The sequence below is a fragment of the Quercus lobata genome, chromosome 4 (genome assembly GCF_001633185.2).
Source record: "Quercus lobata isolate SW786 chromosome 4, ValleyOak3.0 Primary Assembly, whole genome shotgun sequence".
Lineage (NCBI taxonomy): Eukaryota > Viridiplantae > Streptophyta > Magnoliopsida > Fagales > Fagaceae > Quercus > Quercus lobata.
Window position 1 is genome coordinate 39,516,312 of NC_044907.1, and position 72,089 is coordinate 39,588,400.

General features: G+C 32.7%; 5 protein-coding genes across 6 annotated transcripts; 4 read left to right on the top strand and 1 right to left on the bottom strand.

Annotated features, from left to right (window-relative positions):
* The first annotated feature begins 6,338 nt into the window (after nucleotides 1-6,338).
* LOC115985176 lies at nucleotides 6,339-6,773 on the top strand. Its single transcript, XM_031108138.1, has one exon. The coding sequence runs from the start codon at nucleotides 6,339-6,341 to the stop codon at nucleotides 6,771-6,773; it is 435 nt and encodes a 144-aa protein (XP_030963998.1).
* Nucleotides 6,774-13,437: 6,664 nt separating this feature from the next.
* Nucleotides 13,438-14,310, top strand: LOC115985177. The gene is made up of 2 exons (XM_031108139.1): nucleotides 13,438-13,542; nucleotides 13,660-14,310. Exons 1-2 carry the CDS (start codon nucleotides 13,438-13,440, stop codon nucleotides 14,308-14,310), a joined length of 756 nt encoding a protein of 251 aa, XP_030963999.1.
* A 7,068-nt stretch (nucleotides 14,311-21,378) lies between these two features.
* Nucleotides 21,379-23,886, top strand: LOC115983410. Its single transcript, XM_031106079.1, has 4 exons — nucleotides 21,379-21,456; nucleotides 21,547-21,668; nucleotides 22,999-23,280; nucleotides 23,529-23,886. The coding sequence occupies exons 1-4, from the start codon at nucleotides 21,433-21,435 to the stop codon at nucleotides 23,581-23,583; spliced, it is 483 nt and encodes a 160-aa protein (XP_030961939.1). The 5' UTR covers nucleotides 21,379-21,432; the 3' UTR covers nucleotides 23,584-23,886.
* Nucleotides 23,887-28,481: 4,595 nt separating this feature from the next.
* LOC115987548 (plasmodesmata-located protein 8-like) lies at nucleotides 28,482-36,577 on the top strand. Of its 2 annotated transcripts, XM_031111122.1 has the most exons (4): nucleotides 28,482-28,509; nucleotides 33,763-34,473; nucleotides 36,081-36,188; nucleotides 36,276-36,577. In XM_031111122.1, the coding sequence occupies exons 1-4, from the start codon at nucleotides 28,482-28,484 to the stop codon at nucleotides 36,278-36,280; spliced, it is 852 nt and encodes a 283-aa protein (XP_030966982.1). In that variant the 3' UTR covers nucleotides 36,281-36,577. The 2 variants fall into 2 exon arrangements, with proteins under 2 accessions (XP_030966982.1, XP_030966981.1); XM_031111121.1 differs by lacking the exon at nucleotides 28,482-28,509 and having other exon boundaries at nucleotides 33,657-34,473.
* A 29,153-nt stretch (nucleotides 36,578-65,730) lies between these two features.
* Nucleotides 65,731-68,222, bottom strand: LOC115987083 (pectinesterase 2-like). The gene is made up of 2 exons (XM_031110535.1): nucleotides 67,367-68,222; nucleotides 65,731-66,419 (listed from the first exon to the last, which is right to left on the bottom strand). The coding sequence occupies exons 1-2, from the start codon at nucleotides 68,220-68,222 to the stop codon at nucleotides 65,731-65,733; spliced, it is 1,545 nt and encodes a 514-aa protein (XP_030966395.1).
* Between the last annotated feature and the right edge of the window lie 3,867 nt (nucleotides 68,223-72,089).

The following is a 72,089-nucleotide window of genomic DNA, read 5'->3' on the forward strand; positions in this document are numbered from 1 at the left end:
CTTTTCTCTAATTTTTGTTTTTACCGCATCCAATTACATTTATTTCTTTGTAAATCAAGCTTTTCAGCCTAATAATAATGAAAATTTAAATGATATTACACTTTATACACCGGTGAATTGAATAAATAAAATATTAATTATAAAATAGTTCATCCATGTTAAATAAAAAGGAAATACTAAAACTACAAACTGGTAATATGAAAAGTGATTATTGGTATATGTATAAAAAAAATTGATGTTAATAATGAATCCAAATAAAAATTGATAAAAATATATCACATTAATAATTTATAAAAATATTATAAAATAGTCTATAACTTAAGTATTATTCCGAAAGAAATGGAAAAACATGTTTGATCTAAAAGGGTGTAAGCTTCGAAAACAGGCTTGGAGGCTTGGAGCTAACGATATCTTCTGGCAAATGAGTTTTGACTCAAGCAAGCGGACGTTATTTGTGGATTCTTCTAAGAATTTGCTCCCAAGTTTTAATAACACAAGTAGTAGAGTGAGCGTTGTTATATATATATAAACAGAGTGAACGAAAAAACTAGTGGCTCTCTATTCTAAAAATAAAAATAAATAAATAAATAAATGATAATATGATATAATCATGAAATTTTAATATTCTCAAATGGGTGTGCCATATTGTATATGATATAACGGTCTCTGTACCCCAAGATCGAAGAATGGCAAATGACTTTCCACAGTATTAATTGCTCAAGGCAATTAAATATAATTGAGTTAGCGAATATAAAATAAATAAATATAATTGGCTTGAGCAGTTCGATTGGCTCAAGGTAATATGGCTAGGGAAGAAGCTGCAAGAGGACTAAATATAATTTTTATTTTTATTTAATATATTTGACCATATGGGAAAGGCACAAAGAAAATGAGGCCAAACAAAAATGAAACCCAAAAAAAAAAAAAATGTCAAAATTTATACTTTAGAGAAGCAGTTTGATTTGAGGATTTTAATCTTTGAAATATAATTGTTGTATTTAGGTTCTGCTTGTTTTGATTAAAAAAAAAAAAAAAAGTTTCAAAAATGTGTTTAGCAAGAAATATTTTTAGGAAAAATAACTTATTAAATAGAAAAAGCAACGACTAATATTTGCTCTTACAATGAAAATCATCATCTAAGTCAACGAAAGAAGGGGGTGTGGGATAATGGGGAAAGGAGGGAATATGGTCAAATAAATTAAAAATAAATAAAATTTATAGCTCCACAACCACAACCACAACCACTAGGCCACCAAGTCTCTACTCTAACCATCAATTGCTAATCATGATTTCTCTGATTAGCTCTCCTATTTTGGCTTGACCTTTTCCAACAAATTCTCAATTTGACCTAATTAACTTGACTCGTCCTTCCTTCTATTGCCTACCCCTCCCTCTTTTCATTTCATTTTCTTTGGGTTTATTACATATTTGACTCATCTGTTATTATGATTTAATGATGTTGTTTAGGGTAAATTAATTACTAAGACCATGTTAAGATCTTCACTTGACATTGACTTTACTAAGTAACCACGCCCACAGTGAGGGGAGGCCAGAAATGACACATATAATAACAAATAATGACATGTATAATTTTTTTTTTAATGATTACACTCTAATGAAACTAATTATAAGAACAATGTACGATACTAAATTTGTATTGAGATTTTATAAGAATGAATAGGTCAATGTTTGTTTCATATTGCTTGCATTGAAATCGTGACTTTAAATGATTTCAATTCAAAGCATTTTGAACAGAAATTGTGATTGCAAAAATTGGTGTGTAGTAGTATTTAGAGCATTGGCATTAGGTGTTGGTTATGGGTTGTGGGTGGTGGTCACGATGGATTTGTGTTGTGTTCATTAGAGTAGTGGTGGTGGTTAGGTTGTGTTCTAGTGATGAGAGGCAGTGTTTTGCATTTTGGTTGTTTTTTGTGTGATTATGGTTGATTTTTGTGATGATTTTGTTGCAAATTTGGATGGATTTGAGTTGTGGTCATGGAGGCTAGTGGTTATGGGTGAATTTGGGTCGTGGAATAATTTTTTCTTGGGTTTATGGGTTGAGTTTATACGCAGGGAGAATATAGAGACACAGTAAAAGAATAATTTTTAATGTGATGGATATATTATTTTAATGGGTTAATCTTATAATAGAAGATCTTATGCATGGTGTATCGTAAAGTGGTGTGCTAAAATAGATACAATAGATTTTGGTGTGTTAAAATGGCATTTCACATGGCACAACTGATGCCAATGTTCTAAATACTAGTGCACACCGATTTTTGCAATCACGATTTCAGTTAAAAATGTTTTGAACTAAAATCATTTAAAGTCATGATTTCAATGCAAACGGTATGAAATAATTTAACCTAAACAATGGAATTCAACTTTGGGACTATTTTTGGGATTAGAATTGTGTACCTTTTGGTTCCATTCCTCTTTAGCTTTATAGCCATCTTGTCTTTAATGAGCAACAGATCTCTGCATTTATTCTCATTTGTAACGGTTAATATGTTACAAACTGATACTTTGATTAGTGTGACGTCTTCTTTCCCGTTGCTCTGTCTGTTACTTATTGGTATAAATGCTTGCTAGAAATGCATAACATATCTTGGGTTCATCTATTATAACTGATGAAGTTGTTAGAATTTGGATTCATCAATTGTCCCCTTATTCTTGCCTTTGTCTATGTGATAAGATAGAAATAAAGGAAATTTCGTCTCTTCGTTTTCTATGTACTCGCATTTATTCTATGTACTCGCATTTATTGTGAGATGACGTTTTGTTTGTCCCTATGATATGTGTAGGGTTGAGATTGCCTCATCTTTGAATATGACGTGTTAACTTTTAGCCATTTTTGTGGTCATGTTTGAATGATGATTATGTTATGTTTTTAGATAACTTTCTAAGTCATGTATCAATGATAGATTCGTAATGTGTTAACAACTTTTTAGGTCATGTATTAATAACGATTAAGTTATATATTAATAACTTTGTAGGTCATGTATTGATGACAATTTAGTTATGTATTAATAACTTTTTAGGTCATGTATTAATGACGATTAAGTTACGTATTAACAACTTTTTAGGTCGTGTACTAATGATGATTAAGTTATGTATTAATAACTTTCTAAGTCATGTATTAATGACAATCAAGTTATGTATTAATAACTTTTTAGGTCATGTATCAATGACAATTAAGTTATGTATTAATAACTTTTTAAGTCATGTATTAATGATGAATTCACAATGTATTAATAACTTTTTAGGTCATGTATTAATGACGATTAAGTTATGTATAAATAACTTTCTAAGTCATGTATTAATGATGGATTCATTATGTATTAATAACTTTTTAGGTAATGTATTAAGGACTTTGTTAACAGGTGTCGGCCAGCACCTGTTAATGAACCAGTTGTGGTTTATTTATGATCTATTACAAATCTCCCCTACATAGGAAATTGGAAAATTTTTTACTTTTTAGCTGTGATTTTGCAAAATGATTTGACTTTCTCCATCTAAATTGACACACATTTAATACATATTCAGTTTTTTCCATATCCTTAAAAAAAACGTGAACAATTTATTTTAAATTTTATCACATTAACAGGTGCTGTGTCAGCATCCATTAACAACACCCATGTATTACTGACGATTAAGCTATATATTAATAACTTTGTAGGTCATGTATTAATGATGATTTATTTATATATTAATAACTTTCTAAGTCATGTATTAATGACGGATTCGTTATGTATTAATAACTTTTTAGGTCATGTATTAATGAAGATTAAGTTATGTATTAATGAAGGATTTTTTATGTATTAATAAATTTTTAAGTCATATATTAATGACGATTAAATTATGTATTAATAACTTTCTAAGCCTGTATTAATGACGGATTTGTTATGTATTAATAACTTTTTAGGTCATTTATTAATGACGATTAAGTTATGTATTAATAACTTTTTAGGTCATGTATTACTGACAATGATATCTTCTGAATAATATTATTCTTCACGCTTTATTTGCCAAGGATAGAAATCCTAGCTAAAATGGGAAATAACAGAAATAGAAATACACTTAAAGAAAAATGAAAATTCTTCTAAGTTTCTTACTGATAGTACTTCTCTAAGTACTTTATGTTCCATGGACGAGCATAACTTTATAAGGTCCTCCCCATGTTAGCCCCACTTTTCCTTAAATATGACTTTTTAGGAGATTTCGAGGGTCCACCTACTACTAACTTGTCTGCTATCATTCTTATTTCACCTATGGGAGCCTTGGTATTGTTTGTCTCTTGATCTCGATCCTTTCCATCTCTCTGCCGTCATCCGTATGAATCCGTCTTTTGCATGAATTTTTTCAGCTTTCCTTGATGAATCAAGGTCTCTATTTGTTTTTTCAAGTGTTTGCATTCTTCGGTGCGATGTTAGTGATCTTGATGAAACCTGCAATACTTGCTTTATCTTTGCCTTTTGCCAAACCCAATATGGGTTGAGGCCGATTCATCTTTTATCTGCATTAACACCTATTCAATTGGCATTATAAAATGGGTAAAATTAGTAAACCTTGACCTTCAATTTGGGAGGTTTCTTTTTCCAACTGAAGTCTACTTTGGGCTTTGTGTTTCCTTCTTCTTCTTAGGGTGATGATTTGTTCTTTCATCTTTATTCCTTTTACTTGTCATTTCTTTTTCTAATTACTGTGTCTTCTGCGTTCATACACTTTTGGGCTTTGTAAAGCAACTTTTACTACTAACTTTGGTGGGGTTTTGGCGATTGAAAAAAAAATCCCTAGGTAATAAGCCTGCCTGGAAGGTCGTTAGGATAATTTGGTCTTTTGCTTCGTTCACCTGTAGCAACTCCTTATTGAAGTAAGTGACGTATTGTCTCAAAGATTTTTATGTTTTTTACAAAAATGTTGAGAAGATGCCTAGTTGGTTTCTTATATCACTGTACTACGATGAAATGATGAAAACTCCTACTGAGTTGTTTAAAGTTTGCAATGGTACTTGGAGGTATTTTGCTAAACCAGACTCTAGCTACCCCTTTTGGTATAGTTGGAAAGGCTCTACACATTACTTCATTCGGAGTCATTTGTAGGTGCATTAAAGTTTTGAAGGATTTGATGTGGTCCAAAGGATCTTTCAAACCGTCATATGACTTGAGTTGAAGGAGACAAAACTTTGGTGGAAAAGGATGATTCAACACCTTAGTGGTGAATGACAAATTTGTTCTCCGAATAATTTCCTCCAAGTTGTCCGCACTCCTGAGTTCGTCCATTTCTCTCCTCATGCTATGGAGTTCGCTTTCCATTCTAGATGAATTTTCTTTTGAAGCCCTTGTTCTTTTGTTGATTTGACTATTTGACTCCTCTTCATTATTTTTTCATTCAATTCTTCGATGTTGCTCCTCTTCATTCTAATTTTCTGTAGTCCATTATCGTTCCTCATTCTAGGACTCAGTTGCTTTTCGTAGTTCTTCATTTTGGCAAGTCAACTCTGCTATATTGGCTGTGAGAGCCTATATCTGTTATGTTGCTTACTCTAGGTCCTTCTTGCACTACGAAAATCTCTTTTGTCAATTTGGGAAATGACTTGAATGATCAGTGTCCCTTCAACGCTAAACTGAAGATGCAGAAAATCGTTAGTTGAGTTCTCATCTATGCAGATGGATGTTGAGGATGGATTTGTCTATGGACAAATGTGCAATAAGAGGTGAAATAAAGAAATGTGGATACACAGGTATGGTGTGTGCCAAAAACCCTCCAATGATAAAGTTAGATGGAATTCAATTGGAATATCACAATGTAATTCAATTTTGGGAGTATTTTTGGGATTAAAGTTGTGTACCTTTTGGTTTTGTTCCACTCTGGCTTTATAGTCATCCTGTCTTTAATTAGCAACAAATCTCTGCATTCATTCTTATTTGTAACAGTTAATACATTACAAACTAATGTTTTGATTTGTGTAATGCCTTCTTTCCCATTGCTATTTCTGTTACTCTTTGGCATAAATGCTTGCCATAAATGCATAATGTGTCTTGGGTTCGTCCATTATGACTGACAAAGCCGTTACAATTTGGACTCATCAGTACTAATCTATTTTCCTATTCTTTGCAAATAGGGCTTGTTATCAATTTAGAGAATTTTCATTCTTACCATTTTTCCTCTTTATTTGTTGGAGTCAAGCAAAAGTCCTAGAAGATCAAATCCTACCCAATTATAGTCACTCGAAATCTTACATAATGGTTAGTGATTTTTTTTTAAATTAATATTTTAAAATTTAATTCTGATGTTGTTTAAGGTAAATTAATTTTGTGTTACTTTTTTCAGTCACGATGGCCGAGGATGTTATCAACAATTTGGGGAAAATGAAGTTGACTGCAAAGGAAGAAGAAGTCATTGCTATTTCAAATGAGGGTCGACAAGAAGAAATTGAAAGTTGCACCCTAAGCTTGATTGGAAATTTCCTTACATGCAAGCCTTTCAACAAAAAGGCGGCCCAAAGTATGTTGAGAAGAGCTTGGGGGCTTGAGGATGGGTTGCAAATCATTGAAGTTGGTACTAATTTGTTCCAATTTAAAATTGATCTAGAGTTTGAGTTTGAGCGGGTGTTGAAAGGAGGTCCGTGGACATTTGACAACCAAGTCCTAATGTTGCATAAATGGCAATCAGGGATGACGGCGAAAATTGTCCAGTTTGATTTGGCCTCCCTATGGGTGCAAATATGGGGAGCACCGTTTGATATGGCCTGTCCCAAAGTTGCAGAGTAGGTGGGTAGTCATTTGGGAGTGGTTGAAGAAGTAGAGAAGTGCCGAAGGCAGGACTTGCAAAATTTGTTGATGAGAGTTAAGGTGGCTATCCCGATATCGAAACCAATGAGACGGGGATTTATTTTAGCTGGTTCGAATAGAAAAAAGATTTGGGTGTCATTTAAGTACAAGAGACTACCAATGTTTTGCCACTACTGTGGTTTACTAGGGCATGATCTTAAGCATTATGCTAGTCACTTTGCTCTCACAAAAAATAGTAAGGAAGCACCATGGAAATATGGCGAGTGGTTGAAGGCAAGTGGGGGAAGATAGTGGGCAAATCAAGGAAAGAATCTTCGAAGTGATACGATGGTAGATGAAGGAAGTTGGAACTCTGCCAGCCAAGGAGTGGCGGCAGAAGAGGATAACAACCACGCAAACCCTAGTGAACACGAGGAAAGTGGAAAAGGAAAAAGCGATAATATCGGGACGGTTCCAGCTTATGTGATTAATGTCCCTAAGGCTTCAACGTGTGTTGATACAATTATGGAATGGGGGGCATCGGGTTATAAAGGTAACAGCTCACAGGAATTAATTTCCTTATTTGAGGGGAATAAAGAGGAAGCAAGTTTGAAAGTGATAGGCAACATGATGCATGAGGGGTTTGCACACGTGAAGAATAGGACATGTGATGGGCCGAAGACTTCAAAAAATAGGCCCACATGGACTAGGTTGGCCCGTATGGTTGTTGGGTAGGAATTATCAATCCAACAACCTCTAACATTACTGGAAAAATGAGGATTGTGGCATAGTGGAGAGGAATGTGAGGCAGAGCTAAGGGGCACACGAAAAAATGTGAAAAAATTCGTGGAGGTTTACACGATAGCGAAATGGCGAGGGTGCATGAGCATCCTTGCCAGGCACAATGAGACTGTTAAGTTGGAACTGCCAAGAGCTTGGGAACCCTTGGACAATTCGAGGCCTTCGCAAACTTATGAGGGATCAAGCTCCCAAGGTGTGTTTCTTGATGGAGACTCGCCTAGATAAGGAAGGATTTTACAAGCATTGCAAAGAATTACCATTTCAGAATTAAATTGATAGTAAAGAAACCGAACACAGGGGGAGGATTGGCGTTGATTTGGAAATCAAAGGTGCAATTGGATGTGGTTAGCTATACGGAGAATCATATTTTGGCTAAAGTTGTGGATGAGGATGGGTTTGAGTGGTACTTGACAGGATTCTATGGTTGGCCCGATGCTAGCCAAAAACATAAATCTTGGGCTCTCTTGTCACACTTATCCACAATGGTTGATGAGCCATGGTGTTGCATTGGAGACTTTAATGCTATTTTACTCTCATCAGAGAAGCAAAGCAGGCACCCACCATCGTATAAGTAGATGGAGGACTTTGGATTAGCGTTGGACTCATGTAGTTTGGTTGATATAGGATTCCGTGGCCATCTGTTTACATGGAATAATTAAAGACCAAGAAATGCTAACACAAAGGATTAGCTGGATCGGGCAATAGCAAACTCTGGGTGGAGGGAGAGCTTTCCAGCGAGCACAATTACACACTTATTCTCTCATGCTTCGGATCATGCCCCACTTATCTTACAAACCAAGGCAAACCATGGGTTGAGAGGTAGAGGGGCGAACGAGTTTAAGTTTGAGGAGGCTTGGTTACTATGGGATGATTATGAAAGAATGGTGGAAGTGGCGTGGACTGCTGGGGGTAAAAGGGTAGATTCGGCCATGTCTATAATTAAAGAAAAAATAGCGAGTTGTGTGATTGACCTTCATGCGTGGGGTTCTTCAAAGACAAACCCAAATACTGAAGAAATAAAAAGATTACAAAATCTGTTAGAGATCCTAAATACCTGTGAGCCTTTTGAGGAGACAAGGGCAAATTTTTTGGAAGCTAGCAAGCCACTTGATGCGTTGCTCCTTATGCATTAAATTTTTTGGCATCAACGCTCTCGGATTCCTTGGCTTAGATATGAAGACAAGAACACTAAATTTTTCCATTCCACGGCTTCACAGTGACAACGAAGGAACTTTATTCAAGGAATTAGAGATCAGCAAGATAAATGGGTGGAGGAGATGGATGAAATGGTTGGAGTGGCAGTTGATTACTTTGGGTCTATTTTTAGTTCAAGTGGCAGCAACAAAATGGAAGAATGCAACAAAATGGAACAATACCCTATAAAGTGACCACAGATATGCTAGAAATTTTGTCTAGTGAATATTTTATAGAAGAAATTAAAGCAGCATTATTCCAGATGAGACCAACAAAGGCTCTTGGGCCAGATGGTATGAATGCTCTCTTTTACCAGAAATTTTGGCATATTGTAGGTGATGATGTGATTGCTATTGTGTTAGATTTCTGGAATTTTGGTATCCTGCCGCCTAAAATAAATTATACTCCTATTATTCTTATTACCAAAATTAAGTCACCAAAGAAAATTATAGATTATAGACCTATTAGTCTTTGCAATGTAATTTTCAAAATTATTTTGAAGGTCTTGGCCAATAGACTTAAGATGATTCTTCCCCAGCTGATTTCTCCTTTACAAAGTGCTTTTATTCCTGGTCGCTTGATTACTGATAATGTGTTGGTGGCATATGAAACTTTGCATGCTATGCACAATAGAAGATCTGGTAGAAAAGGCTCTCTAGCTTTAAACTAGATATCAGCAAAACTTATGACAGGGTTGAATGGAGCTTTTTGAAGGGTATTATGTCTAAATTGGGCTAGCAAGATAGGTGGATTGATAGAGTTATAAGCTGTGTGACATCTGCTTCCTTTTCTGTATGCATCAATGGAAAGGCATATGGTAATATTCACCCCTCAAAAGGGCTTTGTCAGGGTGACCCCTTATCACCTTATTTGTTCCTTCTATGTGCAGAGGGTTTTCATCCCTACTGGCTAGAGCACAGGATGAAGGGTGCCTCCATGGGGTGGCCGTTTGTAAAAGAGCACCATGCATCTTTCACTTATTATTTGCGGATGACTCCCTATTATTTTGCAGGGCTAATCAAGAGGACGTGTAGGTTATTACAGAACTGTTGCAGACATATGCAACCTCGCCAAGCCAATGCATTAACTTTGATAAATCCTCGGTTTATTTCAACAGTAACACACCCATGGAATAGATGGAGAGAATTAAGGTGGATTTAGGGCTTCAGGAGGTGGATAGGTTTGAATCTTATTTGGGGTTACCCACGTTGGTAGGCCAGGCCAATTTCAAACCTTTTCATTCATCAAGGATAGAGCATGGAAGAATATCCAAGGTTGGAAGGGACAACTGTTGTCTACAGTAAGGAAGGAAGTTCTTATCAAAGCAGTGGTGCAATCTATCCCTACATATACTATGGGAGTCTTCCTACTACTGGTGAAGCTATGTAATGACCTTAATGCTATGAGTGCAAGGTTTTGGTAGGGGCAGATTGGTAATGAAAGAAAAATCCATTGGAAGAGCTGGAATGCACTAGCTCAACCTAAGAAAGTAGGTGGAATGGGATTTCGTGACATACGGAACTTCAACCTAGCAATGTTGGCCAATCAAGGATGGAGGTTATTGTAGGGAAAAGACTCTTTGGTGTATGGATGTTTCAAAGCCAAGTACTTTCCACGATGCAGTTTTTTTGGAAGCTTTCAGATGTGCCCAATAGCTCTTATGTGTGGAAAAGTCCCCTGGTAGCCCAACCAATACTGAAGAAGGGATGTTGTTGGAAGGTGGGTGTGAGAGACTGCAAATCCTCAGGTGCTCTCAAAAAAAGAGATTTAGGTGCTTTCAAGGGCACTTCCCTTTTTGGGTAAGTGGTGTGGAGTCTCTACTTATTTTTTATACAAAAAAATAAGAAAAAATTACATACAACTTTACATGACCAAAAAGTTTCATTGTCATTAATTGAATAAAAATACAAACTTGATAGATTGAATATTACAAGGTTTGGAGTTCTAGTTACAATCTACCAAAGAATTACATGACTTTTTGTCTTAGTTACAATCTACCCAAAAAATAAAAAGAAAGACAAAGTCTAGGTCTACCAATCCAAAAGAAACTAAGTTCGGAGGTTAGGTTACGAAATGGGAAGGTGTTAGGCACCCATTCCACTCCGACAGAGTCTGGTTTTCTAGACTCTTATGACCAATATACCCTTTATGCATGATATGAATGATATGTTGCATACATGACAAACTTAGCCAAAACTGATTCACATGAATCTATTTTATGAATGTGCCCTCTTCTTTTAAAGAAAAATTCAGATCTGCTTTTGTAAATGAAAATTTGATTTGATTCATTAAAAAGTAACTAGATTTGTTTTTGTATAGGTTAAAAAAAAAACTTTTGTAAAGAAAAATCAAATCTATTTTTGGTGAATAAAAAAAATTTGTTTTTAGTTTTTTTAAATTTTTTTTTTAATCAGATCTATTTTGAAACAAAGTAAAAAAAAAAAAAATGGTTTATATGTTAAAAAATCACATCCATTTTGTAAGTAAGAAAATCTAGATTTGTAAGGAAGAAAATAAGATCTATTTTTTTATTTTTATTTTTATTTTTATGAATAAGATGAGAAAAAAAGACTTTTTTAGAAGAGGACTACACCCATGAAATAAATCTACGTTACATGCATTAAACAAACCATCACAACTTTTGACTCCCTCTTTTAAGTTCTAAAATCTCCTATTTTTGTGACAAATGAAATTTTTCTTCAAAAAAAAATCGAATCTGTATTTAAGGAAAATACAAATAAGTTTTGATGTTAAAAAAAATCATATCTGTATTTAATGAAAATACAAATCAGTTTTGAGGTGTAAAAAATTCAAATCTATATTTAATGAAAATATAGATCTGTTTTGATATGTAAAAAAATTCAAATCTATATTTAATGAAAATACAAATCAGTTTTGATATGTAAAAAATTTCAGATCTTTATTTCATGAAAATACATATCTGTTTTTATGTGTAAAAAATTTCAGATCTGTATTTAATGAAGATACAGATTTTTTTTTAGTTTTAAAAAAGATTTATTAATGAGAAAAATTTTGAAACTTAAAAGGAAAATCATAACAACAAGAGAATTATTTAAAGACATATTTTAACAAAGTTTATGCAACTCATAGCAACAACATTAGAAATTAAAATAAAAAACATCCTAAGTCTATTCATGCATCATCAAGTAAATTTTTTTTTTTTTTTTTTTTTTTGAAGACCAAAAAAAAGGAAAAAGAAAAACTACCTCTTGCATGGACGTGCTCTTCTTATTGAGGGATATTTTAGGGTTCAAAGAAATTTATTCAATTATCTTTGAAACCTAAAATATCTTGCTTACAAAAAAGAAATTCCTATGGCTAGAGCCTCCAAAACGTCTTTAATGTAAGAGAGAAAATAATAAAAAAGAAGAGTCAGAAAGAGGGGAACTCAGAGAGCGTGAAAAAGTGTGTTGAATTTTGAGATGCAGCCTCTATTTATAGAGGCTGAGATGTTCGAAAAATTAGCTAAGTGATCATAATATGAACTGGGACGCATCCTTATCTCTAAAAAATCGAAAAGGATGTGTTTTAGTTCAATCCAAATGCCCTTGGGCTGGGGCTCGAATTTGTGCCGATTGGCGCTCCAAAAGTGCCGAATGGCCCTTTTGGGTGCCGGTCCCTCATTTGAGTTTTGGTCCATTTTGGACTCCTTTTTTGAGGTTTTTTGAGTCGAGACTTGCACTTATATGCGTTTTTAATCCATATTCTAAAAATTAAACTCTTTTTCTGATAATTCAGGTCTTTTTAGCAATGATTATCTTGTAGATAAATACTTCAAAAAATCTTGATTATCCACAATTTTACTATTATCCGATTATTCCCTTTATTCCTATGTAGGCAAGCCTATTTTTTACACTAACAATTAATCACAAAATTATTTAATTAATTTTAATTGTCTAGCCAATCAGAATTAATTTAGATTGATTATTTGTGATTGATTCTACCTAAACATAATGCATGCTAACCATGCAAACTTGATCATGCGATATCTTTCAATCCGACGGTCCGATTTAGAAATCGGGCATATCGTCACGACCGTTAGAATCTCAAGATCATTTTTATGATATGCAATGAATGAATTAATGCATGTAATGCAATCATGAATTTTGGGTATATAAATGGTTATTCTAGCTATTTCCTTGATTAAATCATGGGTGCAAAATCGAGTGTCTAAAGTGGGGAATGGCAACTCTATTTGGATCATGCAAGACAAGTGGATCCCAAATCACCCCACTAATCGAGTATTACATTAGCCAGTGGATGAGGATGGTGAAGGGAGAGTCATTGAGCTTATTGATTGGACAGCACATGAATGGGATCGGGGTTTAATTGGAGCAAAATTTACTAGGGAGGATGTGGAAGCCATTCTTCACATCCTTTTAAGCAGAAGAGATATACCGGATTCTGTTGTGTGGCTTCCTAATGAAGATGGAGTTTATTCAGTAAAATCGGGGTGTTGCATGGCTAGATTGCTTTCCAGGGAGATGAACGGAATGGAGGGGAGCTTTGGTGCGCAAAATAGGGGGTCGATATGGCCAAGGCTGTGGAAGCTCCATTTAACAAATAAGATTAAAATTTTTTGGGTGGAGGGCATGCCAAGACATCCTACCAATGAGAGAAAATTTGGCTCGCTGAAAAATTATCGAAGATGGTGTATGTGATCTCTATAAGCAAGGATCAAAATCAATTCTCCACGTTTTGTGGGAGTGTGGGTCAGCTAGAGATGTTTGGGCGGGTAGCTAGAGATGTTTGGGTGGGCAGCAAGGGACGATTGCAGAAGTGTGTGGGTGGCCAAGCTGACTTTATTCAATTGTTTGACGAATTGACGGATAGGTTGACAAGTGAAGAGCTCGAAATTATTCTGGTTTAGTGTTGGATCATTTGGAACCAAGGAAACTTTGTTTTACATGGAGGCATTTTGCAAGATCCATCTCAGCTTGTTCAACGAGTTGCGAACTTGTTGGAGGAGTATAAGGAAGCACAAGGGCAGTTGGCTATCTCTACCCATCTCGGTTCAGTGCAGTTGTGGGAGCCACCAGTGGGATTAATTTACAAAGTGAATGTTGATGTTGTTGTCTTTGCAGAAATAAACGCATCAGGAATTGGGGTGGTTGTGCGCAATAAAAGGGGAGAAGTCATGGTGTCTCTAGTGGCCAAAGGACCATTGATGCAAGATAGTGAGGAAGCTGAGGTGCTAGCGTGCCAAAAAGTATTGGAGTTTGTTGTGGATGCAAGTTTCACAGACTTGTTGCTAGAAGGGGACAACATGAGCGTGATGAAGTCCATAACATCTATAAGATCCAATAGATCACGATTGGGTCATATTTATGAGGACATTCATTGTATTGCAGTAGGCTTCCGAAGCTTTTCTGTCAACTTTGTTAAGCATAGTGCAAACTTAGTGGCCCACTCTATAGCTAAATTTGCTAGCAATGTAGATGATGAACTAGTTTGGTTGGAAGAATCTCCACCACCAACCCTTGAGGCCCTGCATTTCAATTCTCATCGCTTTAATCAATGAATGAACTTTCATTTCGCCTTCAAAAAAACTAATTAATAGAAGAATGTACGGTACTAAATTTGAATTAAGATTTTATAAGAATGAATAAGAGGGAAATGTTTATTTCATATCACTTGCATTGAAATCGTGACTTTAAATGATTCCAATTCAAAACATTTTGAACTGAAAACGTGATTGCAATGATCGGTGTGCACTAATATTTGCCCTAAATAAAAATCCAAACAGACACTAAGACACACTTTTTGGATACAATTTTGTTTCATTGCATTCTTCACACTTCAAAGTTCCCTTTGGTAAAAATGAGTGATTTAAGTTAAGTGGCAACAGATAGTAGACATAACCAAGCAAAAACATATTTTGCTTGACTAAGGAAATACGGCCTTTCACATACTCAGAAAACTTCAAATAGGAGTAGTTCTTATCAATTTTGACCATATTACCTTATGATGATTTGATGTTGTTTAGGGTAAATTAATTACTATGACCATTTCAAGGTCGTCACTTGATGTTGCCTTTATTAAGTTAAGTAACCATGTCCACAATGTGGGGAGGCTCGAAATGACACGTATAACAATAAATAATGACATGTATAATCATTTCTATTTTTTTTTAGTGATTACACTGTAATGAAATTAATTGTAAGAAGAATGTAAGGTACTAAATTTGTATTTTGAGATTTTATAAGAATGAATAAAAGGGCAATGTTTATTTCATACTACTTGCATTGAAATTGTGACTTACCCTGTTTGTGTTTGTTTATTTATTTTATTTTATTTTTCAATTTCATTAAGGGGCTTTCTGTTTGGATAGACATTTTGGTAGTTCAAAAATATACCTATACCTTACGTTTAAAGTTTAAACTGAGACAAAAGGCCCTTTTGGATATACACCACTGTTAGTTTCTTTAAAACCTTCTCCCCTCTTCCCTTGTGTGTGTGTGTGTGTGTTAAAATACTTAGTATTCTTAAAAAAAAAAAAAAAAAAAAAAAAGTTTAAATAGAGACAAAATTGGAAGACAACCCAATAAAAATACATCTTAAACTCCCACATAAAGCATGACCTACAAAATGTGACCACTTTCTGGTAGTTTACAAATTGAAATTCAATTTCAAACGCATTGTCAGTTTCATCAAATTGCTTCTATTTCACCCTAACCAATACCATCGCACAAGGTTTTCTTCACTATTCATTTAATTCCCTTTATATAACTGTTTTTCCCACCTCACCCGCACCGCTTTGTCTTTGTTTTCTCAAATCAGTGGTACTGATATATTTTCCTATTCTCTTCAAATGGGGTTTGCTATCAATTAAGAGATTTTCATCCTTACCCATTTTCCTCTTTATTTGTTGAAGCCAGGGAAAATCCTAAAAGATCCAATCCTACCTGATTATAGTTGCTGGCAATCTTACAAAATGGTTAGTGATTTAAAAAAAAAATAATTTAATTTTCGGGTTTTCCTTAAGTTATATTAATTTTAAGGGGGATTAAATTGATTTTATTTTTGTATTTGTGGGTTGCATATTATTAAGATTTTCATTGTCATTTGTACTTTTTAGTATGGGTAATGCTAAATGAGAAAATGTGAGTAGTAACCAGGTTATGGCTGTACAAATAAGACGTGTTTTTGGTAAAATTGACACTGTTATGGTTTATATGAGGAAAGCCTTTTCCTGCAATTACATTCTTGAAATCTTTTGGCTTATTTAAATAGCCATATGGGGTTCTAGAGTTGTTTAGTCTATACTTCTATTAAACCAATACCATTTGTTAGGGACATATTTTATGTAATTGGCTAATTCTTTGACAAAATGCACTTTACTTGTAATTGGGTAGATTTAGGATGGGTATAGTACTTTAAGAAACATGTTGTTCAAGCCAAGTATTAAAGTCATGAAGATTGGACCAAGAAACAAGTGAAGAAAAGCTATTCATTAAAACTCGACAAATACCTCGATAGAAACAGTATTTATCGAGACTTAAGAACGAATCTCGACATGTACAGAAGCTCGACAGAAGTTGAATCTGTTGAGATCTACGAAATTAGAATTTCTAGATTTGATTTTTGGCTCATGCTAACATGTATGTGTAAGGTTTCTTTTCTCACAACTCTAGACATATATAAGGCTTATTTTAAAAGCCGTTATACATGGAGAACACATGCATTGAGTGACCTAGTGCCTTATTCTCTCTACAAAAAGTTACTGTGTCTTTTGCACCTTAAGGTTTTGTAACCAAGTACTTCTTGATTTTTATTGTTGATGAAGTGAAGAACTTTGCAGTCAACAACCTTCTTCAAGTTGCTGGAGTTAGTCACGTACTAGGATTCGTGCATCATTGGTTAGTTATGTACTGGGATTTGTGCAAAAGGGTGGCGTTCATATTTTGAAGAGTTCATAGGTTTTGAAGTGGTAGAAAGTTTCTGCTGTAAGTTTATCTACTAGGATTGTAGAGTCTAGAGACAAAGGTTTTATACTAGATCTGAAACTTCTCTTTACTATAGTGAATTGCTTTTCGGGAAGGTTTCTCCCCAGATTTTTTATTGTAAAACTAGTTTGTTTCATTGGTTTTCTTGAGTCATCATATCTTGTCTTATTTACTATTTCGCTGTGCATGATATTGATGTTTGTTTGTTTTAACAAGGTTTATTCATAATAAATCTAATTAACAATTTGAGTTTAAAATTTGTTAATTCTATCAACCGAGGTTTAAATTTCCCAACACCATTCTCTAGTGTCCTTTTTTGCTCCTTTTTTGTATATATTTCTCTTTGGTAGTCAATTGGTATAAACTATTGAAACAGACACTTTTTAGGACTTTTGGTTTCCTATGTTACTTTTCAAAGCTACTGTATCAACTGTCAAGGCTTTCACTTGGGTATCAATTTGGTTCTTCTATTGGCACTTGGCAGAAAGTGGAACCTAAGTATTGGGATAAATGCTACGTTAGTACCTTAATTAAGCTCCACGTTCTTCTCTTTTGGTTCTTTGGGAGTCCGTTCAAGTCTCAAACCTTTGTTAACACTCTCTTGCATGTTTTGTTCTTAAGAGTTGGTTTGTCTTTACTTCTCTTTCTATATTGCATTAATTATGTAGGTGTGGAATTTTGTTTCATTCCTGTTTCCTCCTTCTCTATGAGTGAATGATTTTTAGTTTTGATTTTTGGCTCAAATGGTTATGATTTGTAGGAATAATTGTATTTGGCGAGTGATTAGCTTTACGGATCTTATTGTCAAATTAGACGAAATTATGTTGACGACCTTAGTTTTTCATTTTGAGTGTTGATGCCAGGATTCATGCCGGTGAAACAAAGGACTTGAAGTAGTTGAGATCTTAAAGAGGATACAAAATTCACCTTTTATTAATCTCAATGTCAGGATTCTAATCTGCAAGTATGGATGCACAATCCAAGCTTTGTTTGAATTTATAACAATGATGGCAGCTTGTCAACCAAATATGTTGTGAGAGGTTGTAATAAACCTTGAATCTTCACTTTAATTTTTACTTACAGTTGCATTTTTTGGCATTTTATTGGCTTTTTAAAACCATTTTTGTTTTTACTATTGTGTTTGATCAATCTTTATTTAATCATCCTATTGTTTGGCAGACTTCCTGTTAAGCAAGCGCATAAATTTGAAATTCATACTTAAATTTAAGACCCTTGATAGGACAAAAAATTCTATTGGTTTGAGTAATCATAAAAACATTTGCACTAGAAATTTCCTCATTTCACATTCCATCATGACTACTCAGGAGCTCACAAAGATGAACTTCACCACAATTGAAAAAAAAAAAAGCCTACAAGAGTGGGCCAAAATTGGCTTTTACCCCTTTCTCACAAACTTTTCAGCAAAATGCCCCATATCTGAAACTAATTAGGAAAATGCTCCTGTATTGAAACTCGATTTTTAAAAAATTGAGTTTGAAATGTAAAACTCGAATTTTTTTCAAGGAACTCGAGTTCCAGAAATTTTTAATTTTTAATTTTTAATTTTTAATTTTTTTTTTTTTTAGTTCGCTATAACTCGATTGTCCAAAAATTGTGTTTCAAAATAGGGGCATTTCCATAAATAGCTTTAGATATGTGGCATTTTGCTGAAAAGTTTTGGCGAAAGGGGCAAATGTCCATTTTCTCCAACAAGAGTGTAAGTGGCAAGATAAACAACACCATTATTTTGATCATCAAATTTTTTTTTTTAAAAAAGTTGATCTAATATTTTCTTTTTTGAGGGTTCATCTATAGTTGCACAAAACAGTTAAAATAACAGGAATGTTCAAACATATTCCACTAAATTTTGATATTTAAAACTTAACATTTTTAATTTATTGACATATGATGATAATATTTTGCACTTCTACACTGTTTAGGAATAAAAGCATATCTTTGGGAAAAACAAATCCAAGCATATAGGTTTTTGCCTTCTAGTAAAATATATATTGATAAAAGTTGAGGTTTGCAAATCATTAATTTGGGACTTCAATATATTAACACTAGTCTTATCATGCGCGTTTCATGCATTCAATGGGGTTTTTTTTTGGGTTTAGTGTTATGATTTTTAATTAATCTCAATTTGAAGTTTAAATGTTTGTCCACTAATATTATACATTTGTAGGCTATTAATACAATCAGGAGCGTTAGAGGCTAGTTTCAAAATATGAACACACTAACACGAAAATTTAGGATTTCTTAGATTAGTAATTTTACATCTCTAACCTTATTATTTATCTTTTCAAATATGTGAATTTGAGGGTATTTTAGGGCTTGATTGGTAGGAGGGTTTTTGTTTTTGTTTTCAAAATAGTATAAAAACAATTTCAAAAAAATTGAACTTGAACTAGTTTTCATATAATAATTTTTATATTATACATGTTTGGTTCCCACTTTTAAGAACAATTTTCAAAATACTAAAAACAAAAAATAATTTTTTGGGAAACCATTTCTAATTTTGATATTAATATATATATATATATATATATATTTATTTATATATATTTACAAAAAGTAACGTGTAGAATCTGTAAATTACTTTTTTTTGTGTGTGGATAATGATAAGGGAATATAGTTCATCATGTATTTTTTTTTTATTATTTTTTTTTATGATAAGTTTCAAATTTGAAGTGTAGGAATTCTTTTTGTGATAAAGATAACCTCCTTAATTTAAGATATAAAAGAGTTTGAACAAATATGTGGAGTCCACTGTTTTCAATTTATTTACAACTATGTCATTAAAAACATTTTTTGTATCTTGAAAACACCCCCTTAGATGTTTTCAAAATCCTATTTTAAATCTGGAAAATAGGATATAGTTTTTTGAAAACTGTATTTAGAAATTATTAGCCAAACAATAAATTCAAATGTGGGACCCACTATTTTATGGATTGCAAAACAAAAAACTATAGTTAAATACTCTTACCAAATGTGCCCTCAAGCATCCAAAATTAGGACCCCAAACATGAGAAACTCAATAAATAGTAACTAGCCTCATCACATGAGGCTTTTTTTTAAAAATAATTTTTTGGGTTTACACGTTTTACTCATGACATTGTTTTTTACATAAATTTCATCATGCTACTTAAAGGTGTATAGACTTAGCTCTTGAAAATGAAAGAAACGAATACACCAAACCAAATCAAGATGTATTTAAATATAAACATAGTCACATTGGTGGTAATGATTTCTCTACAACATTTGATTTTAGAACCAAATGAACTAATAAAATGAAATATAATAATAATAACAACAACAACAACAATGAAATAGAAAAAGAAAAAGAAGATAACGACTTGCCCAGACGTACCCAAAATCCTCACAATCTCATCTTTACTTTTGTTATAAGAAACATATTTCTTTGAAAAGAAAGACAATGTTGAAGTGAGGAAAAAAATTGTGGAGATCAAAGGAACTGTGAAAATAGACTTGAGAAAGAGATAAAGAAGAAGAAATTTTTTTAAAACAGAGTGTGACTTGAAAAAAATTACGGAAGCAAAAAACCACAAACTAACAAATTAATAATTTCAACAATACCTTTCTAAAATTTGAGATGGTGATGAGGTGAGTAAAAAGTTGAGGCAGTCTAAAAGTATGTGCAAAGAAATCGAAAAGATATGTAAAAAGTGTGTGGGATATATCTAAATAGAGATAATATATACGAATTTTTAGGAAAACAAAAGATGTTTTCAGTTTTTAAAATTTTTTAAATCGTTTAGTGATAAAAAGTTTCAAACAATTTCATTTTGGCAATTAGCAAAAAAAAAAAAAAAAAAAAAAAAAAAAAAAGAGAGAGAGAGAGAGAACTTTTGTGGGGGAAAAAACAGTTTTTTTTTTTTTATTATTATTATTATTATTTTTTATAAAAAGGAAGTTGTATTAGTACTTGACTACTAATGTGAGAGAGAAATGTGGATGTGGAAAAAAATAGTTTAGTGTAAAAACTTGGGCCATTTCATTTTGGCAATTAGAAAAAAAAAAAAAAAAAAAAAGCACATATGTGGAAGAAAAAAAAAAGTTTTATTTATTTTTTCAAAAAGAAGAAGTTGAATTAGTACTTAACAACTAACCTGAAAGAGAAATTTGGAGGTGGGAGAAAAAACTTAAAAAAAAAAATTTTAGCTAAAAATTTGTAGTTTTTAAATTATTAATTTTACATATCTAACCTTATTATTTAAACTATACAAATAGATGAATTTGAGGGTATTTTAGATATCTAAATTAAGAATCCCAGTCAGGAAAAAACTCTTAAATAGTAGTACAGACGTAGATATAGATATAGATATATATGTGTGCTGAAAATTTGCAACCTAAATTTAAAGAATTGGGAGAACGTGAAAATATTTGGGGGTTATTTATATGGTTTACCCTGTAGTTCCGTCAAAAGAGTGGCCATGCAGAGATTCAAAGGTTGACGAAGGGTTCTACAATTTCAGTTCCTACAAAATGTGCATGCATGAAACGTGTCCCTCTGAGGTCACCAAGCTCCTATTTCTGTCACCATGCCACAACATTAGCCACATGGCTCTTCAACCTTCTTTCTTGCTCCCTATAAATCAACCCCTAGAAACTGAACCTGATCCATTCCTCTCAAAAAAATCAATCTGATTGGAACAAAAAATAATAATAATAAATAAATGGCAATGGCTTTCAGGGGAAATGTAAGTGCTTAACTCTCATTTTTCTTCTTCTTTTTCTTTCGTATGGTTCATTTTTTTATGCTTATAATGTGAGTCATATATATAATGTAGAGCTACTGGAAATCAATGCTAATCCGACAACTAGGAGGAAACCGATCGTTTGCAACATCAACCGCTCCCAAATTTGCACCAACTGTTGATGCTGCTCATGCAGATAATAGCTTAAGTTCCAGGTTAGTCGGATTATTTTTGTAATTGCATTTTGCAGGAGGTACATTGCATATTTATCTTTTGGATGGCATATTTCCTTGAGTAACAATTAATGTTACAAATGTTACCAACCACTATATATCTTAGATTCTTAATTCTCTCTTATATAAAGGATAATGCCAAATGTACTATAAATGTTACTACAAAATGATCAATGATACACAAACATGTTAGTTAATGTAATTATCCCTTAAGTTTTGTAATATCTTTAGTAATGTCTATTTCTTAATTGTGTTTAGAAATTGACAAACCACTTTGTAAGTTTATAAAATGAATTTTTAATAACACTAACATCACATTTTATGAATTCCTTGGGAGATAATAATTATAGAATTCCTTATTTATCTATACTATTTATAAGAAGATTCTTTTCTTTTGACTGTACTTTTATGTGGTTTAAAAAATACTCTTAAATCTTATGTTTAGCAAAAAAAAAAAAAAAAACTTGAAAGCAACCTAGTAAAAATATATCTCTAACTCTATTTAAAATGCTTACAAAATAGGACACTCTCCAACTAATTCATGTCTTAAAAACAAACTTATCCAAAATAAGAAGAAGAAAAAAAATTACGACACTAGACCCAAAAAAATGCGTACTAAAATACCCTCATACAAATCCTTAAATTATTTAAAATATAAGAAGATATTTAGTATCAAATAATACCATATAAGCGGTATCAAAATCCAATAAGTGTGAGATATGTTAGTAAAAAAATAACTAATCTACTAACAATTGAAAGACGTGTTAGTGGTTAGTTATTTTTGCACATATGTCTTTTGTTTATTGGATTTTGATATGGATGACGTAATATCATTTGATACAAAATACTTTTTCCTAAAATACCCCTATCTTTTAGTTAAATAATTTTAAATTAAAAAACACAAACTAATTAAAAGAGTAATTACTATTCTTAAGTTTTAGGTTTTTTCTTTTATTTTCTACACTCAGCCTAAAACTTAGGACATTATCTTTATCTAATGTTTAAACATTATTCCACCTTACCTAAGGTTACCTTACCTTATCTTTATTTTATTTTATTTATTTATTTTTAAATACACATGTTTATTTATATATTACTTTTAAATGTTATAACACTAAACCAAAAATAAATAAATAAATAAAGAACATTATTATACGTGCAAAGTGTGTGTAATGAGTCTAGTAATAATCATAATCTTATTATCAAAGGTCTTATAATTGAATTGACACCTTCCCATGCACAAAGTGTTTGGAGGTGTAGATTTTTTAATACAATAAGATCATGAAGGCATCTATGTGGGTATTCTCTGCAGGCTGGGTTTGAAGTTTGAGTTAGCCCCATTGTATGTGCTGCTGGGAATGGTTGGGGCAGGTGTGATTATAGGGATTCATACGGTGAAGCAGCAGCTCATGCATTCCCCAACGGTTCGCGTCAACAAGAAGAGGAGGGTATCCTTGCCGGAGATAGAGGATCCGGAAGTTATTATCAACAATTCCGATAAGTTCCTGAATAAATCTTTCCTCAGGAAGGTGGCTCACATTCAGGATCGCAAACCTGTCCTCCCTGATCCCACCCGCGCCGACCCATATGCTCGGTCTGTTTTCTTTCTCCATTTAGCTCCTCTTTACACTTTTTTTTTCCTTTGGAAAACACTAAAATTACTATCAATTTTATTATATAACTCTTCCAAATTAAGGATGTAAATATTAATAAATGTGATTGGTGTCATTTCAACAATATATATTTATTAAAAAATGGTAACGCATTAGTTTGTAAAGGTTTTAGATAATATTTTTAGCATGCATACATATACTAACGAAAATTCTTGCTTGAAAGTGGCAGACCTCGAACTGCAGAGACCCTTAAAACTGTTGGAGTCAACCCAACTGGCCAGTGAATTCTATCTCGGCAAGCTGAATCAAAATCTATTAGTTTCTGTCATAGTTAATCTTGTGAAGAAAAAAAGAAAAAAAAACAGATGGTGTCACGTTTGTACATAGAAAGTTTTGTCATTTTTGTTTTTTCTTTTCTTTGTTCACTTCTTCAACTGTGAAATGCTACACGTACAAGCTGGGATCCCTCACTTGAGACTATTTTCGTGTGTGTGGAAGAGGATCGTAGGACCTCTCATTTCTTGTTTTTCCTTTGGTTTTTTTGCTTTTGTTTTCGAATAAAACGACGACACCTGCATTTGTTATTATTTACTTAACTCAATCCCAATAGAGGAATTCCCTGTGCTTTCCCATTGCAAAAAAGCAATTTCTTGACCAAAAACCAGTAGATTCCTTAAATTCAGAAAACATTGGTTAAGTAGCGTTTGGATAATGTTGATGTGCGTCCAGTGTTTGCGTTGTTTTTTTTTTTTACCAATACATTAAGGCAAATGAACAGTAGCTCACGTGTGAACAGTAATTTTATTATTTTCAATTTTTAGTAAAATAAGCGATATTTAAACGCACATTTAGCATTAATGTTTAAGAAGCAACGAAAATTTGACATGAGACATGATGTACATCTTCCGAAAAATTAAGACACAACATGACTAGGACATGACAATTACTTAACTAATTAACGTTTGTTTTATCAAAAACAAGAAGATATAAAACTGAATATCTTATTAATTAACTAATTACATAAACCCCTGTTCTATATATGAGAAGCTTTAACAGAAAACTAACAGCCTGCCTAAACATAAGCTAACCAATAGAAACAAGACAGCCGTATTGGTAAGACATGTGCACATCACGTGTTGCCAAACAGTGTTACAAGGCTGGTACTAAAACGACAGTAGCTTTCAACAGAATACTTTTTTTTTTTCTTTTTCTTTTTTTAAAGATGAAAGTTAGAATAAGCAGAAGACTTGCTGTTAAATTGACTATTTCTTATTTCTTCTTTAATTTGATCTTTATTCCTTGTTTTCTTTATCTTCTTCTTATTCTGAAATTTATTTTTAGAAATATTTTATATAACTTTAGGTATAATTTAAAACTCAGTAAACAAGCAATAACTATCAAATGTTTGAAAACATATTTAAAATTAACTTAAGAGCAATAATAGATAATAATTAGCATAAATATAGTGGTATTCATAAAATGATGTTTAAAGTACAAATCAAGAGTTCAAATAAACAATAATCAACATCAAACTAAGAAAAAAGAACTAACAAGCCTTTGAGATGATCCACTAATAAAATCCCCTTTGTTGGAGTTTTTTATTTTTTATATATTGAGTTTAACCATATTTCACCTGTTGGAGTGTCAGCCTTCCTAAACTTGGATTTGTTTTTGGGAGTTAAGGCCCAAACTTGATATTAGCCCAAAGAAAAATGATGGCTACAAGTTTACCTCTTTGACCTACAAGAGAAACTATCCTAAAATTCTAGAACCCTTGTGAATTTAAGTTTTATTTTATTTTATTTTATTTTATTTTATTTATTTTAAGGAAACATATTTTTCCTTTTGCAACTTTCCACCTGCGTCAAAATCAATACATAATCATAATAATACTACTCATACAAACAAGCATTTTATTCAAACAAAATGATCATAAAAACTAAGGAAATTAATGAGAATTATGTTGGAAAAATAGAATGGAGTGAATAAGAAATTGATGTGTTCTATATTTACTTAAAGATGTTATTATAAGTAGTGAAAATCTTTGAGTCCCACATTGGAAATAATAAAAAATATAAGCTTTGGGCTGGATAGTGGGTTGGGTTTTAGGCATGTGTGGACTAGGCCCATTTATCCAATTAATAATAATATTTTATTATTGAGTCAGAGTATGTGCACAGCAGTAATCTCTGAAACAGTATTTCAGTTTGAAGTTACGTATAGTTTCATTGTCCCTTATTCATGAAAAAAGAACTTTTCAGAGAAAACTCTCCCAGTGAGATTTTTGTTCATTCATTTTGTGTCAAAGAGAGAGAAAGAGGCACTGAGTAGTTCGAAGAGCACGACCTTAAGTGCTTCATCTTCATGCTGTTTGATCATTTTATCCTGGGAGGCAAACGTCCACGAGTCTCAAAGCACCACAGTTAAAGTGTGAGGGACGAAATCTGCTTTAAGGAGATTGTGTAAAACACAAGACTTGATCTCATTGTTTATCCTTTCAAGCATCTGGTCTGTGAGTCTGCAATAATTATTTGCAGATTTTTCATTATTTATATTCATTATTTATTTATTACTTTTGCCTATTATATAAATTTATGTTATTATTTAACTTTAAATCTGTGTATTATTCCTTTTGCTTTATTACAGTAGTAAATTATTGATATATATCCAACCACCTTAAAGCAAATTTTATTTACTCTTGTGATTTACGGTGAAAGGAATTCTGTGTTCGTTGAAATACGTTAAACGGCAATTGTTTATATATTAGGCAAAACTTGAAAACTGGGTTTGTGTTTATCGTTTGGCGTAAATACCTACTTGTTTATATTATAAATTAATTTGTGATCTTCAAAAGTTGATTACGTGTTTGACTGTCTTGTGATATTGATTTTTTCAATGTTATTCATCTTCTTTAATTATATTATATAATATTAAGATATTTGTCTTACTTGAATCTTTGTTTGGCTGGGGTTTGTTTACATTTGTTCAGTTATTGTACGATTATGCCTGCAATTTGGTGTTCTAAATATTGGTTGGATACAATATTATATATACTAATGACGATATAGTGATTCACGTGGCTCTTTAATCTCTTTTTCTGTATTGGCTATGTATTGTCTATTCTACATATGTGATTGTTCAGACTCAGTTGTTTAGTTTGTTTGTTCTGTGCGTGCTTCTTTCTGCAATTCAGTGTGATAGTTGGCTTGACTTTCTTTTTGCACAATAACGTTTGGCATTTATTTCTTAAACTTGGCTGATTTTAAGGACAATTTTTTTGAATTTTGTTGAACCCAGATGTCAAATAAAATTGTTGTGAATCCTGTTGTGGCTCAAACCAACATGAACTTTTCTGCTGTGATTTCTGAAGTGAACTTGGTAGGAGGAAATACCAAGAAATGGTGGGTGGACACTGGGGCTACTCGTCATGTATGTTTAGAAAAGAAAATGTTTTCTACATATAATCCTGTGGGTAATAGAAGAAAAATTTTTATGGGAAATTCCTCAACCTCAAAGATTGAAGGAATTGGAAAGGATTTGCTCAAAATGACTACGGGTAGGTTTTTTACTTTGAAAGATGTACTACATGTGCTAGAAATTCAAAAGAACCTTGTATCCGGCTCATTGTTGAGCAAGAATGGTTTCAAGTTGGTTTTTGAGTTTGATAAATTTTCACTCTTTAAGAGTGGAATGTATGTGAGCAAAGGATATTTGAGTAATGGCCTATTTAAGATGAATGTAATGACTGTTATTAATCATAAGAAGGGTGCATCTTCTGTTTACATGCTTGACTCATCTAATATATGGCATGGTAGATTGGGTCATGTTAATTATCATACTTTACATAGACTAATTAATTTAAATTTTTTGCCTAAATTTGAAATTGATTTTGGTCATAAATGTGAAACTTGTGTGGAAGCTAAGATGGCTAAAGCATCTTTTAAATCAATTGAAAGAAGTATTGAACCTCTAGACTTAATACATAGTGATGTATGTGACATGAAATCTATACAAACTAGAGGTGGTAAGAAATATTTCATCACTTTCATAGATGATTACACTAGATACTGTTGTGTGTACTTGCTAAGGAGCAAGGATGAGGCAATTGATGGCATTCATGCAATATAAGAATGAGGTTGAGAATCAACTCAACAAAAAGATTAAGGTTCTAAGAAGTGATAGAGGTGGGGAATATGAATCACTTTTTGGTGAGTTCTGTTTATAGTATGGTATTGTTCATCAAACCATTGCACCTTATTCACCTCAGCAAAATGGAGTTGCTGAAAGAAAAAATAGAACCTTAAAAGAAATGATGAATGCAATGTTGATAAGTTCTGGTTTACCACAGAACTTGTGGGGGGAAGCTATTCTTTCTGCCAATTATATTCTTAATAAATTGCCTAGAAAGAAAACCAAAAAGACGCCATATGAGTTATGGAAAGGTAAAAAGCCTTCCTATCAATTCTTAAATGTGTGGGGGTGTTTGGCAAAGGTGGCTATCTCTATTCCTAAAAGGATAAAGATAGGATCAAAATCAGTGGATTGTGTCTTCATTGGTTATGCTCATAATAGCAATGCATATCAGTTTCTAATTCATAAATCTGATGTTGTTGACATGAATGTGAATACCATTATTGAATCAAGGAATGCAGTATTTTTTGAAGAAATATTTCCTTACAAATCCACACAAGTATCAAGTTCTCTTAAGAGAAACTTTGAGTCTACGTCTCGTACCTCTCATGATTAAGAGTTGATGGAAGAGAGGAATGAGGTTGAGCCTAGACGTAGTAGGAGGGCTAAAACATCAAAATCATTTGGTCCAGATTTTCTAACTTATATGTTAGAAGATGAACCTCAAAACTTCAAGGAAGCTATCTCTACACCTGAGGTGCCTTTCTGGAAAGAAACTGTCAATAGTGAGATTGAATCCATCTTACAAAATCATACATGGGAACTAGTGGATCTTCCACCAAGTTGTAAACCTCTAGGATATAAATGGATATTCAAGAGGAAATTAAAGGCTGATGGATCTATTGACAAGTACAAGGCAAGACTTGTTGTAAAGGGTTACAAACAAAAGGAATGTGTGGATTATTTTGACACATATTCACCTATTACAAGAATAACATCCATTCGGATGTTGGTGGCTATTGCAGCATTGCATAACCTAAAGATACATCAAATGGATGTAAAAATAGCATTCTTGAATGGTGAATTATATGAGGAAATTTATATGGAACAACCAGAGGGGTTTATTGTTCCTGGTCAAGAAAAGAAAGTGTGCAGGCTTGTTAAATCTCTTTATGGATTAAAGCAAGCTCCAAACAATAGCACGAGAAATTTGACAATGCAATGATGTCAAATGGGTTTAGAATCAATGAGTGTAACAAATGTGTGTATATTAAAAATGTTGCAAATGGCTATGTCATTGTGTGTCTCTATGTTGATGATATGCTCATTATAGGTAGCAATAATGATATCATTAAAGCTACCAAGAGAATGTTGACTAGTGAGTTCGACATGAAAGATTTAGGTGTTGCAGATGTGATACTAGGAATGAAAATTTCTAGAAAATTTGATGGACTTGTCTTATCTCAATCACATTATATTAGGAAAGTTCTTTAGAAATTCAAGAAATATGATGACAGTCCAGTGAAAACACCTGTAGATGTAAATTTACATCTAACTAAGAATAAAGGGCAAGGCATATCTCAATTGGAGTATTCAAGAATAATAGGCAGTCTTATGTATATAATGAATTGCACTAGACCGGACATAGCATATGCTGTCAGCACGTTGAGTAGATACACTAGTAATCCAGGTGAAGACCACTGGAAGGCATTAGTTAGGGTTTTGAGGTATTTGAAATACACCCTAAACTATGGGCTGCACTACACTCGGTATCCAGCTGTACTAGAAGGGTATAGTGATGCTAATTGGATATCCGACACAAAGGATACCAAATCCACAAGTGGATATGTCTTCACACTTGGTGGTGCAGCATTATCTTGGAAGTCATCTAAACAAACATGCATTGCCAGATCCACAATGGAATAAGAATTTAACGCATTGGACAAAGCAGCAGAGTGGCTTCATCATTTCCTAGAGGATATGCCAATGTGGATGAAACCTGTACCCTCTATTTGTATACATTGTGATAGCAAATCAGCTATTGGTAGGGCATAGAGTCATATGTACAATGGTAAGTCTCGACATATACGTCGAAGACATAATACTGTGAGGCAGTTGTTCTCTAATAGAATTATTTCCATTGACTTTATAAAGTCGAAAGAGAATATAGCAAATCCGTTAACCAAAAGTTTGAGTAGAGAGCAAGTAAATTGCTCATCTAGGGGAATGGGGTTAAAGCCTATTATTTAAAAGTCTCCGGGATGGCGACCCAACCTAGCTGACTGGAGATCCCAAGATCTAGGTTCAAAGGGACAATCAAATCGTAGAGACTAATTTTTATCACTATGGAGATTATATCTCCCACCCATTCCTATGATGAAATAGTGATGTCTATAAGCAATGTTCAGGGTAAGCTTTGCTTTTAATGATTCTTATATCTTGGAATTCCGAGTGGGGTATAGTAGGATACTCTTAATAAGAATCACCTATATGAGTGTGAGGTGGGCCGCTTCCATGAGAGTTTTTAAGGTTGAATTCTCTAGAGCACTTCATGAATTTACCAAGATATGTTCAGGGCCGAAATGAACACAACTATAAGAATTGAAAAATGTCCGAAAAGGAGCTGTGTGAATTCTATTGTCTTGGTATACACAAACGACTGAACAGTTCAAGACATTATGTTCACTGGTTAGCTAGTATATCCGATAATCTTTCACAAAGGAAAGTTTAAAGCCACAAGCTACTTCTCCCGATATAGTAAATTTTCTTCTACTCTCTTTGTGTCTGCATTGTCATTTGCATTGTGCTTTATCAATTTTTATTCATGTGGGGGATTGTTGGAAAAATAACATGGAGTGAATAAGAAATTGATGTGTTCTATATTCATTTGAAGATATTATTATTAAGTGGTGAAAATCCTTGAGTCCCACATTGGAAATAATAGAAAATATGAGCTTTGAGCTGGATAGTGGGTTGGGCTTTAGGCATGTGTGGACTAGGCCCATTTATCCAATGAATAATAATATTTTATTATTTTATTATTGAGTCAGAGTTTGTGCACAACAGTAATCTCTGAAACAGTGTTTCAGTTTGAAGTTACGTATAGTTTCATTGTTCCTCATTCATGAAAAAAGAACTTTTCAGGGAAAACTCTCCCAGTGAGATTTTTGTTCATTCATTTTGTGTCAAAGAGAGAGAAAGAGGCATTGAGTAGTTCGAAGAGCACGACCTTGAGTGCTTCATCTTCGTGCTGTTTGATCATTTTATCCTGGGAAGCAGACGTCCACGAGTCTCAAAGCACCACAGTGAAAGTGTGAGGGATGAAATTTGCTTTAAGGAGATTGTGTAAAACACAAGACTTGATCTCATTGTTCATCCTTTCAAGCATCTGATCTATGAGTCTTCAATTATTTGCAGATTTTTTATTATTTATATTCAGTATTTGTTTATTACTTTTGCCTATTATATCAATTTGTGTTATTATTTAATTTTAAATCTATGTATTGTTCCTTTTGCTTTTATCATATCAGTAAATTGTTGATATATATCCAACAAATTATACCCTTGATGCTTGAAAATTGATTGTTGACAATTTGTACGAGTGATATCTCACAATCCGGGCGTAGTCTTGAGGTCCATTTTTTCTAAGATATAGATAATGACTTCTAATTTAAAGTTTTTCATGAAACTTTTCCAACGAATCCTTATTTGGGCTAATATGTGGTCATTTGATCATAATTTGATGAAGATCAAATTATAATCAAGCTTGTGAATGTTTATTCTTAAATTTGGTTGTGTTGGGAGCTTTTTCATAATTTCACTTTTTTTTTTTTTTAAAGCTTTTAAGTCCGATATGGGCTGTGAGCAATAATTTAAAAGAGAATTTAATAATCTTCAATATAAGTTCGAGTTTATCCTGATTGAAGGGCCATATTTTTTGTCAAATATTACTCAAACTAGGGTTGATTTTGGTGAAACTTGGGGGAAGTGTTTTGAAAGATGTTAGTGTAAAATGGTAGAATTTAGAGGTCTGGTCAAAATTTGAGCTTATTTGACCATTGCTCAACTCAGTCAAAGCTTAACTAAGGGTTTGTTTGGATATCGCTTATTTTGTTGAAAACTAAAAATTGAAAATTGAAAATACTGTAGCAAAATAATTTTAAAATCCAGGTCCCAGTATGGACATGACATGAAGACAAATTGCACTAAAAATAATTTTGAAGTATTCCTTCATGACATAACACACAAAACGCATAGCCACTGTGTGTTTGTCTTCATTTAAAATGCGTTTATCTTCATTTACGTGCATAGTGCCATGGGTCCCACTGTTCAAATGCCAAACGCAAAACGTGCAATAAACGTACAATCCAAACGCATTCTAAGTGTAAGTTTTTAGAACCCTGAAAACACAATATTTAACCTAAAATGTATTGTCAAGTTGATACTTAAGTCAATTATATAGATCTAGGTTAAACATTCATCACATATGTTATGCAGCGGAAAAGTAAATAAGACACAGATATGATGAATCAGGAAAACCAATTAAACAAATCAGTTTCAAAGTAAAAAACCTAGAGGGAACTATTCCAAAAAGAATAATTCACTATATCAAATAGAAGTTTACAGTAAAAAATATTTAATTCGTAGTAAACTTAACTATGATTATCAAACCTAACTTTAAAACCTTCAGACTTCTTTGATGTGGATTTGCTCTAATATGAACCTCTAATTTATGCCTTTGATCTTCAATACACTTGATATCTAAAGCCTGGGCTGCAACTTTATTCCACTAATACTTGTAGTATGTAAATGAGCTCCAGTAGATGTTTGAAAGAGTAGAAGGCACAAAATCTCTTAGATTTCAAAAGAGTAGCTCTACAAAACTTGAAAAACGTGCTTTAGGATTTTTCTTATATACCAAGTAAGTTTGGAATGAAACCCTAAATGTTTAATGGGCGGTTGGGCTTTATTAAAATTTTGCAAAATCGCATCTCAATTGGTCGAGCCTTTCTCTCGATTGGTCGAACTCTTCATCTTTTTAATTTCTTGAACTTGCAACTTGTACGTTTTTGAATTCTGACTTGTATCACTTTAATTTGATCAATGTCTAAAACACTTCATAGATACTAAGATCTATTTCTAAACAAGTTTATATACATGGTTTGCCAACAAACAAATTATTTAGAACCTAAACATTTATAACTAAATATTTAGAACCTAACACTAACAAAAGAGCATTGTGATCATTTTGTCTCTAGATCCTCAAAATTGATTAATAAGACATCCAATTGGGACAAAATTAGGTTATATTTGACACTCCCAAGATTCCAACGTGAAAAATACTATTTATAGATTTTTTGAAATTAAATTTGAAGTTGTACATGTAAAACGATGATGGATAAAATACAATATTGACACTAAGGTTTTTTTTTTTTTTTTGCTTGATGTTGAATCGAAACAAGTATACATGTTGTCTCCAAGCAAGCATATATAGGTGCCAACTCTTAAGTTATTTATTTTTTTTATTTTGTTTGTTCATCTATTTTATTGTTGCATCTGTTTTGGTTTTGTCCTGCATCAGTTTTGTGTTGATAATCGTGCTAATAACTTGTTCCTGGACCCTTATGTGTCTTGCTTCACTAAAGCAATTAACTGAAGACAATTTCGGTAATTTGTTGGCCAAACCAAATGTAAAGTATACTTCTAGTTCAAACTTATACCTGAGCATTCCAAAATTCAGCTCTGAGATTGTTCTGTTTATTAATTAAAATCACCTTTGACTATCCCATTCTTCCAAAGTGAAAGCCATATTGGATTTTGATTGACTGGTACTGTAGGAGCCGTTGGATTCCCATTAGCTTATACTTGTTGCCTTGTTTTCGTGGGCATAAAGGACGGGTAGCATGTGCCATAAGAAGTAGTTATATAAGCATATATATATATATATATATATATATATATATATATATAACATTGAAATTCAAATCATCCAAGGCCATATTGAGTTTCTGGCCAAAATTAAAAGTAGTGGTACTTGGTGTTCTTTATGACTATTACTCAGAACAAAGTAGAATGTTTAGAAAAGATGCTGTAACAACGTATACAAGTGGGCCCCTGAAGAGCAAATGGGGCCTTTTTCTTAATAGGAAAGGGTCCACAAGAGAATTCAAGAATGACCAAAAAGCAACCACTCTGTTATTCACTCATCATCATTCACCATCAAAGCACAAAACAACAACAAAAGAAAGGAAGGCCAAATTGTTAAAAAAAAAAAACAAGAAAAAAAATGTTGAGAAGCCTTCAATTACACTCCACTCACAAAACAATCTTAGTTCTGAGACTTCTTTGTCTATTATTTCTCTTGTCTTCTCTTAGTAGCCATGGATACCCTGTCAAAGCTCACATATTCATCTATGCAGGCTGCTCCCAAGAAAAATACCAACCCAATTCACCTTTTGAAGCAAACGTCAACTCTTTTCTAGCATCACTTGCAAGCTCGTCTTCTCAAGTGTCATACAATAGCTTAGCTATAGGAAATGGTAGCTCTCCACAATCTGATGGCAGCATATATGGGTTATTCCAGTGTAGGGGAGATTTGAAGATTTTGGACTGCTCCCAATGCATTCAAAGTGCCGTTACTCAAATAGGTTTGGTTTGTCCTTACTCTTATGGGGCTTCTTTGCAGCTTGAAGGGTGCTACATAAGATACGAGCATGTTGATTTCTTGGGAAAGCTTGACACAAGTCTTAGGCACACAAAGTGTAGTAAAAGTAGTGTAAGTAGTGATGTTGATTTCTTTAGGCGTAGAGATGATGTTCTTGCTGACTTGCAAGGGACAACTGGGTTTAGAGTGAGTAGTTCAGGTTTGGTTGAAGGTTTTGCTCAGTGTTTGGGGGATTTGAACCCAACTGATTGCTCTTCTTGCCTTGCTGATGCTGTTGGAAAGTTGAAGACTGTGTGTGGATCAGCTTCTGCATCGGACGTGTATTTGGCGCAATGTTATGCTCGGTACTGGGCATCTGGCTACTATGATTCCTCTTCAGGTACAAGCTCTCTCTCTCTCTCTCTCTCTCCATATCTTTGATTGTCTCACACTTCCTTTTAGAACGGAACCAAGAATTTTTGTTTGGAGTCAGAATTGTAAAACTATATGATTTAATTTGTTATAGCTTTTAAATTATAGGATATAAAATATAGTTTTTCCTTATCTTTATAGGAGCACTTATGGCCAACCCTAGTCCTAGGGCCTCTTTCTAGAGAAAGTCCACCAAATGTGGGCATTATGTGATTTTTTTATTAAGAAAAAAAAAAAAAAAAAACACATATTGGGAGTTGTGTATTTTTCCTCTACTCTTAAGAATGTCCAAAAATATAACAGATTAATATAAATCCAACTCAATTAGTAGTAAGTGAATTATTTCATATTAAAAGTAAGAATAATAACTTTCTCCAAAAAAAAAAAAAAAGTAAGAATAATAATAAATGTAGTATAAATAAAAGTGTGTAGAATATAGAACTTTAACATAAATATCATTCAAGTGATATATAATTAAATACAAAAAAAAAAACCTCATGTAAAACTGTCGTCTTAGGACACTTAATTTGAATATTTGGACAAGTGAAACAATAATCCCGGTTTCTAGTTGCAATTTATTTACCATGAAAACAACATATTTTTGTTAATATTTTTGCTCTTTAATTGGAGCCAATAATTAGGTCATTGCAAACCTAAAATTAAAGAAAAGAAAAAAAAAAAAAAAAATCTCATTCTGAGTATTCTATTGTATACTTTATCAATTATAATTTATCACACTTCATTTTATTTTTCATTATACAATAATCAAAGTTTAAAATTGAAAAATATATCAAACAAACACATGACATATTACAGTTGATAGAATATATAAATATATAGTGAAATACCAAGAATGACCTAGAGAAATTTTATTCTTTGCGAACCTTAGTGCTACAAGGTGACATAGTAAACGTACTTTCTTAAAATTACATTGACCACTTTAGTTTTTTCCACAGTGAGAGAAAGAAATGTTGAAATTTTTTTCCCAAAGCCAATGGTCAGCAAGTAATCTTTTTATAAAGTATAAGGCATCAAGGGTCACAAGTGCTTTAGCTAGTACTGCTTTTGGGAACCTCCATTATAAGTGCCATTCCTCTCTCTCATCTTTTATCTCTTTAAACAATTTCTCTTATTCTTTTTGCTTTCAATTAAAGTGTTATTTATGGATGCAAAAGGTGTTATTACCCTATTATTAAACAATCAATGAGTCAATATACCAATATTATTAAACCATAATGTCCTATTCAAATAAGTGCCATGATTGTTCTTAAAGCCTTATTCTAATAGAAAAGATAAGCTCCAATTTCAAGACAATCATTCCAACCAAAATCTGAAAGGTTTTTTATTCTCCCTCCACTTCTCAGTGACCAAATGGATCAAATAAAATATCTGTATCTAATCTTCCCAAAATTTTAAAACTTGCAAAGTCTGAAATATATAAATAGCACTAATGTATAAAACATGGGTAGAAAGAAAGCTTTTGTATGTGTGGCTGCCAAGCATGCTCAATCTCTTATCATATTCTTATGTATAGTACTAATTCCCACTACCTTTTGCTTTGGGGTATTTGTATAGATTCTACTAGCGAGGACCAAGTGGGAAAAACAGTAGCAATTATCGTTGGTGTACTAGCAGGTGTAGCTGTTTTGATTGTTCTTCTGTCGGTTTGTCGAAAAAAAATGGGTAAAGTTTCCAAGTATGAGTAATAATTTTATTAGTAACCTTGTTATTGATGACTGTGATAATCAAACAATTATATTTAACATACAGGTTAAGAAGATTGAAGATGTCATTGGTTTCTTTTCGGCCATTGGATGCTGTCATTGTCCAAGGTTTGCGGATGTTTGTACTTTGTTGTGAAATCACTGTGACAACTTTGTTTTCTTCCATTTTTCCATTTTAATATAATATGGTTTTTGCACAAAAGAAGGTGGATATTGTCTACTGACATAAAGTGACATTCTTAATCGATCTCCATCAACTACAATTTGCTGCTGATTCTATTCCCTTCATGCTGTCCAACAACATCCCATCACTCCTCAATATATAATTTTCTTAAAGCACTTTTATTTTCTAAAGGGTTGTTTGGTAATGTTATTCTAGTAATGTTATTTGTCTTTTTTGAAAAAACGTATGGGTGAAAAAGTGAAAACATGTGTTTAAAAAACTGAAAACTGAAAACATGTGTCTAATATTGTTTAAAAACTGAAAACATGTGTTTAAACACATGTATCAAACGGGCCCTTATAGTCTATACTGCTTTCAGGCCTTGTTAAGCTTTGTTTCATGTTAGAAATGAACTGGTTGACTTTTTTTGTTGAAGATATCACTTTGTTGATCTATAGAGGTAGTAGAACTAATGTTGTTTAAAAACTGAAAACATGTATTTAAACACATGTACCAAACGGGCTCTTATAGTCTATACTGTTTTCACGCCTTGTTATGCTTTGTTTCATGTTAGAAACGAACTGGTTGAAATGTTTTGTTGAAGATATCACTTTGCTGATCTATAGAGGTAGTAGAACTAATGGTGACCCATAAATTGGCAATCAATTTATATATGACCATCATAACTAAAGAAGGTTAGAAATAGCATCGGCTAGTGCATGATATCTAGCTTTAGTATTAAATTGAGACGCAACAGTTTATTTCTTACCGTATTAGAAAATTAGAAAAACTAAGTAAAAAATAGTAACCAATGGTCCACTTCCTATCTCTAGGATCTCCAACCTTGTTAGCTTCGGAAGAGGCATGCATATTCAGGAATGGAGAAGAAATAAAAAGAGAAAATAAAGAGTAGAAGCAAGAATGTAATTTTAATGCTGTTCAGTTTAATATTCTACCTTCACGTACGGTGGAAAACCCATTACAGCCATATCTTCTATTTACAATAAACCTAGTGAAGGGTTTATATACTAAAGAATCCTAAGTTAACAATAGTCTAACTCAAGATTAGCTTGCTTATTCAACAAATAGATGGGTCTTCAAAATTTTTGGGGCTCTTGGGATGCCTTAAATATATAATGACTAAACGCTCAAGGCATGTCGATTTAACATACGATCACAGATGATGGCTAATACTAATTGTCAGAAGCTTCATAAACATATGGAAACATCTTTTGCGGATGTCATTGCTACAAAACATGCGACATGTGGTTCACGGGAAGTGATCATGGTGAGCAGGTGACTCGAGATGCTTATATAGTTGGTTTGCATGGATGTGCATGAGGATTGCAAGACAAGTGATATGACACCTATGTTGATGTGATACTAATGACTAACGTTTAGTGGACATGACACAGCTTGTTCAACAACTACTGAACAAAAAAATCTCACACATGGTAAGTTGAGACCACTAAAATAAAAATATATAATTTTTCATTGCAGTAAGATGAGACCGCTAATTATCTATGTTTATATAACCTCCCTCCAGTAAAAGATTAATTAATTATACTTAAAAGAAAGTCTCTTATTATTGTAATAGAAATCAATTTTTTAGTCAAAAAAATATCATTACATAAAACAACTTTCACTAAAAAGTTCAACATAGACTTTGTAGTTTTGTTTAAATATTAAAGTTTAGATAGTTTTATTTAAATTTTAGATTTTTAGGTAAATTCATTTAAACCTCAAATCTTGGAAAAAATAATAATAAAGCCACCACATGATTTTAATGGTGTTAATGGAAAACATGTGATCGAAAGTTTGAATGAAACTATTTTAGTAAACACACACACACGTGTATATATATATATATATATATATATTCTTGATAGGGTAGTGTATATATTCAATCTTGATAGGGCTTTATCCATTTTTACCCAAATTGGTGAAATTTATATCCAATAACTTAAGGATTATAATAGAAAAGATAATATACTGAAAAGTAATGATCTAATTTTCTTTCTTTAATTTTTTTTTTTTTAAAGCATATGTGCCCTAATTTTACAATATAAGAGCAATTACATCAGTTGATGTATAATTGTACAAAATGAAAAAAGGGGCTAATTTTACACAATTTGAGCAAAAAAACACCCACATCAGTGGGTGCAAAATTATGCATTTATGCACAATTGCTACAGTAACTGTGCATATATGCACGGTTATTGTAGCTTATGCATTTAATATTTTATTAGTTTTTTCTCTCTCTCTTGTCTCTGCTCTGACTCTCACTCTCACCGGACTCTCTCCTTGTCTCTGCTCTGACTCTCACTGTCACCGGACTCTCTCCTTGTCTCTGCTCTCACCTCACCTCCCTCCCCCTTTTCCTCATTTGCTCTCACTCTCACCACTGTCGTCGGTCAAATCATGCCTCCATTGCCGCCGGTCAAACCATGCCTCCATTGCCGCCGGTCAAACCATGCCTTCACTGCTGTCGATTTTGAGCTTCATCACCTTTTCACCGATTTTCTTTGTCGGCGTCGAGATTCTGAGATTCTGGTCGGGACCCACTAAAACGACATGACGATGCGATGATCGAGTGCTTCGTCGATCAACCTTCACAGCTGCAGTAAAGGAGGATCAACCTTCGGAACCCACTGAAGCGACGAGGCGATGACGAGGCGATGAACGACGTGATGAACAAGTGCTTCGTCGGAGCTAAAATCTTAAGGTTTGTGTGGTGGTGGTTTGGGTTTGTGAGAGAGAGAGAGAGTTGTTCTGAGGGAGACGGGTTTGGGTTTCGGTGCTTTCAGATTAGGTATGTGAGAGAAAAGCGGTGAGGGAGAGAATAATAAAAAATGGTAAAAGAATGAATATTTTATTGAATAAATGTGTAGAATAGATAAACTGATGTGGGTATTTTGTAAAAAAAAGTGTGTAAAATAGAAAAAGTAGATTTTTTTGTACAAAATAGAAGGCAAATTTGCATCAACTAATGTAATTGCTCTAAACATTGTTATTTACCGTTCAAGTTCAAGTTTAAAAAGAAAAAAACAAAACCCATTTATTTCACTATAATTCAATGCACCTATATATTGCTAACAAATTTTAAGATTTTGTTATATATATATATATATAAAATTAATCAATTTATATATATAGAAAAGTCTCTAATGTACAAAGGGTTCCAAAAATGGAACCCTTTGTACCTCATGTTTTGATCAGTAGATGCATGCATATTGTTCTTGTGTGTTATACAATCTGCCAACCCATTGGGACAGCCGAGAATTTTAACAATCAAGATTGTTCATAGTATATAACTAATAACTCATTCTCTATTGCATAATTTATATACGTACAATAAGAATTTTTATGATAAGGATTGAGAATGTCACGAGTCTCTCCTGGATAAACAATCATCCCCCTTTTTCATTACTTGACTAGGACTTTTGCTTGTGAATCTCTTTTGCATGAAAATTAAATGACATTAATGAGTATACAATAAAAACTTATAAGCATCTTTGGTACTATATTTTCTTCTATGGAAATCTAATTGAGGTATTAAATTTCTTGTTTGTGGAACTTACCTTGGCGACTTATATTTTCCCAAGAGATGTTCATGACACAAAGCCTGGCTTTTTCTAGAAAAAAACAATATGGAAGGAATTGTTATACTTTCCTTATGTAGCATTATAAAATTAATGAGACCTAGATTTCCTTACTATTCCTAAAGTCTATATAAACTCAACCATTGTAAATCTTTTCTCTCACCCTAATCTATCAAAAGCAAATCAAAATTGCACTCTAAAAACTGAAGGACGAAAGAATGGTGTACAACAAAACCTTTTTGGAACATGTGATAGCGATTATTGGTGGTCCATGGGTTTGGAAGGTGTACTTCTACAAGGAATTCTGTATCTAAGGCTAATGAGAGGAGGTTGTTCTTGGTATATCTTGGAGATTTGGGTTCAAGATCCAAATAAATACTTTTTGTTTTGTTATAATTAAGAATAATAAAATTACGTGCCCTTCACTCTCTCTCTCTCTCTCTCTCGTTTATTTTCATTTTGTTTCTCAGGTAATGATTGGGTTTCTCGGGGAAACTGGAAATGATTTTATTAATAAATTGAACTGTGTTTTTATTCTAAACTGACTCTCTTTCATGAGTAAAATGATCCTCATTTGCAGTGTTAAAGTTTGCTTCTCCCAAAGTAGTACTGTTTCATGCTATTTTTGTTGTAGTGGCTTTTTCTAGAACACAGAAAACAAAAGAAGATAGTAAAATTGGTTTTTTAAAAAACTCCATGGTTTTCTAAAGTTTATTTTAACTATTTTCCCTCCCTTCGTATGTACTCATTCATTATATATTATAAACAAATATTTCTTTAGAATTCAACTATTCTGAGATGCTAACAAGTTATTTCTTCATTTTTTAACTGGATTCTTAGAAATGCTAATAAGGTTGTTCATGTTTTCAGCCGTTGGTCACTTTCAAATAAAATTTTTGACTTCTTTAATCCCGGTTTAGCCCTTTCAAGAAAAGTTAATAAGACTGTTTATGTTCTCAACCGTTGGTCACTTTCAAATAGATTTTTTGGCTTCTTTGATCCCAAACAACCCCTCCTTTTGTTTAAGATGTAATTAAGGAGGTCAGTTTGTATATTGTTTCGATACGTTAATAAAAGATTTTATTCTCAGCAAAATAAATAAATAAAAGATGCAAAACCTCTAAATTAAAAAAGAAGCTTTTATTTAAAATTCGACTTTTTAACAAGCATTTTGCAATCACTTCGAGGATAGGTGACATTCAGTAAATCATTAAGTTTTACCATTGTGGATATTTTGACATTTAGTAAATCATTATTTTGAGCCATGAGTTAAATTGGTATTCGTAATTATTATCCTATATATATATATATATATATATATATAAAACGTAGGAAAAGCTAGAGTTCGAATCTCAAACATCAGACACCATAAAGAGTGTCACTATTACTTGAACTTCATCTCTAATATTATTTTGTATAAACCTTTCCTAGAACATGAAAAAGAAAAGAAGATTGTGAAAAACTTGGTTAGGAAACTCCATTTATTTCTGAAGTATATTTAACCATTTTCTTACCCTTTTGTACTTATTCATCATGAGATACAAGCCTAGCGTCATCACAACAACAACAGAAAAAAACACTCTATAAATATTTTTTTAGAATTCTACTTTTCTGAGATGCAAATCCTGAGTAAAAAAAGGGAGTGTTTATTTAGAATTACAATTGTTAGTCATTTTGCAATTGTGACTCTGGGGATAGGTAACATTCAGTAAATGAAGTTATAACATTGTGGATAATTGGATATATATTAGTAGTGCACTGTTCCCAAACACTCAAAGCAGTGCGCTTCAATTTAAATATATAAATATTATAGTGAATGTAATAAATAAGGAAATTAACATGATGGGCTTGTCAGAATACAAGCCCAGTCTTTAACAGGGCTCATACAAAGAGCTTCAAATCCAATAGTTTTTGAATTGTCAGGGAACAGGTTCTACGAACGAGCCTAACATTTTCACACATGCGTGAGTAAATTTGTGCGATCAGGACTATTTAATCAAATTTAATTACACATATAACAATCTTTTTTTTTTTTTTTTGGAAGAACAAATATAACAATCTGACAAATTATTAGGGTGTATTTCAAATTTTCAATATAGGATAGTAAAACAATAGTAGAAGTGAAAATATTTAATTTAACTAACTTAGGAACTGGTCTAGTGACTAGACCTTGGGCCAACAAAACTTGGGTTTTGGGTTTTGACTAGGGGTGGAGCTGGGGGAGGGCGAGAGTGAGCAAGTCCCCCCGCCCTTGTCTATCTCACCTTTGCTCCAACAATTCGAATAAGTAAATGGCACATTTTCGTCTTTTTACAAAAACGAAGTTCAATGGCGCCACGTATGACTAAAAATATTATCTTTTTGATAGGTTTCTACTATTATAGTCTTTTACACCAATTTTTTCACAACAAACTTCATAATTGTGATAGTAATACTATATAGTATATTCAATATTTTTCACAATAAATTTCATAATTGTTAAACATTTAATTTTCATTTAGGCCTACCACTTACACTACTTTATTGTTTACCAGTTATAGGATTCCTAGTGAGCGTTTGGATTTGCGTTTGCGGATCCACATTCACATTTTCAGCTCATTTTTTTTTTTTTATATTTTTTTTTATAGCATGTGAATAGTAAAATCACATGAATTTACTGTGCAGAAAACAAAATGGACTGTTTATGCACTGTTCACGGGTCTCACAGCATTATTCACACATTTAAAAATTATTTTGTTACAGTGTTTTCAGTTTTCAGTTTTTAGTTTTAGCAAAAATAAGTTGTATCCAAATGGACTCCTAGTGTCAACTTATGAAAATACCAACTCTCCCCTATGTGGGTTCTACATAATCATTATTTTCATATAAAAAAATGGCCTACTTATATTCATATATAGCACTAAAACCTTAGCCTTCACTCTTTTTCTTATTTCTGAGTTTTTAATTTTTTTTTTTAATCTCAAACTCTGTTTTTTTTTTATTATTATTATTATTGTTATTATTATTATAAAAAATTCAAATTTTAACTGATTAAAAGAGTAGAGAAAAAATGTTGAATTCAACATAATTTTTTAAGAGCATTCAAGGTAGTAAGGATACAAAATTGCAAGTACATTGTTATTTTCTTAACACTTTTACAGTAATTTATTTTAAGAAATCAAATTGCATGTTTAAACTCTATATATTTAGATCAATCTCTAAATTACATTAATATATATATATATATATTTATTTATTTAGTTTGTTATTAATATCAATTAGTTTTTTTATATTAATTTTGCTTTTAATATTGCCCCCTAAATTGAATTCCTAGTTCCGTCATTGACTTCTCATTGATCTTGAGCACGTTAATTCTCATGTTTCTTTATATTATCTGGATATGTAAGGGCTTTTTTTTTTTTTTTTTTTTTTTTTTTTTTTTCTCTACAAAAGAAAAAGTTTAATTTTAACATTATTTATGAAAAAGTCTCGCTATTTTGTTTTCTACTAGTAAGACTTGAGTCATGATTTAATATGATAGAACACAACGGGGTGGTACACTTTAACACTTTGGCCAAATTCCATCCCATAAAATCACTACATTCATATCCATATAACATGTTCTTAACCTATCAATTTTTTTTGTGCGAGAAAAGTAGGCAAAACTACAATATTGATCTATCAAGTTTATCCTATGTGTACAATTGGTCCCTCAAGTTTCTAATGAGCACAATTAGTTCCTCAAATTTTAAAATTGGGTTGTATTAGTCTTTTTACTAATTGCCATTAGTAGTGTTACTTACATGGTTAACGGAACAATGAATTGACTTTTTTTTTAATAATGTGGCATTTTTTTATTTAAAAAATTACAAAATAAGTTTACACATGTACGTTTGAATATACTTAATTAGAGGATCCGTGTTTGAAATAGGTAACACCCCCAACTGGGAACCACCAGAGCTGATTCTTCTCATGTACCTAATTTTGTTCTCCTTTGATTGCAGCAAGTCATGTATGATTCACATTGCTCCGCCACAAAAAATCTCGGCTTGCTGGCCATCATATTGGTATCTTATAATCTTCTGGTGTGGAATCAAGCAAAATAATCGTTTCTCAAATGGAGGGCAATGTCTTTCTAGCTCTTCTTTTCTAGAAACATCCAAGTTGGGCAGCAAACTCTTTATGTAAGAAACATCAAGGAAAGGAATATATTCATTGAATGCTAATGGGCACACATTCGATCATTCCAGTTTCAGGGATCAAAATTGATGTTTTTCTTATGTAAGAGCAACCTTGTTTGTAAATGTAGAAATACCTGCAATTGTGAAATACAATAATATCAATCACTAGAAATAGGACTCGGGTCAGTAGCTGTCACCGGTGGTGGCTAGGGCTTGGGCTGTTGCCGGTGTGCCGGCTAGGCTTGGGTCTCCACTGGGCGGCGGGTTAGTGATTGGGTTTCTACTCTCTCCCCTTCTCTCTCTTATGGGTGGGTTTGTGATTTTTTTTTTTTTTAAGAAGTGGTGGGTTTGAGCATCAAATTCTATTGGTACTGGTTTGTGAATTTATTACGTGTAAACTTATTTTATAATTTTTTAATAAAAAAAATGTCAATTTATTGCTCCATTAGCTATGTGAGTAATACCACTAATGGTAGTTAGTAAAATAACTAATACAAGTTAGTTTTAAAAATTGAGGGATTAATTATTCTCACGTGAAACTTAAGGGACCAATTATGCATACAGGGTAAATTTGAGGGATTAACATTATAGTTTCGTCAAAAAAATAAAAGCTATGTAGATTTGGACCCTTAATCGCATCTCTCCCTAGAAAATTTCAAGGATCCCTTGAGCGATTCTCTCCCTCCTTAAAAAAAAAAAAAAAAAATTGTTATCAAAGCTATGGTTAAACTTCAGCATGAACTATTGTATACATGTGGTGCAACTCTTATAATTAAGGGTGCCTCTTACTCTTACCATCTTACGTACATATAAGGATTGAGTCCCACATTAAGTAAAAAGTACAATTTTTTTTTTTTTTTTTAAGAGAGTAGTTTATTCATAATTTTATAAAAGATTTACATGTTAAGATAAGTTAGTTCAATGTGATAGATGCTCACATGTGAAGTAAAGAATAGTTATGAGCTCACACATGAGGATTTGGTACTTCTAATTAATAGAGCCCTATAAATTAAAAATATTTATACACAAAGCTACAATTAAACATATATAATGAAAGGAGACTGTTCTTGGTATATCTTGAAGTTTTGGGTTCAAGAGTTATAATAATTTTTTTTTTTTTAAGAATAATAAAAGTACATGCCCTTCATTCTCTCTCTCTCTCTCTCTCTCTCTTTTCGATTCATTTTGTTTTTCAGGTAATGATTGGGTTTTTCGGGGAAATGATTTTATTAATAAATTGAACTATGTGTTTTTATTCTGAATTGTCTCTCTTTCATGAGTAAAATGATAGCCTCATTTGCAGTGTTATAGTTTGCTTCTCCTAGAGTACTGTTTCATGCTATAGAGTACTGTTTCATGCTATTTTTGTTGTAGAGGCTTCTTTTGGAACACGGAAAAGAAGAGAAGATTGTAAAATTGGTTTTAAAAATACTCCATTTTTTAGAGTGCAACATAGAAAAAGTGTTAGTTTTACATATTTTTGCTCGAAAAGCATTGCTTCTTCCACTTTGCCTCCCCTTAAATAGGGACGTTGGCTAATTGGAAGTGGAGACAAAATCTCACTCACACATGACACATCTTGATTGGTTTCACTGTTCAAACACCACCTTATTAGAGAACAATCTTCTTAATAGCACTGTTGCAAACCTCATTGACCAGGAAACAAAAAATTGGAAAGTTGATCTAGTTAGAAAGCTTTACCAAGTACATGATTGTGAGGAGATTTTGAATTTTCCGCTTCCTAGGACCTCTGGGATAGAAGATAGACTCCTATGGAAACACTAAAGTTCTGGGAAATACAAAGTGAACAAAGCATACCATATGCTTCATCAAAATCAACACCCAAATACTCAAGATCAAAGAACCTATGGGGTTTCTCCTATTGTTTGGAACAGGATTTGGAAAGTGAAACTTCGTCAAAAGATCCCTACTTTCATATGGAAACTCCTACATGAAAGCCTGCTTGTCTTTAAAGTCCTAAACAACAAAGGAATTTTAGTCTCTAATAACTATCTGATGTGCAATGAGGATAAGGAATCCTTGAATCATCTTTTCATGATGTGCCCTTTTACAAGAGCCATTTGACATGGATCTAATTTGGCAATCAGATCCTTTGAACTGCAGTACAGCTCAATCAAGCAATGGGTAGAGGATTGTATCCTTCAAAATGAATCTAGGGAGTATGGTAGAGGGCTGTATCCTTCAAAATGAATCTATGGTCCATCTGGAATCATAGAAACAAGGTCCTTCACCAAGGAATTTTGCCTAACACCAAGGAATTTTGCCTAACCCTATGGAAGTTATACTCCCTCACTTGCAAGTGCCAAGAGGAATTCCAAACTAGTTAGGAACAGGAGATTGAAGCCATTCAACAACCTCATCATTTTCCCTCCAACCAGAACTAGTAGATTATTTTTAAGGTAGCAGCCCATAAAAACAGAAGTTCAAAGAGAAGAGGATATGCTTATGAGGCAAAGACTTTGGAAGGAAATGTGCTTTTCTCTGGAGGAGCTAGTAGTGGAAGGAAGACTCAGCAACTTGCAATCCAAGATGCAGTGGGAGAAGCAATTTTGAAGTCTATGCAGCTGGGATACAACAAAATTCTGATAATCAGCAACAACAAGAGACTTGTGCAGCTTTGCAACCAAGGAAAAGAACCATCTTGGACACAGCAAAATTTTGTTGCAGACTTGAATCAACTCCAACAACAGGGTTTGACCACTCATTACTTTTTTTGCCCAAGGATATTATCTCACATGTAAAAGCACTCATAGCAGTGGTGCTATATTGCTATAATGCTATAATTTAGCTCCACTGATACCAAAATTACACTCCAGTAGTGGAGCTATATCCATATTTTTTAGCTCCACATGAACAGTACACATCTATTTATAGATGTGTACTATTCATGAGAGCTAAACAAAAATAATAATATTTAATTCTTACCGGGGATTAAAATAATACCGTTCCCTTTTTTTTTTTATTCTTTTTATCTCTCTCACTTTGTGCCTCTCTCTCACTCTTCTGAATTCTCATCCTCTCCCCAAAACTCTCTCAAGCTCTCATCCTCTCTGTCACTGTGCAATCTCACAGTTCCGACCAGCTGTCCTCAAGCTCTCATCCTCTTTCTCACTCCGGCCCAACCAGCTGTCCTCAAGCTCTCATCTTCTTTCTCACTCCGGCCCGACCAGCCGTCCCAAGCCGCTCTCAAAACTCACCGTCACTCTCCTCTCTCACCATCACTCTCTCAAGCTCCCTCATTCCCCGCCGTCGGCCCAACCCAGCCGTCCCTGTAACGACCGAAGGAAAAGCGCTAGCCACATCTGCGCTATACCTCAAAAGGACTAGTCACTATTGAGGCTCCTTGTAGTTGTTAATAAAGCCCAGTTCAACCCAGTAAATACCCGATGTGGGACTCATCACACATCCACACACATCACATAATCAATCAAATTGGGGCATCACAATCTCCCCCACTTAAATCCCTAACGTCCTCGTTAGGGCCCACTTTGTGGGGTAGTGTTTCTGAGCCCACACGGGGTTACCGGGCCAGCTCTGATACCATCTGTAACGACCCCGCCCCAACTGTGTAGATATTGTTCGCTTTGGGGCCCATACCCCTCACGGTTTTGTTTTTCCCCAGGTTGCGCTGGGGAAAAGGCCTCTTCACATTGAAGGGAAGTCATTCCTTATAAACACATTCTCATGTGCTTCCCTAGGCGATGTGGGATTCCATGGAATGCAAGACCCCACTTTTGGGTCACTACAATCCACCCCCCTTATGGGCACACGCGTCCTCGCGTGTGGGGCCCACACTTCCGGCTAGGGTATAGCTCTGATACCATATGTAACGACCCAAGGAAAAGCGCTAGCCACATCTGCGCTATACCTCAAAAGGACTAGTCACTATTGAGGCTCCTTGTAGTTGTTAATAAAGCCCAGTTCAACCCAGTAAATACCCGATGTGGGACTCATCACACATCCACACACATCACATAATCAATCAAATTGGGGCATCACAATCCCAAGCCACCGATCGCAGACCCACGCCGCCGATCGCCTATTACAGAGATTTGGGTTTTTTTTTTTTTTTTCTTCTGCTGTGGACTGCTGGTGTTGCTGCTGTTGGTGGTGTTGGTGGTGGTTGTGGCTGTGGCTATGGTTGAGGAAAAAGATTGGAGATTTGGGTTTTTTTTTTTTTTTTTTTTTTTTTTTTTTTTTTCTGGTGGTGGTTGTGGCGGTGGCTGAGGAAAAAGATTTGAGATTTGGGTTTATTTATTTATTCATCTTTTTCTTGCTGTGGACTGGTGGTGGTGGCGGTTGTGACTGTGGTTGATGGTAGAGGTGGTTGTGGTTGGTACTGTGAATGTTTTTTTTGGTAGTAGAATATATTATTTTATTGTAGTAGTTATAATATTTTATTGTGATATTTATATTATTTTATTGTGTTGAAAGCTAAAATAGATCCGCTGTTGCAGCGTATGTATGCATATGTATAAGTAAAATAGATAAAGTAAGTTTTAGTGGAGCTAAATAGCTAAATATTTAGCTCCACTACTGTGGATGCTCTAATAGACCTAGCTGCTATAACTACTTGCTTTCCAGTTAGCCACTACAGGCTTAATCCGAACCTAGTATAAGCCAGGTGGCCTACTTTTTGTACTATCTCCTTTTCTATCTAATGCATGTTTATCTGGTATTAAAAAAAAAAAAAAAATCTATCCATAATCATTGTTCATGTAAATGATTTTTTTTTTCCCTCTCCCTTCGTCTTGCTCTTCCCCTTTGTCTTCTTCTCACAACAAAACCACAAAATCACCCCTGCCCCAGCCTTGACCACCAATCTCTATCTCCTTCCGACAACAAAATCACAAAACCATCCCTGTCCAACCTCAACCACTAATCAAGGTTGTATCACCCAAATACAAAAACCCAAAAAACTAAAATTAGCAATAACCCATCTTAGAACCAGCAAGAACCAGATGAAATCAAACCCCAAAATCAACCAAAACTCAGATGAAGTCAATTGAGGACCATGGCAGCACTACATCAAGATAAGAGGTGGCGGTGGTGGGTCGTTGCAACTAGGGCTTGCTTTGGGTTGTTGCTGGCGGTGTGATGATGGCGGCAGTGAGGTTGGTTCGAGTTTGAAAATTTGACTGTAAAAGAAGAAGAAGAAAAAGAAGAAAGAATAAAGAGAAGAAGGAAGAAGGAAAAGGAAAAAAAGAAAGAGGGAGAAGGTTCAGAGAAAAAGAAAGAGTGTTGGCGTGAAAAAAAAAGAAAAAAAGAAAAAAAAAAGGAGGATAGTGGGCCATGTGGGTAGGTGCTTGTTTGATCAATATAATAAAAAATTAAATAAATATTATTACTCAAATAGAATAAACAGTAAAATAGATAAACTGTGAATGTTTTGAAAAAATGGCAATGTAAAATATAAAAAGTTGGCTCTTATAGTCTTATGCTTAAATAAACTTCAAATCCAATAGCTTTTGTAGTCTCAGTAGGGAACTGAGAGCAACTATATCAGTGGATGCAAAAGATTTCGTTTATTTTACATAAAAAATATATTTTTTTTTTTTTTTTTTGCACAATCAATTTTATAAAACACCCACATCAATCTATCTATTATACACTATATTTGATATAAATAATATTTTTATATTCTTTTTATAATATTATTTTACCTACCCGTTTCTTTTTCCAATACTTCATTTTCTTTCTTCTTCTTTCTTTTTCCTTATCTCTACCATTTCCTCTTTCTTTTTTTCCTCTTCTTTTTTCTTCTTTCTCTCACGTTCAAAACCCAGAAGCACCAGAGCAAGAACTCCATCAACACCACAGCCATCACAAGCACCACAACGCCTCTCCATTCCACCGATCTCCGTCAACCCAGAAGCACCATCACAAGCACTCCATCAACACCGATCTCCATTAAAACCGATATCCATCAACACCGATCTTCGTCAACCCATCACCAATCTCCATCAAAACTGATCTCCGTCAACACTGATCCACATCACCAATCCAAATCGCCTCTCCAATCCACGATCCACAATCACCGATCACCAATCTAACAATTTTGTTCTAGTGGTTGATTTTGTGATTGAATTTTTATGTTTGTAGTTGATTTTTGATTTTGTGTCTGTGGGAGTGTGTGTATCAGAAGAAGAAAGAACATGACGATGGAGGGTTAGTTTTGCAGATGGAGAAGAGAGAGAAAAAAAGGAGCAAAGCAAAAATTATTAAAATATTATATACACATGCTACAGTGGTGTCTTTTTCTATTATACAAGATTTTAGAAGCACTGATGTGAATGCTCTCGAGTCTTGTAAATGAGCAGTAACTTTTGCAAACAATTAAAATACACATATTATAGTATCCACATCAGTATGTCATCTAAAACTTGCTTTTTTTTTTTTTTTTTTTTTTTTTTTAATTTTATGCATTTATTTTTACAAAATACTCACATCAGTTTGTCTATTATACATATTTATTCAAATAAAATATTCATTTTTTTAACATTGTGAACAGTAACCATGAAAGGAGAGAGAAAGGAAAATAGAGTGAGGTGAAGAGAGGAGAGAGAAAAAAAGAATAAAAAAATCATTTACACGGTGAACCGTAACCGTGTATATATACACAGTTACTGTTCATTTGCAAGACCAATATTGTGCATATTTAGACTTTTTTACAAAAACTGATGTGGGGGGTTTTTGGGTTAAAATGTGTAAAATTGAGCACTTTTTGTATTTTAAAAGACTATCCATGAGCTGGTGTAGTTGCTCCAATAAGACAGGTCACAAATTAATTATCTTTGTGAATTATGAAAAAGTCATGTGGTTCTCTTATTAATTAATTATGTTAATTTTTTGTTGAATCCTCCATCAGATCCATATAAGGCAATGAATGGAAAGATCTTCTACTGTTTGGTGCAATTATATGTGATCGAGTGTGGAAGCTAAGAAATGGAATTTTGTTTGAAGGAATTGAACTGAGCCATGAAGACATTAGAGCTCGGCGCTCCAAAGCATTTGCAGAGTTCAAAGGTGTAAGAACTAACACATCAACATCGTCTCCACCAAGAACTGTTGCTCAGTGATAGATGCCTTGTAGAGGGTCATTGAAAATTAGTGTTGATGCAGCGGTTGGAAAGTCAAGATCCATCATTTCTGCAGTGGCTAGAGATTGTAGAGGGGAGTTGGTATTTGCCTGCACCAAATGGGCAAACACCAACCTCCCTCTGCAAGTAAAAGCTGAAGTTCTAAGGTGGGCAACCTTCCTTTCAACACAACTTCCATTTGAATCCATACGCATTGAAGGGTACTTCAGAGTGTGCATCCAAGCCATTTCTAATTTGAATGTAGATACCCCATGGAGGATCCAAAATATAATCTCAGAAATCATCACTCTTGCGAACCATGTAAATTAATGGGCCTTCTTTTTGTTGGACTCCGAGAGTAGCCAATAGAGCTGCCCATATTCTTGCTAAATGGTCTATATGTAACAGGATAATTGGTTCTTTTGATGCCCCCCCCCCCCCCAATCGGTGATGTTCTAAGAGCATCTTCAATGGTATAGCTAAATCCAAAATTCTCTCTATAATAGAGAATGAAACCATAATTCATTACTCCAACAACCTCTCTATTCCTCAAAAGGTTTTTTTGCCCATGAACAGTAACTCATCAAATTTGATGAGTTACTGTAGATTAGCAAAAGAATTTATCATATTAAAAAATTCTAGAGCTAACTTTTTTGTGCGCATGAGTAAAAGAAGAATTAAAAAAATATTAAAGAAATAATGAAGAAATAATATTTTAATGGAATAGAGAAAATATAGAAAATTCGTTGGAAAATATATTTTATAAAGTGAGTAGATAAAAGGTAAAAGTCACTGTTCACTCACCAAATAGTACAAAAATTTGAAAAATTTGCTGGAGATACTTTAAGGGTGGAGGCATGTTCATTGGCTGTTGTGTAGTCTTTGTTGTGTTTTCTTTTTCTCTAATAAAGATTCACAATTCATAAAAATAAAAAATAAAAAATTAATTAATTAATTAATTTTGTTTTCTATGAGTAAGACCTTTTTTTATTTTTATTTTTATTTTTTTTAAGAAGATTTTACAAGAAAGACTTGTCCTAATTTAGAGCATTCACAATCAGCTTGTGCAACAAATTTTGTTTATTTTTGCTAGGGCTGTAAATGAGCTAAGCTTTGCCGAATAGTGTGTGTTTGAGCTTGGTTCGTCAATAAAAATCAAATGCTCAAGCTTGGCTTAAAAGCAATATTTGAACTCGAGTTTGTGAGAATGCCAAAAGTTTGAGCTCGGCTTGACTTAGCTTGATTAATTAGTCAAGCCAAGCTCGAGCTTAATATCAAGCTCAAACTTGAGCTCAAGTCAAGCTTTTTAGCTTGGGATCCAAAAAAATTGCATCATCAAATGCTTATATCACCAAAAATCAAGTAAACAAATATACATACATACATACATACATACATATATATATATATATATATATATATAATATACTCATTTTATCATGCTTCTAATACCCGTGATTAGAATTTATTCAAATTACAACTTTACATAATTAAATCCATCCATCATCATTTATTGTCTATAGCTTGAGTAATTGTTCCAAATGCAATTTTTACATCCACATTTGTCATTCGTACAAACTACAATCTTCACAAATCTAAATAAATTAACATTCCAAAACATATATAAATAAACAAGTTATAAATTAACATTCCAATACATATGTATAATGTCATAATAATAAGTTTACTTAGTAAACATATATCAAGCTATAAACGAGGTTTAGCTCGGCATGTTTTGTATCAAGCCTTATTGCTCATGAGCTTGTTCACAAACAATTTTTTTCGCTTGAGCTCAACTTGTTTATCAAATAAGCCTAAAACTAAGGCTCAAGCTTGACTTGTTTGTAAACAAACGAACATGAACGAGCTTTTTATCGAGCTGATCTTGAGTTGTTCATGAGCGGTTTGGTTTGTTTATAGCCTTAATTTTTGCATAAGAGCCTACTTTATAAAAAAAAAAAAATTTATTTTACACAACCACCATTCAAAATAACCCATATCAAATTATTTATTTTACTACATTTCATTAAAATATTATTTATTTACCAATTATTTTCTCTCTCTCTCTCTCTCTCTCTCTATGTGTGTCTATATATATATATATATATATATATTTGCATGTGAATAATAATTGTATAAATATACACAATTACTGTAGCAACAATATTTACACATTTATAGATTAATTGATATAGGTAGTTTTTTGGCTTAAATATGTAAATTTGAAACATTTTTTTTATTATACCCACGCCGATATGAGTGCTCAGTATAATAGAATGCAACGAAATGATTCACATCTGTGAGATTCCATCCTTACATAACATCACTACAATCTCACACATGGTAAGTTGAGATCACAACCAAAATAAAAAATGTATATCATTTTTTATAGCAGTAGACCACTAATTATGTATTTTTATATAAGCTCCCTCCCGTAAAAGATTAATTGATTATACTTAAAAGGAAGTTTACATAGTCTTATTTTTGTAATAGAAATTTTATAGTTTCAAAAATATCATTAAATAAAAAAACTTTCACTAAAAACCTCTACAGAGATTTTTATAGTTTTGTTTCATTTATTTTTTTAAAAAAGGGAAAATTAATATTTAAATCTTAGAGTTTTGAGTATGTTTGATTTAGTCATGAAATTTCAAAATGTTTCATTTAAACTTCAAATTTCTAAAAGAGTTTCATTTCAATCTCATAGTTTAAGATAGTTTTATTTAAATCTTAGAGTTTTGGGTAAATTCATTTAAACTAGAGATGGCAATTAATGCTTGACCCATGGATACCTGGCCCAACCCGATAAAGAATAGGGTCGGGTTTGGGTTAAAAAAAAAAAAAAAACCCGAAATGGGTTCAAGTTTTGGTAAAACCCGACCCGATTAACTCTTAAATTACCAAAACACCCTCATATATAAATAAATATATATATATATATATATATATATATATAAACCCTAAAATTAATCTCTCATTTCAGCTCACACACTCACAGCCACCCCTCTCACTTCAGCTCACTCTCCTCTCCCACTCTCACTCACTCTCAATCTCACCGCCGGCCCAAGCTGTCACCGCTGGTCTAAGCTTTGTTACCTTCGGCCCAAGCTCACCCACTCTCACTCACTCTTACTCACTCTTAATCTCACTGCCGACCCAAGCTATCACCACTAGTCCAAGCTCTATCACGTCCAGCCCAAGCTTACTCACTCTCACCCACTCTCAATCTCACTGTCGGCCTAAGTTGTCATCGTTGGTCTGTTTTGTTTTGTTCTTTTCAATATATATATATATATATATATATATATATATATATTGTATTCAGTCTGATATGTTTGTTTCATATGAATCTCATTTGTCGAGCAAAGGTACGAGGAATCAAGTGACATCATGGCCTGAAACCCAAACTAAGTCCCATTTGCCGAGCAAAGGTATGTTTTTTTTTTTTTTTTTTTTTTTTTTTTTTTTCCCAAAACTCATCAATTTCTATTTTGTTGATTCATATTATTTTTGTACCCAAACCATGTCCCTGTATTCATCAAAAGGGGGTTTTGTTGATCCATATTATTTTTAAAAAAGGATTAAATACGTTGATTCAAATTATTTAAAAAAAGATTAAACCGAGTCCCTGTAATCTATTTTGTTGATTCGTATCATTTAAAAAAAGATTAAATATGTTTTTCAGTTATTAAAGTGGGGCTTCTCAGTTATTTACAAGAAGGGGAGACTGTGTGATTTATCAATGCTAAATTTTGAGTGTATAGTTTGGTTTATCAATATATGTATTTTGGGTGTGTAGTTTGGTTTGCCAATATAAGTTAAAGCCTTGTTATGTTAGCTATAAAAAAGCAAGTGGGACATTTCATTTTTGATGAGTGAATAATTGAGTGTAGTTTGATGGAAAAATAAATTCTATGGGAAAATGTTTTTCAAAGAAAGTGTAATTGTTTAATGGAAGAAATTGTGTTTATTGTTTTTTGTGTTTGTTATGAATGCAGTGCCTAAAAGGGAAATAGCAAACAAAAAAAAAAATTTGGTTCCCCCTCACCATGCGGCTCTCCCTTGAGAACCGCATATTGTCCCTTGCTTGCTATACGGTCTTCTTCACCATTTTCATGATCACCCTCGCCATTGTCGCCTTCTAGCAGCTCACCCACAGGATCACCATCACCTTTATGCCCATTAAACAATGAGTAAGTGTTTGAATTTGTAGTTAATCATGTTTAATTATGATTGGATTGATAGAAATTTTGAATATTTGTGAATAGGAGTAATTATGAATTTGTGTCAATTAATCAATGAATATGTGTAATAATGAATTTGTGAATATTTGTTTTCATTGATAGAATTTTTAACTTCCAAACTTCTAAACCAATTGGGAGTCCGAATCCCCAATGGTGGACTTAGTGGGAGACGACGTAGAGGTAGAGGAATAAGAAGAGACAGAGGAAGAGGGAGAGCAAGAGGATACAAATGAGGATGTGGATACAAGTAGAAAAAGAATGACTACCTCAGATGTTTGGGAGCATTTTACAAGGAAGAAAGTTGATGGGAAATCTAAAGCCCAACACCATCATTGTGGCAAACTTTACCTGGGTGAGTCTAGCTAAGGTATAAGCCATTTGCGTAATCATTTAGCAAGATGTCCACGGTTGAAGTTTAAAGATATAAGGGATATGCAACAACAAGTGTTAATTAAACAACAGAATAAGGTGGATGGAACAATGAGTTTAAATCCTTACCAATTTGATCAAGTCAAAGTGAGGAGTAATATTGCTCGTATGGTCATCCTACATGAATACCCATTTTCAATGGTTGACCACATTAGGTTTAGAGAATTTGTGGGTTCTCTTCAACCTTTGTTTAAACTTATCTCAAGAAACACTTTGAAGAGTAACATTCCTAAAATTTATGATAATGAGAGGGAGAAAGTTTTGAAGATGACGGACAAGAATAGAAGTAGGATGGCAATTACAACTGATATGTGGACTTCGAATAACAAAAAGAAAGGGTTCATGGTCATTAGCGCTCACTTTATCGATCACACTTGAACATTGCAAAGCCGGGTTTTAAGGTAATGTTTTGATCTATGAATGTTAAATTTATTAAACTATATGAATTGTACCATATGTCATCGATCATAGTGTTTATTGAGTTATGTTATAACTATCCTTATTATTTTTCTAGGTTTGTTTATGTTCCTTCTCCACACATGAAAGATGTCCTTGCTAATGTCCTTGTTGATTGTTTTTTAGAGTGGAACATTGATAGGAAGTTGTCCACAATAACTGTTGATAATTGTAGTACTAAAGATTTTATGATAAGACTTCTTTTGAACAAGCTTGATACTAGTTCTCTTATGTTAAGTGGGTCTATGTTGCATATGAGGTGTGCTTGATGAGTATGGAGACGTAGATGAGTCCCTTGTAGATAATGAAGGAAGTTCTCATATGCCTGCAAGTACTTCAAATTATGTGGTACAAATGAAATGTAGGTTGAGTGGGACAATGTCATCTTTTGATTTGTTTGTTAACAGATTCAAGTAGTTCAAAGAAACATGAGAGTGTTAGAATAGAATTTGATCACTTCATTGATGAGAGAGTGTTGAAGAGGAGTGAAAACTTTGATATTTTGGCATGGTGGAAAAGTAATGGTCTCAAGCATCCTACTTTACAAAGGATTGCAAGGAATATTTTAGTCATTCCTATCACAACTGTTGTTTCAGAATCGGCCTTTAGCACTAGTGGGAGACTGTTAAGAACACACCGTAGTAGGCTTCATCCTAAGGCTATATAGGCAATGATGTGTGCTCAGAATTGGTTATGAGGTGAAATCAAAGGTTGGCAATTGTATAATTTGTATTTATAAAATGAAATCAAAATTGTATTTTTATATTTGCTAGTTATAATTTGATGAAGTTTATTCCATTTTTTAATTCATTATTGTTGTAGTTTCTTCAACTATGCCAAGAGATTGTACACTTCAATCAATTCTTGATGATGGTTCTTGATGATGGGGAGCCTAATGAAGAGGATGGGAGTTGTGTCACAGCTATGGAGGATTAGATTTTTTATATTAATTTAATAGCTTTTTAATTTCTTAGACTTGTTGGATTAACTTGTTGGTTTGTAATTATCTTAAACTTGTGGGATTTATTTTGTAGCTTTTTAATTTCTTGGACTTGTGATACTTATTTCTTGGACATGTTGGATATATTTTATTTTTATGTTTAGCAAGTGATTTTAGCTATGATTTATTGATTTATGATTAAATGGTTACCTTAGCTAGGTGATTTATCAATTTATGATCTTAGCTATGATTTATAGATTTATAATTAACAAGTGATTTATTGATTTATGATATTAGCTATGATTTATTTATAGATTTATATTTAATAGGTGATTTATTGATTTATGATTAATAACCTATGATTTGGCATTTGGGCCACGTTATATGGGCTTGAATTTGGACGTCATAGGGCTTGAATATAGGCAAAAATAAATTTGGGCTTCAATTCAATCTTTTTTTTTTTTTTTTTTTTTTTTTAAATTTGATTGGGCTGTGGATTAGGCCTAAATCTAACAGGACTAGACGGGGCCCGCAAGGCCTAACGGAGCAGGCCTAAAAAAACCTGTGTATTAAACGGGTTGGGTCCAAGCCCGTGGGGCGGGTTTAGGTATAAAAAAACCTGGCCCAAACTTGGCCTATTACCATTCCTAATTTAAACCTCAAATTTTGGAAAATAAAAATAAATTAGAGCAACTCTGCACATGATGTTTAATGGTATTAATGGAAAAAATGTGATAGAAATTTTTAATGAAACAATTTTTGAATATTTAAGGTTTAAATAAAACACTTTAAAATTTGAAAATATAAATGTTGACACCCCATTTTGCAACCCGCATTTAACCTCACATGAAGGGTAAAAGGGTAATTTTGCCTTGGAAATATGCATCTTGATTATGGCCACTAACCCTTAATCTCATTTCACCAAAATGATTTTGATGTTGTAACAATCAAATCAACTGGTCATAAGCCCTAATCGGACCATCAGTTCGAAAGTTATCATCAAATATAGTTTTAATGGCCGAAATGCACTATCATAACTTGAGTCCGACTATATGTGATTATGAAAAATTGATTCCAATTGGTTATAATTATAATCAATTTGAGATTAAAGATGTGTCATAATTTGATTGGTTAGGACTACATTTTATGATGAGGTTGCATATACCTAATTAATTAGATAGATAAACATTAATTATTCAATGAGTAATTTGTGCAATTATCTTTTAATTAGGGTAAATTTGGAACCAATTAAGTTTGAAATAGAAGTGATTGGAGCCATTTAATGTTAATTGGGAGCTAATTTAGAACCTGTTAATGTTAATTGTGCTGAAATAATTTTCTAACAAATTACCTATGTTCACCATTTCATCAATATCTCTCAGAATATATTGAATCTGTGAATGAGGTTAATTTTCCCAAAAACTAGACATCCGAGGTTTCAATTTGAGCATAAGAACAAGATAATTCCGATCTAAATTTAGTCAGATATGATTTTTCGAAGTTGGCTCTACAGGTTGTTACAGCAGTTACGGGAAAACTGAATTTTGGCTTGCTCCTCACTTCCACCAATCTCTCCATTTAATGCACCAGATTTTCCCCAAAGCTAAAATGAGGTCTAGGTTCTTGATTTTTTGTCAACCTTCATTGAATGGTCTTTCATTCATATTTCCTCCACCATTATTATATAAACTCACCATCTCCTTCATTCCAAAGACAAAAAAAAAAAAAAAAACCCTCTATTCTCCTCTCTTGAGTTCTAGGAAGTTGAGTAGTCTTGTTGAATCTTTGTCTTCTTGAGACTCAAGGTATTGAGTGAGACTCACTCTTCCTCTCCTAAATCTTCTTTTTCTCCACCCTTAGGACCTCCCTCAAGAGTCTCCTCCTCCACCATATGGATATTGCATGAAGATATGATCCCTTTTCCTAACTTATTTTTTGTGTTGACATGATGAGAAGTTAGGATTAAAGCATAATAGTAATTATTTAAATTCTCTTGAATATGTTTGAATGTTCTTATGTGTTCTTCACATGTTCTTAGTTGTTCATCACATTTTCATGCATAAATACTAGTTTTGATTTTAAATCCACATTAAAAATATGAAAAACATGTTTGTTTCATAATTCTTTCAAATCCTTGAATCTAGGATATCACCATACACACACATTCACTAGAATTTATTTTTCAATCCAAATGCAATGCTTAATAAATTGAATTAGGGTTCATCATATGCACACACATTAAATTCAACATGCAAATTGATTGACATATTGGATGATATGATATGAATGTTAGCCACTATAATCTAGAAAACCGGTTTTACCAGGTAAGGTGGGTGCTTAACACCTTCTCACCTTGTAACATAGCCTCCAAACTTCAAGGGTTGATAGACCAATGTTTATCCTTGTAATTTTCAATTTCTAGATTGTAAATAGGAAACAAAGCTATGTACTTTATCTTAGATTGTATCTAGGACCAAAATCATGTAATTTTCCTATAATCAATGTAAATTCAATTGAAAATTGATAAAATGAGGAATTTTTCAATTTTGGTTTTCCTATTTATCCCAATAATTAAATAATTGGCGACTCCATTATAAAACCCTTAATTTAAAGGGGAAAATATAACTAGTCGAACCTCCATTTTAAGAGACAATAACACGACTTCACCAATTCACGTGGGTTTGGCCCAACACTATAAAAATAGGCCGGGGGCACGGTCTCTCACAATAAATAAAAAGTATCCAATAACTTAATGCAAATATAAAATTTGAAAAAATGTGCTGAGGCTTTTTTTTTAATAAAAATTTAATGTTATAATTTTCCATTCAATTAAACTACACACATAGTCATTTTTATTTTGAATAGAGAAAAGACATTCATTAAAAAAAAAAAAAAAAAAAAAAAGGCAGTTCGTCAAATGTGGATTGGGAAGTTGTGAGTCATGGAATTGTAGGTTTTTTATTTTTTAGACTGATGAGGAATTTGCATCTGTCTAGGACTTTAGTCGGAAGTTATAGGAAATCTAGTGGGAAGTTATTGGAAATTTATTTGATAGTTTTTTTTTTTTGTTTTTCAATTTTTTTTGAATTACAATTTTAAGCTCATTTTTATTTTTTAGGAATAAAAATGATCTAATTGAATTAGGAGTATTTTTAATAATTTAGATAGTGATAACTAACTTTTTGAATTATCTTATTATATAGAGTTAAGGATTCTAATAGAAAAGAAATATACTAAAAATAAAATTTTAAATAATTTTTTTGGTAAAAGCATATGTGCTCTAATTTTACAATATAAGCATTTTTATATACCGTTAAAATTCACAAAAAAAAAAAAAAAAAAAAAAAAAAAAAAAAAAAAAAAAAAACAATTCCCCTTCGTTTTCATTCAAAGAATGAGAAAATGGACCTATAATATTGCTTACAAAGAAAACGTCCTTGATAATTACTGTATCTATTATTACACCATTTTTTTTTTTTTTTTTTTTTTTTGGGAACCCTTTGAACATGTGTGTTAAGCAAGCTGCCAACCTATTGAGGCAGCCGAGATTTTTACAATCATGACCATTCATAGTATATAACTCATTCTCTCTACTGTGTAGTTTATAAATATACAATAAGGATTTTTTCAATCACTTTTTGATTACTTGACTAGTACTTTTGCTTCGTAATTTCTCTTGCATGAAAATTAAATGACATTAATGAGTAAAAAGAAAACCTAAAAGCATCTTTGGTACCATATTTTCTAATATGGAAATCCAACTGGGGTATTCAATTTCTTGTTTGTGGAATTTACCTTCAATGGAAGACTTGATGATTTCACAAAAGATGTTCATGACACAACACCCGGCTTTTTCTAGGAAAAACAATATGGAAGAAATTGTTGTACTTTTGTTATATATGTGGCACCATAAAATTAATGTGGCCTAGAGTTTCTTACAATTCCTAAAGCCTATATAAACTTGACTATTGCAAATCATTTATCTCACCCTACCTATCAAAAATAAAACAAATTGCACTCTGAAAGCTTAAGGACGAAAGGATGGTGCACAACAAAACCTTTTTGGAACATGTGATGGTGACGATTGGGGGTCAATGGGTCTAGAAGGTGTACTTCTACAAAGAATTTTATATCAGTGGCTAATGATTGGAGGTTGTTCTTGGTATATCGTGGAGTTTTGGGTTAGATATCTAATAAATAAAACTTTTTTCTAACTTATATTTTGTAAGAATATAAGTATGTCTGTATGTGTTGCCCACTTGTTGATCTCTCTCTCTCTCTCTCTCTCTCTCTCTCTCTCTCTCATTTCGTTTGTAATGATTGGGTTTCTTAAGGCAACAAGTTTTACCAAAACCAAATTATTTATATTGAGTCGTAAATTTTCACTCTCATGAATAAAGTTGATTCTCCCATTTGCAGTGTTGAAGTTTGCTTTTCCTATAGTATTGTTTCATGCTATATATACCTTGTTATCCTTTTGAAGAGGCTTTTTCTGGAACATAAAAAATAATAGAAGATTGTAAAATTTGTCAAGAAACTCCATTTTTAAATCTTAAGTATATTATAACAATTCCCCCTCCACTCGTGCTCATTTATTATGAGATACAAAGCTAGTGTCAAAAAAAATTATAAACAATATTTCTTCAGAAATTGACTTTTCTGAGGTGCAAACCCTCCAAAGCTTCGAGTAAAACATAAAATAAAAGTCATCATTTTGCAATGATGATTTTAGAAATAGGTGACATTTAGAAAATGAAGTTTTACCGTTGTTGATATTAGTTTTTCCAAAAGATAAAGTTTAGTTACAAAATTGGTTGTAACTTAAAGGTACAGTCTTTCTCAATATCTATTTATTGGAGGCGAATTTTGAAAAATCCACCATTAGATTACATATTCTTCTTACATACAACATATTTGCAAAATTTCTAGAACATTAAAGATTAATAACTATGTCATTAATAAAGTGTTTAAATTGCAAAATTTTGTAACATAAATATATGCATAAAATGTGAGTTTATAATCATATAGTAAATAATATTCAATTGACACAAAATTTGATAAGTGTACTAAGAGTGTAAAGAACATGTAATTTAACAGTTAGATTTTCCAAATATATAGTAATATTTATTTTATTGAATAAGGTTGTAACACTAGGCTATAACCAATTTTGTAGCTAAGTTTTATCATTTCTCAAATACTCAAAAGTCTCAACCCTTTGAGCTTCAATTTATTAGTGAATGTAATAAATATGGAAATTAATTCACATAATAGGCTTGTGAGAATACAAGCCCATTCTTTAACATTAACAGGGCTTATACAAGAACTTCAAATCTGTTAGGTTCTAAAAACTTAAGTATTTATGTATTTAGAACTCTAATGTGTATTGTTGGCAAACCATGATCAAAACAATGTGTTTAGTAGTGTTTTAGTCTTGCTCAAAGTTGTACGTTTTATGTAAAATTGGAATCGAGCTAATGTAGAAAACATTATGCATTTCGGCCTGGCTCGATCGATCGAAGCTTAAGCTCGATCGATCGAAGCTCGGGCAAAATGTTTTTTATCTGCAGATTTTCAACTCAGCCCTAGTTGTTTAAAACGTTTTAGGGTTTTCTAATTTGTCCTAAATATAAAAGGCAAACCCTAACCACGTTTTAGTGTTGCTCATATTGCGGTTTGTGTAAATCTCTTGTGAGATCTAGAGGAGTTTTTCTTTACACAAATTTAGGGTTTTCAAGGAGGAGATATTATTTACACCTTGATGATCAATTCGGTTGCTACCATTGAAGTTTAAAGAAAACACAAGCAGGTGTGCTTGTATCTGGTGATGAATTCAAGAAAGAAGGAGTCCGTGGATTCGGAACTTGCACGTGGTCGTGTCAGTAAGTTCTACTATTTGGTAGCAATAAGAAGTCGAGCGTGGGGGCTTGTAAGTCTTATTGTATGAATTTCGATTCTTTTAAGATAGTGGATTCAAGTTTACCTTGAGGATAGTTAGGTCAAATCCTCCCCAGATTTTTACAGATTTGGTTTCCTGGATGATCATATCTTTGTGTTATTTATCTTTCCGCTGCTTTGCATGATATGATTTTTGTGATTATGATAACCTAGATTTGTTAAATTGGACTAAGTAACAACTTGGCTAATTACCTAGGTTAAATCAATTGTGTATTAAGGGGTCTAAAAACTATCAAAATCCATTTTTTTTTGGATTTTCAAGGAACGAGTTCTGGAAATGAGCGTAAGATTATGGGCCACTTAATTAAATTTCATATGACAGATTATCTGTGTGTATTTCAATGGATGGTAAAACAATTGCAGGACTGAAATAATTTATTTTAATTTTGATGTTATTTATGAAAAAGTAATGTGGTTCTTTTATTAATAAATAAATAAATTGTTAGGAATGCTATAAGCATATGGATAATAATTGTTGTATTGAGATTTAGTTAGTTAGTTAGTTACAATTTCAAGCATGTTAATCACATTTAGCACATGTTTGAATTATTAATACACATGAGGAATAATAGAACCAATAGGATAAGGCCATGTGGGCCAATGAGATTAGAGTTAGTCTCCTATAAATACATGATTGTAATTCAACATTGAATATCACATGAAGAATAAACCAATTTGTTAGTGCATTAGTCTCTCTCTCTCTCTCTCTCTCTCTCTCTCTCTCTCTCTCTCTCTCTCTCTCTCTCTCTCTCTCTCTCTCTAGAGGATGACTACTTCGAAATTAAGTCAATTTCCCTACAATCTCCATCCATTCCCCTATAATTCCCATCAATATAATCTCTATTAGGAACCACCAAGTTCTTAACATAAATTTCGTTTTCTATGAGTAAGACTGGAGTTTTAATTGATTAGTATAATAATAGAATGCAAGGGGGTGGTATGCATTGGTCAGATTCCATGCCTTACATAACATTACTACATTTTCTACTTTCATGCCCAAATGTGGGGTCTTATGTGATTTTTTTTTTTTTTTTTAATTTTAAAAAATATGTAAGTTGTCCACTTTTTTTTTTTTTTTCTCCACTCTTAATATGGTCCAAAGAATTGAGTGATGCCACTATAAATTTTATTACATAAATTTTACAAATTGATGTGTTACCAATGATAAGAAGCAATTAAAAAAAAAATTATAGTATTGAGCATTAACCAAATTGACGGTTAATAAACTGTATATATTATTTAAATGTTATTTAAATATGAAAAAGGCTCATTTAAAAGTTACAACCTTACACCTAAAATTGTATTTAACCAACCCCCAATATAAGATGTTCTTACTTCTTAGGCTACCAAACCTTTTGTATGGAGAAAAAAAGTAGTGTATACATGTAATGCAAGTGTAAGTGTGCAACTCTTATAAGCGTGCCTCTTATGTATAAGCATTGATTCTGATGCAGAGTTAAAGTGTTTTTTTTATAAAGATTTACACGTTAATTAAGACTTTAAGGTGTGGGTGATCAATGTGATATATTCTCGCATGAGGAGGAGAGATTCGTTATGAGCTCGAACATGAGAATTCGGTACTTCTAATATGGCCTTTTAATATATATATATATATATATATATATAACTTGAACAATTTATTTGGATAACTGTCTCAAATAATTAGAAACCAATATAGAAGATCGCTGAATCGTTTTATTTGGCCATAGATTATACATAAACAAAATATGAACCAGTTCCCACGACATTAACCAATATTTGGAGTTATCTCTAGAAAGTTGACAAGTAGTTTTTAGCAGGGTTTGAATGTTATCCTTTCTAGATTTAATTATCTATCACTTTGTTTTCAAAGATTTGAATCTTAAAAGTGAAAAACATACCTTTTCTTTTTCTTTTATGAGAAACAAAACATACATTTTTCAATTGGTCAATGATGTCGATTGCTTAACTATGGGTAAAATCCATTGGTTACAAAATTTGGGTAATTAAATTGGAATAATTAACAAGAGTTCACCGTCAAATTACAATTTGAGTAATACATTGTTATTAATTATTATAACATTACTTTTTTGGGAAAATCATCCCTGACTTACTAGACAATCCATCACATACATGTTTTTAAACAAGCACTGTGATTATCTATATGACTTGTTAAGAAATTTGTATCTCAAAATGTTCATCAATCTATGCATATCAATAGAATGTAGAAACCTCATTTTATATACTAAAGCAACCTTAGCCAAAAGTTCCGCACAGAATATTAAACATAATTGATTTTATTTATTTTGAATCATTCCTTACAACTTATCAAAGAGTGACAACTATTACACAATCTTCTTTTTTTTGGCAACAATCAACTTATTTTTTTACCATAAGGAACTCAGATGCAAATTGACAATTGAAAACTATTGAACAAATTGAAGGCATGTATATAACAATTTCTTTGAAAAAATTAAAGGCCAGCTGTGTAAGGCACTTTGGTAACCGGCAACCATGAACCGCCAGAGATGAAGTTTGCAACTGTGTATTGTGAAGCTATAGATGCACTAGTAATGACATGGTAGCCAGGCCAATTAACTCTATTAGCAGTCGATGAGCCTGGCCCCGTGTTGGCATACTCCCCATAGTACAAGGTATTGAGGGCAAAATTTCCACTCCATTCCTTCCATCCAGCTGGAGCAATCAAGCTATCTAAGTATGTTTTCATAAAAACCGTGCGTGAATACTTCTTCCATGGCCTCCCTAAGTATGTCTTAACTGAGCTCTGGGATGACATTAAATCTGAAGCAGCCTTGACTGTACAATCATGAATGGAAATTCCTGTGTTTTGATTAGGGTCAGTCCTACCTTGGGCAGTGAGAGTGTTGGTCTTGTTAGGAGGATAACGAGCATAAATTTTACAATTTTGCAACACAACTGCAGCATTTCCAAATATGAAATCAACTGTACCATATATGTCACATTCCCTATAGAATTGCCTTTGGGAATGGACATAGAGGGTGTCTTGGTACCCTTCCAAGCTGCACCTGTAAAATACCGAGAGATCGGACCCAGAACGAAGGGCCACGGCTTGATGATTTGCTGCTCCAGCAGTGTTCCTTATAGTGATGTCGCGAGCAATGAATCCATCTCCCACGACAGCTGAAAATTCAAAATAACAAGAGCTTAATTTTCATGTCAATATTTTAGTCAAATTCTAGATTAACATTCATTATTTTAGTAAAATTATGACTATATAAGCTGTAAGACATAATATTTTGGGGTAATTAGTTGTGTCAAGTTAGCTAGGACCACAAGTAATTAAATACGATAATAGTTATCAGCATAAAAGCATTATTATATATATACAAAATCTTGTCAAATTAGATGACTTAGTAATCGTACTTAGTTTTGAAAAGAAGGCTAAAATATGTAATCGATAACTAAAGTCTCTTGAAAATTATGAAAGTACATATCCAATATATGTATTAAATGTGAATCTTACAAACTCAAGAGAACCCCATGTTATGGGACATCCAATAAATATGTTAGATGCAAGAGACAATTTTTCTATCCTTTGAACCTAAACCTACATGTGCTACCTGGAGGGATTTAAAAAAAAAAAAAAAAAAAAATTTAAAATCCAAAACGAAGCCTTGGTTTGGTATATGAATAACGTGCATTATGCATGAAATATGACTCCTTTCAAATTCGAAGTTTGATTAATAATCTCACTAAAATTTTTAAATTATGCACTAAATAACTCAGTTGACTTATATGTCTAAAAATTCAACTGAGGTCAATTTATGCAAGGGGGTGCCATTTTTTTTATTTATTTATTTTTTATTTATTTATTTTTTTTCGAACTAGTCAGAAGTTTCTTGGTATTCTTGCATTACTTGATCCAGACCTTTCAAACCTCTAAACTCTCACTTCTTATTAATCTCTTCTATCACATATCTAACCTAACTTTTTTTAGTCCAAGCCATGATTTTATCCACTAAGACATATAAATATATATGTAATATTTGTAGGGAACCAATTAACAACAATTTCTTAACACTAAAATTTAGCATATATATTATTAGAAATCAATTAAATTTACTTACCAATTGTGGCTGAATTGAAGGTTGTAGAACCTCCACCAACACTTTTGCTCCCAGTGATTATGGTTTTTCCTATACCATCTCCTACCAACATAATATTTTTCAACTTTATCTCAACGTTTTCTTTGTATGTCCCAGCCTTCACGTATATCACAAACCTTCCACTTCCTGACTGTGACGAAGCTGCACTTATCGCCTCCTTTATCGTCTTATAATTCCCTGAACCATCTTGTGCAACCACAATATTAGCCTTAGGAGACGAAGAAGACTGCAAGAGTTTCCGGTCCCCAGGCTTAACCCAAGTTGGGAAACCATGTTTGTAACTTGGTACAGTGTATGGAACTTTGTTAAGAGACAAAGCGTTGCTAATTAGCTTAGAAACGTTGTTTGACATCAAGGGCAAGAGATTGTCCGGGACCCCTACCTCAATAAACCCGGCCCGACAAGTCTCAAGGTTGGTTAGCGCCGTGCTGAGCCATGTTTGAGCATCGGTTTGGCTGCACTTGACATTAGGGTCAATGGTTTTGTTAAGCCTGTAGTGGGTATACTCATAAAGCTCAAGGCAATCTGCCCATGCAGCCTTTTCACGAGCATTTTTGCTCTTGGGCCCTAGTGAAATTATGTTACTTTGAGCTTTTAGGACACGTTCTAGTGCTAGTTGCTTTGAGATTGTGAAAAAATCGGACTCTTGCTTGATGGGGCTGTGGTAATTAAGCTTCTGGCTTAAAAAATACTCACATGGCTCAGGGTTTGGGGTTTGGTTGCACCATTTTTTAATATCTGCTTGAGAGTAACCAAGAATGGTTAGAGACAGAAAAAGAGACACAAATAGAGGTGCAACCAATGCTCGAAGTGCCATATTTTTATGCCTTTTTGATGGGCTATAAAAAATGTTGGACAGACAAGGGACAATATTAGATGTGAATGATTGGGTGTTTGGGATTTGTATGGGACTTAATTAATGCCTCCAGACTGATACTTATATAGAAGAAGAAAACGATAAGAGACGTAACTTTTTTTTCTTCTTCTAGTTTTTATAATAATTAATGACATTTATTTTTTCAAAATTAGAATGAATGATATTATAAAATAGATAACATATTAGAGCGGCTAACAATATTTCTATAAAATAATACTTATAATACCGTTGGTATTGCAATAGTTTGTAGTTTGGTTAGGAATAGTTTTTGAAAAACTTACAAATATTGACTAAATTTTGCATGTTTGACCTTAGAAGATGAAGGACTTGCTTGGAGGCTAGAAAAGCGTATGCATGCAATAAATATGGTACGATTGAAAATTTAGCGTCGGAATTTTAACGCGTGGAGTTCTAATCACGAAGGTAATTGGGACAGCCTACCTATATTGAAGCGGATTTGGACATTTTTTTGATTGGGAATGTTATGCTCAGTTTATGGTCAACTTGCATCTATCGCTGGACCACAGGATGATATGAATGATCAAAATTAAAAGGATTATCTTTTTGATTGAATAGACTAATCAATGGTTTGGCTCTCCTCTCACTATAACAAAATGTATTTTCAGTGACGAAAAAATTCATCACTAAAAAAAAAAAAAAACACTCCTAATAATATGAATTTAAACCACCTTATAATTCTATGCAAGCTATTCGCTTGCTTCAACACAACAACCCACCACAAAAACAATAATCAACATCATGATATATAATACTTACAAGTATTAGAAACAATTACATAGTATCCATCACATATACATCAATAATATTCATTCACAATTCCAAAAAATAAGACACTCCCAATATAAATTTAAATCATCTTATAACACCGTACAAGCTACCCGCTTGCTTAAATACAACAACCCACCATAAAAGTAATAATCAACATCACGATATATAATACTTACAAGTATTAGAAACAATTACATAGTATCCATCACATATACATCAACAATATTCATTCATAATTCCAAAAAATAAGACACTCTCAATTTAAATTTAAATCACCTTATAACATCATACAAGTTACCTGCTTACTCGAATACAATAACCCACCATAAAAACAATAATCAACATCACGATATATAATGCTTACAAGTATTAGAAACAATTACATAGTATCCATCACATATACATCAACAATATTCATTCACAATTCCAAAAAAAAGACACTCCCAATATAAATTTAAACCACCTTATAATACCATACAAGCCACCCACTTGCTCAAATACAACAACCCACCCCAAAACCAATCATCAACATCACAAGTATAGTATTTTTTTAAGTATTTAAACAAATTTTACTTACTGTGCTCAAGCCAAGCATACCCTTGTAAGAAAAAATCCAAAATTATCACAAATAATGAATATTTAACTTGCAAAAGGAAAGTCCAATTTATAAAGAGTTTATCAATACACTTACTAGCTATTATAGCATAATGCTTAACATCTCAAAAAAAAAAAAAAAAAAAAAAAAAATACATACCCCTTGTTCAACAAATAGATAACAAGTCAGTAGCTTCACAAAGAAGTCCCATCAATGCAAATCAATTTTTTTTTTTTTTTTTTTGAGAAATGCAAATCAAATTTTGTTTCATAAATCAACAATAAAAACATATAATAATGTACGCTACAAGTTCAGGTAAGCCCTTCTTTCCAAACTACAAAATAAGTACTCACGCGCTAGTTTAGAATCAGCTTCTTGGATAGTTTAACCTTTGTCTCTAAATTCTTTCTACAGTTAAACCCAACTTGATACAGATTTTTTACATCAATAATATTCTCTTGATACAGTTTATTAAATGCACTAGCTTACAACAATAATGTGAATCACAATAATGTCTAATTTTGATTTCTTCCCTCCTCTTGTTTGGGAGTTTTAACAGAGGGAATGGAACGTCCATTCCCTTATTTGGGAGTTTAAGTGGGAGGGAATGGAATGGTTAGGAGGGAATGCTCATTCCTCCCTTTTCCCTCAAAACCTCAAATTTTTGTTCCCCTCAAAATTGGGAGGAATGGGAGGGAATGAATTTAGGTTTAATGAAATTTTTGTTAAAATCCCTAAAATACTCCTTTAATATCAGCCTTTTTTTTCTCATTCAGTCGTAAGAAAAATAAAGCTATAATTCTTGCACAATATTATCCGTCCTCTACAAAGTGAAGCTGCTACCGCTGGTCTTTTTTTTTTTTTTTTTTTTTTTTTTTTTGTCTACTGCAATTTTCAGATATTGCTCAACCAAGTATGTCTATCTTTTTCTTTTTCTTTTCGGTTGTTTGCTAGTTTTTTTTTTTTTTTTATGAACTGTTTGCTAGTGATTCATGAGAGTGATATATAGTGTTTTTGTACACCTAAAAACCAAAACAAACTACATTCTGTACAACTAAAAACCTTGAAAGTGAAAAGAAATGAAAAAACCTTGAAAGTGAAAAGAAACGAAAACTGTTGTTACTTGTACAGCCAAAAAAAAAATTGTATTTAGAAATTTAAAAGTGAGAATTGCTGGAAAACTGCTGTAGAATTGCTGTGAATTTGAAACTGAGAACCGCTAGAGAACTCAAATTTGCTTTTTACTCTGTTTCCTCTTTGATTCTTCTGTTATTTACGAAGCAAGTGGTGTGTTACGTACACTTGCAGTTTTAAGTCAACCATCCAATTAGTTAATAGCTCCAAGGTTTCACCACGTGTATGGTTAAGAGGAAATGTCTACAAAAGCTAGTGTACAAGTTTAGACAAAAGACAGGTGTGTGGTTAAGAAAAAAACAAGAGTAAAAAAAAAATTAAATGAGAAGAAACTAGAAAGTAATGCACTGTTGCAGAAAATCATACACTGAGTTAGCATAGAAATTTATTTTTTTACTATTAATGCTGAACATGAAAATGATTCAGCCTAGGACCGAGTAACATGACTCTGCCCAAATTCAAATCAAGGCATTTCATTGAATATATTCTTAGCCAAAAATAATTCAAACAAATTTATTGCCCACTACTTATTCATGAAATCACAACAGAATTCTTGCAATGCAAATAACAAAACCAATATCAGACAAGATAGTTCCCTTTTCTATCCATCAATCTATGTTATAATTTATCAACGTCAATTCCCTTTCTGTCTAAACAAAATATATACGTAATATATTTTATGCATTTGTTTACAACTTATTAAGATGTTAAAGCTAGTGTACAAGGACAGGTGTGTGGTTAAGAAAAAAACAAGAGTAAAAAAAATTTAAAATGAGAAGAAAATAAAATGAAAAGTATTTTAATTAAAATAATAGTAGTTTAGAACTTTAATAAGTTGGAGTAGATTATTTTTAATATAAATTTTTTTATGCCTGAGGCCTACATATTTTTTATGGAAAATCCAACTTATAAAAGGATGTTCTTTGGTTGCCTAGATCATGAGCGCAAATGTGTCTTATTGACACTGATGTCTAGGCCTAAAAATTAAAAAAGTGTTGGATTTTTTGGCCAACCTTAGTTTTGGAATAGATTATGTTATTTTGTTTTGTTTTGGCATGACTCATTACCGGAGTTTTTTTTTTTTAAAAGATATTTGTTTGCATTGTTAGACAATATTTATTTTGTTGAGAATAAATATGTGATGCGTGAATTGCTTTACAACATAGAAATATACATAACTTGTTTTTTAGCTACAATAATTTTTTTTTTTCCTTAATGAAATTGGGAGATGGAGATGTATTAAATTATCAAATCCATTGTAAAGCATACCAGCCAAAAAAGATCCAATC

What these genes read in the sequence shown, in the direction of transcription:
- LOC115983410 (XM_031106079.1), top strand. Translation starts at nt 21,433, where the DNA reads ATGGCAATGGCTTTCAGGGGAAAT. An exon ending in CAATGGCTTTCAGGGGAAAT is followed by an intron (nt 21,457 to 21,546) that starts GTAAGTGCTTAA and finishes TATATAATGTAG; the next exon opens with AGCTACTGGAAATCAATGCT. An exon ending in GATAATAGCTTAAGTTCCAG is followed by an intron (nt 21,669 to 22,998) that starts GTTAGTCGGATT and finishes TATTCTCTGCAG; the next exon opens with GCTGGGTTTGAAGTTTGAGT.
- LOC115985177 (XM_031108139.1), top strand. Translation starts at nt 13,438, where the DNA reads ATGGTGTATGTGATCTCTATAAGCAAGGATCAAAATCAATTCTCCACG. An exon ending in GGGTAGCTAGAGATGTTTGG is followed by an intron (nt 13,543 to 13,659) that starts GTGGGCAGCAAG and finishes ATTCTGGTTTAG; the next exon opens with TGTTGGATCATTTGGAACCA.
- LOC115985176 (XM_031108138.1), top strand. Translation starts at nt 6,339, where the DNA reads ATGGCCGAGGATGTTATCAACAATTTGGGGAAAATGAAGTTGACTGCA.
- LOC115987083 (XM_031110535.1), bottom strand. Translation starts at nt 68,222, where the DNA reads ATGGCACTTCGAGCATTGGTTGCACCTCTATTTGTGTCTCTTTTTCTG. An exon ending in CTTCAATTCAGCCACAATTG is followed by an intron (nt 66,420 to 67,366) that starts GTAAGTAAATTT and finishes TTGAATTTTCAG; the next exon opens with CTGTCGTGGGAGATGGATTC.
- LOC115987548 (XM_031111121.1), top strand. Translation starts at nt 33,717, where the DNA reads ATGTTGAGAAGCCTTCAATTACACTCCACTCACAAAACAATCTTAGTT. An exon ending in CTACTATGATTCCTCTTCAG is followed by an intron (nt 34,474 to 36,080) that starts GTACAAGCTCTC and finishes GTATTTGTATAG; the next exon opens with ATTCTACTAGCGAGGACCAA.